Here is a 72,089-nt window from a genome sequence, read left to right on the forward strand (position 1 = left end):
TTTTGGCTGAGAATATTTTGATTCCACTGGTGAAAATACCACTGATTTGTATAACACTGGCCGGTTTAACCCTGTCTCAAGCTCCTGTTGAGAGAGCACTGCTCCTGCTGCGATGAAGCTGGAGTCCACCGCCAAAATGATAAGTCCTCCGTGTTCCGAGTAGTCCAACTTCTTCAGTGTAATGTCTTCTCCGATTATTTGCTTGAGCTGCTCAAAAGCGTGGTTACAGTCATAGTCCCAGAACCACTCGGTATCCTTTCTTGTGAGCTTCCTGAGAGGTGCTGCAATCTCCAATAAGTTTTTTACAAAGATTCTAACATAAGTTACTATTCCCATGAATCCTCGTAGTTCAGTAAGATTGTTTGGGGTGGGCCATGTTGTAATTTTGTTCTTCTTCTGAACTGAGACCCTTCTTCCTTCCTTACAGACCACGTGACCAACAATATCCAAGGCAGGCACACAGCAGGCAAATTTCTTCCCGGAAATGGTTAGTCCAGCCTCTTCGATTCGAAACAAAACCCTTTCAAGCGTTTGCGCATATTCCCAAATGAAACAACCTATTCCTGGATTTTCCTCTAGTACTTTGTCATTGTATGTTGAACATGGTCTCTTGATGCCGCCGTCTTCAATACATACGCCTACGTGTTCTGGTTCCTCATCCTGAAGAATCCACATCATTTGTGCTTGATACACGGCTACCGAATTAGTTGCACCTTGGGGAAGTCTTGTGAGCTGGAATCTACCCAAAGGTGTGTCAAAGGTGGTTAAAGGCCTTGATTCTGGAGCCAATTCTCTCTCATCGTAGCCTCCCATGATATCACCTAATCCATAGCATGCGCGTCCTGCAAATGATTCTACAAATTCTTCTGTTGCCGGGGGCAGCCCTGCGTCTTTAATTGTGACTTTGTTCATTTATTGTAGATCATGGACTATTCTTAATTTTCCGTTGTGCTTAAGTACGCAAAAGACCGGGCTCGAGTAACTGGAGGTAGACTGTTTGTAAAGTTTTGTACAAATTCGTTCTCTGAACAATTCTACGTATTCATCTTTTACAGCAGCCGGTATAGGAATTGGTTTCTTCTGCCAAGGCACGTGATCCACCACGGGAATAATATACGGTAACCCATAGGTATGCTTCAAGAGTCCTCGTTCTTCCGGGCTGAATGCCAAGGCTTTTTCCTGAATAAGGGTTAGATGCTTGAAGAGCTTCAACTCTTCTTCCCATAGCCATCCTTCCGATCCAAAATTAACTACCTTCAGGCGGTCTTCCGTAATCCTTGCGGTAGGCTTGAAGTCCGGAGGGTTTGGCGTAAGTGGTGTGTTGTAAGGATCTTGTGAAAGTGGTGGTTGTTGAAGCGGAGGATTTGATGCTTGAGGAATTGGTTGATTGATTGGTCTGATCTTCTTTGCTACAGTTTTATACTTAGTCATACACCATAGTTGTCCCTCCCTCCAGCTCTGACATAATTGATCCTGAAACGTTATGCCTAGCCCTTTTGTGGGTAGTGCCTCCGTTTCCTTGTATGTGGGACTGGGTTTAGAAACTGTTGACAATATGGTGGTGGTTTTGACAAGAACCATTGTGTGGTCATTTAGTTTTTCTGATGCAGGCTTATTCGCCCGAGTTTCCCGTAGTTTTGTCTTGAACATTTTGAGTAATGTGAGAAAGCTGTTCAGAATATTCTTGTTTGTTAGCACCAATTTAAAGAAACTAGAGTATAAGGCGGCTACGCCGCCGCACTTTCAAGGGCACAGGTCTCAACGCGCCACCAGACCAGGAGGGTTTCTTTAGAGGGTGCTACACCATCAATTTAACTCATACTCTAACTGAAATAAAATCTATTCCAGATCGGCGAGCAGTTCTACGTAAACCTTCCCGCCGAGCCTCGAGCAGGTGCAAGTATACCTGCTTGCCTTGAGGAATCTTGGCGAGCAGGCATATAGATCCCTACTTGCCAAGAGCCTCTCGGCGAGCAGGTATACATGTACCTGCCCGCCAAGGGGCTCCACTGTAGAAATGAACCGCTCGGACAAGATTATCCGAGCAGTTGTCGGACAGACTTTGTCTGATGAGTTCCGCAATGTTTGAGGCCTGGGCTGCCAGACTCATCGGACAAAGTTCATCCGACTACTTGTCGGACAAATTTGTCCGCGCGGATATTTGATGCAGTGCTCTCGGAGAGCAGGTATATGTACATGCACCTGCCTGCCGAGGGGCTCTCGGTGAGCAGGCTTGGCGGGCAGGTGGTATAGCTTCTCGCCGAGAGGTATATCTTGGCGAGCAGGTATACACGCACCTGCCCGCCAAGGAGATCTCGGCGAGCATGTGTAATTAATCCTGATTTATGTTTATTTAACACAACAGACCAAAGTTGACTGGGAGGAATCCCTCCCAGCCAGAGAGTCTGTCCTGGTCATCAATGAACACTTGATGACCGGGCCTTCCAGTTTACAATTTTATGGTGCCTCCCATTGACAAGTAAATATGACAGGGAGGGATTCCTGCCACTCCAGTCAGTAAGTGTTTATGACTGGGAGGAATCCCTCCCGGTCAATAAGAGTGTATTGCTGACCGGGAGAGTTTCCTCCTGGACGCCAAGTGTATGGCTGACCGGGAGAATTCCCTCCTGGACGTCAAGTGCAAAGGTGTATTCGCTGTGCTACGCTACAAAAAGCGGTCAAGTAGCGTAGCATAGCGGTTGGCTGCTAAATGGCCAGACAACGAAGCAATAGCTCAGCGGCAACACCGCTGCGCTGCTTGCTACGCGCAGACCCTCCCATGGCAATTAGTGGTAGCGTAGCGGAAAAATATCCGCTATCGCTGCCAAAAAGCGAAGCGGTACTGCCAGTCCTCTATCCTCTAGATTAGCGGGTAGAAACCAGCGCTGCGTAATTTCAACACCGGGCAGTTATGATACATTACGGTCTCGGGATATGGAGAGTGTTTCACGTTCAGCATAATTGGAGCGTCTTCACGTATCGCAGGTAGTCGGGCCACTCGCCATCTTACTCAAGACGTGTTTGAAATGAAACCGCCTTCCGGACTGAATCCCCAGAGCAACATGAAGGTTTGGTGCGGAGGTTAATTCACCATTGCAGTGAAGCGGAATCCGCCGTGAAAGGCGGAGCGGGTGGGTCTTAGGAGAGGCTGGGAGGCGGACGGGAGGGCGAAACGTAACCTCCAGCGTTGGGCAAAAGGAACCCCCACTTGGAGACAGCATTCTTTATGCCGAGGAATGCAAGATGCCACCGCAGGGTAGTACGATAGGTTTGTTGCCGAGGCCCCCGTCGGCTGGTTGAAAAGATAGCGACATGTCAGAAAATCCCTCGCCCAGAATACATACATCAGCAAATTGGGTGAACGCCGAACACAAACATGAAACATAGTAGGTGGCACAAAACCTCAATTTCAGGAGACCCAGGGGCAACCCCAGCGGGACAATCCCCTCGCGTCTGATGTCACCTAAACAGAACGGGTTAGTTGTTTCAGAACTGAGGGGGTGACAACGTGGAGGGGGGCGCAAGTCGCCAGAAGTGCATAAAGAGAGGCGACGTTAGTGCAGCTACTATCCCTCACGGGCCAATTCCCCTCTCGCACTTGCAGAGGCTGAGTTGAACCCGTCCTTAGCCCTCTCCGTCCCGAGCAATTGCGGGGACCCGAGAGGGTCAAGTTAGATTCTCAATCCCCTGCCGCACTTGCGCAGGCTGATTGTTCCCCTCCGCCTTTTGCATTTGCATAGGCCCAAGCGGGTGTTAAAAGTGTTGTGCTCAGTTGCACAGGCTCAGACAACTCAAAGAATTTTTTTTTTAACTCGCTGCCGAGTTTGCGCAAGCTGAGCATTTAATTTGCATAATTATTTATCTGCCATTTGGCATCCTATTCGCCCCCTCTCTCCCCTTGCAATTGCAACAGGACGAGGGGGATAACGCCGGCCTCTTTTCATTCACGGTTTGTGAATTGGGAGACCAGTCCAAGGCATATATATGTTCGGGGACTTAAAATGAATTTTTCACGGCAGCAAAGTCAAACATACTTCTGCCTGAAAAAAAGGGATGGGGGAAAAGTCAAATTTCTTTTGTGGCTATTTGAGAAAGGGGTAGGGGAAACCCATGAACCAAAAATCCACGAAAGTGTGGATTTAATATACTTAGATATTTTTGTGTTTTACTTGATAGAGTTTTGATTGATTTGAGGATTATTTTTTTAAGCCAGTCAAAGAAACCCAGCGCTCGAGATATAACCCGCTTGACTAGCTGGAGTGAGTTTTTCCCTAGATGAACGCCGGTATTTATAAAAAATGATCATTTGTCTTCTTTTTGAACATTCGCTCCTCATTGTTGATAGTAGAAGTGGGGTTCTGGCCCATGTCTGGCTTCACAACGTTGGTACTGAGATCCTTTCGATTATCCCAACCTCGCCCTTGACCAATACGTGCTAGAGGTACTGACACCCGCCTTCCTTTGGTTCCTTGGAAAGAGAGTGTCTCCCCGGTATCATGGTACTCCAATGTACAGCCATAGTTGAAAAGAAAGGGGCGTCCCAGGATGCAGTCTTGCGCTTTTGGTGATATGAAGAGATGAGCAGGTCCAGCAAATCAACCAATTCTTACTGGGCAGTTTTCTGCTACTCCCGTGATGTCGCACCTGGCTCCGCCAACTCCTTTCATGGGTATGTCAACTTGTATCCTCTCTAGATCCAGATCGTCCACTACTGATTGGGGCATGACATTTACCATAGACCCAGAATCAACAATAAAATCGACTTTAGCTCCCCCAACTTCGGCTGTTACATATCCCAAGGCGCAACTGTAGTAGCATGGATCTGATTGATCTTCTACTGGTGGAGTGGCCATTGCTGCTGCTACTTTTGTGGCTTCTGTTGCCATGTAAGTGGTGGTATTCTTCCCTGGCAGTCGTCCTTGTAGCTTTGCAATGACTTGCTCTGTATATGAAGGTGAGATTGCTGTGAGCTGCGCAAAAGTCGTTGGAATTTTGACGTGATCCAAGTCCTGTAGGAGGGTTTCTTCTGGTGATTCTTTTTTCAGAATAGTTGGTACTTGTTCTCAACTCCAAACTTTCCCAGGTGCTTTCCTTGGCGTTTCTTTTGGCAAGTTATCTTCTTCCTCTTCTTCATCAATATCCATGGTGTCTCTTTCCGGTTCTTGGATCCTAACTCCGCGTCTTCCTTTCTGAGCTTCTGCTCTAGTGACCGCGTGAGTTTTCATGAAATTTTCCAATCCTAAGGACGGGGGATTCCAATCCACGGTTTGTACTGAAGCCTTCATTACTGGAGTGTTACCGTTTCCGGTTTGACGGGATTTTGCCAGATTCCTGATTGATTCTTGCATCTCTGGTCTTGCAGATTCTGTGGCTACCACTGTTTGTATTGGTCTAGAAGGTACCCAGGTTATGTGCTGCCCATTTGGTAGGAACCAGTCCTTTCCTGCTCGTCTAACCAGTCCTTGCTCTTCATCCTTCAAATATTCGGGACATTTTGATGTGGAGTGGCCTTCCCGCTTGCAATAGTAGCAAACCATTGTCTTGTACAGTGGAGTGGAGGTTTGGGAGTTTCCTCTGGCAAATTCCTGTTTTTCAGACTGGCCTTGTCTATTATAACTTGATAGTGGGTCATTCTTCATCTGTTGCTTGAGAGCTGCCAATTTTTGATGCAAATCGTTAAGATTTTGTTCCACAGCTTTGTCATTTGGGGTTTCTTTTAGCATTTGTTCTTGTCGTCTTCCGTCGCCTTTCTTGGTATCCAGATCCTTCTGCATTAGTCGGTTTGATTCAGAGAAATGCGAGAAACTATTATAGCCTTCATCTACCCTAACTTTGGTTTCTGCAGCCTTAGTTAAGTCTTCCCATTTTGGTGCCTTGTTACTTCCATCCTTAGCTCTTGGTAGTTGATTCTTGTTGACTAGGGTGCGCTTGATACTTTGTTGACTTTCCGCTGAGAATGCACTTAAAAATAGGATTCGGCATTGCTTTCTTTACTGATGTGTTCATTTTTTACTAGATATTTGAGGATTGGGGTAAACTTCGCCAGGTACGCTTTGTATTCCCGGTGACTTGAAATTCCTTCTTTTGCTTGAATTTTTGCCACCTTGATTAGATCATCCACAGTATACATGACGGTGTTATCCAAATCTCCCCAAGCTGTGACCATTTCCGCTTGAAGTTTTGCCCAGTCGTAATCATTGTATCCGTCCATTTCTTTGAGTTGGCATTTTAATTCCTCCGTCCGTATGAATCGTAAGATCTGGACTACTTTGTCATGATCTGAAGCTCCGTGTGCGTATGCTGTTCTTTCAAACCGGGTCAGGAATTTCATAAACTGGCTTCCTTTGTAATAGAGCCCTGGATCCTTTATGATCATGGGTTTGGAGGGGTGCGCCGGTTGGAATGGTGGAGTCGGGACCCGTGGTTGTGGCCTCATAGGCTCTTGTCGAGATTGAGACCAATGTTGTTGTTTTTTTGAAATTGAGGCTGATACATTGGTTCTCTGACATTTTCAGTGTTATGAATTCCATACCCTGACAGCTGTTGTCGTGGTGTCATTTGTCTGGGAGGGATATTCTGGTGTTGTGGAGTTTCATCGGAGTCGGACAGCCCTTCTTCAGCTTGATCTCTGAATTTATTTCCTGGTTCTTTCCCTTTTTCTTTTTGTGGAGGCGGCGGAGGGTTCTGGGATTCCAAAGTCCAAAACGATCCTGAGGGTCCTGCCAATGGTCTGTTCCTAAACGGGGTAGAGGGAGCAAATCCATCTTCCAAATCCGGTGTGCTGAATGGTAAATTCATGTTCATCTTGTTGATTCTTAGTTTTCTATTATGTTGATCCTTGGCTTCCTGTTACTGTGCTCTGAAAAAGAAACAATAATATCTGGTCTCTGGTCTCTTTACTAGGGCAAATTGGGGGTATTCTTTCAATATTTGATATAAATAACTTCACCATGCTGGGAGTGTTCTTCAAACAGTATCCAATTATCCAAATCCTTAGGTACTACACACCGTCGTTCAGTATATAATTGGCTGCTTCCTTCGAGTGGGCTCCAGAGGTTTCTTCTAACAGTATCTAATTATCCGGATCCTTAGGTACGACAAACCGTCTTCCAATATATAATCAGCTGCTTCCTTCGAAATACTCCTTCCAGGTCCTGTGGCTATACGTTCTCTTCAGAGGTTTGTAATTGGTCCCTTAGATGGTTTGTAATAGTTGACTAGTCTTTCAACAGAATAACTGAATATGCCGTTGAGCGCTCTTGATTTGTTGATGAATTTGATTCCTTTCGTCGTTAGAAGCTAAGATCCCTTGACGAGTTCTTCTGGATATGTGGAATTCGGTTAAACCTATACGTCGTCGATCGAACAAGATTATCCTATCACGTTGGGGACTCCCTTGTAAGACTCAAAAGTGGTTGTGAAACCCTTTTGCTGAATGGAGAAGGGGATGATGGGGTGCAAACTCTGCCCTTCTATGCTATCAGTCAAAAAGACCCACCAAGCTATGCTTGGCAATTTTTATTCAAGTGATAGGGTAGGTTGGCTCAAGATGAGTTGTTTGATTGACAAGGTATAGAGCTGATGATTTATATAAGGGTTGGTTATAATTGGTAAAGGTGAATATTGGGGTGACTGTGATTGGTGAGTGATGAACTGAGGAGCTGACAACTGGGGAGGAGAGAGCTCCTTATATAGACAGAAGTGGAGCCCCAGAGGGCTTGTGGGTTAGGGTTTCAGCTGATGTGGACAACAGTGTGAGGGATTTTAGCTGGTGAGAGTAGATACACATGATGTCATAATGTGTCAGGGGTACATAAATGATGTCATAAGCATGCAGTAGGGCTGCATGAAGGCTGCGTAAAGTGACAGTAGGCTGCATTAGTTGACAGGTGGATGCAGGGGGTGCATAAATGATGTCTGAACTGCAGGATCAGTGCGGGATGACATCATAATATGGAAATAGAAGAGTACTTGATACTATGTGATGACTATAGTCTGATGGGGAGATGTATGCTTGTATCCTGTGATGTGTATAAGCATAATACTGTGATCCTTGACTTGAGGCGTGTGACAGGCTGGTGACTGGGTATGCTGAACGTGTGATGGGTGTCCATTGCCCAAGGGCGTGTAGGTTCCAATCCAGAGGGGCTCCAGTGACGCTTCCAGTGGTGACTAGGGGTAAAATTGGCTGTAGAATCCATTTCTGGGGTCCATTTAATGGTATCTTTAGGCCTAGTATGAGTAATTATGTGGCATAGAAAAAACTTTTTATTTTTCCACTTTTCCGTCTACCACACCGGCCATCAAGCAGGGGCTTGCCTCTGCTCAATGGCCCATACACACCGGCCATCAAGCAGGGGCTTCCCTCCGCTCAATGGCCCATACATACCGGCCATCAAGCAGGGGCTTGCCTCTGCTCGATGGCCCATACACACCGGCCATCAAGCAGGGGCTTCCCTCTGCTCAATGGCCCATACACACCGGCCATCAAGCAGGGGCTTGCCTCTGCTCGATGGCCCATACACACCGGCCATCAAGCAGGGGCTTCCCTCTGCTCGATGGCCCATACACACCGGCCATTGAGCAGGGGCTTCCCTCTGCTCGATGGCCCATACATACTGGCCATTGAGCAGGGGCTTGCCTCTTCTCGATGGCCCATACACACCGGCCATCAAGCAGGGGCTTCGCTCTGCTGGATGGCCCATACACACCGGCCATCAAGCAGGGGCTTTGCTCTGCTGGATGGCCCATACATACCGGCCATCGAGCAGGGGCTTGCCTCTGCTGGATGGCCCATACACACCGGCCATCGAGCAGGGGCTTTGCTCTGCTCAATGGCCCATACATACCGGCCATCTAGCAGGGGCTTGCCTCTTCTTGATGGCCCATACACACCGGCCCTGTGTTGTCCTCCTCGATGCAAGGGCTTGGCCAAGTCCACCCCGAGGCCCCTGTATCATTGCAAGCACAAGCTGTGCCATCCTGTGCCATCGAGTGAAGGGAAGCCCCAGCTGGATGACCAGAGAAGGGGAAAGCCCAGCTCATTTGTATATATGTATGTACATACACCCAGCAAACTCGCATTGGCTTCCTTGACTTGGCCCTGCATGCCAAGTGCATATCCTTGGCAACGATGCCACCGCCACGCCGCTGATGCATCTTTGACCCGCGCGGCAGTGACTTCATATGGATGTAAACTACACACCCGGACAAATCGGGCAAAGCTGCGGCGCCAGCTTGGCGTCACGGTGATAGGGGGCGGGGCTCCCAAGGCCAGGTGGCGTCAGGACCCACATCAGGTTGTTGTAAGCCACGCTGGGTGCCTTTGGGTCGCCCGTCCCGCAGGCCAACCCGTTGTGATGGTCAGGCAGGCATCATTCCCTTGCGCTGCGGTGGCGCTGCCGACATGGGAGGTCCACATCAGGCAACAGTGGTGGGGTGAATATAACCAAACTAATTCCAGATTTGGAGAATCTACCTTAGCTATGTATTTGATCAGGAGGATAGTCTCCCCATCAAACCCCACCCGCCAGCAATGCAGAAGTGCCTCAGCACCGTCTCCGTAGCAGCGCACGACCGCCAACCTCCACCACCACCACCACCAGTCTCAATAGCAGGACCCTAGCCTGCCCATCCCACTCCCGCGCTCTTTTTCCTCATCAAATGGCGCAGAAGTCTGCCTGTCTCCGAAAATACCCCAGCGGAAACCCAGGAGGACTACCAACACCCCTCCCTTGCCAACAAAGATAACAAGAAACACAAAGTTGGATTCAAACGCGACGTCTTCTGTTTGGAGTTTGACCAGCTCCCCAAAGAGCTCCCGCTCTCTCACCAGCCCAAGCGGGCCAAAGTCCTCCAGGAAGACCACGGGGCCAATCCCCGGCCCAATCCAGTCAGTCTTCCCCCTTTTTCCAAGTTTCTGGTTAGAGATGAAGAGAGGAGGTTGATGATGTGTATGTGCGTGATGCAGGCTACTAAACGGAAAGGACAGCGGAGGAACACGGTCTCCGTTGATCGGCCCCAACGCCAATCTCCCGCCTGATCGTCCCGCCATCATCAACAACAATTGAGGAGGAGTTGTGGGATCCGGAGGAGCCAAGTGAGCAGGTGGGAGAACGTCAGATGTACCCAGCCTTTGCCACGGTCAACCTCAGCGGCCTCTTGCTCTCCAACACTCCTCCCCCCAATCCCGCCGATGCTGCCCATCTTCCCTCAGGTACCGCTGTCAACCCTTGCTCAATCATCCCTGCTTCTCCTCTCCTCTTGACACCGGTCTCCTTTCCTGGACCGCCCACCTCTCTTCTCACTGAGCTTCCGCACTAACCTGCTCTTTAAACTCGGGCCACACTGCTTTACCCCTCCCTCCTGATGTTCATTAGCCAAAGAAGTGACAAAGGCAATGAGTAGAAAAGGATCAATAGTCAAAGCCCTGGCCGCCCGACTCTTCTCGAGCACCCCCTCCCAGCAGCCCTCGTCAATGGGATGCGTAGACCCAAGCCACAGCGGTCACCAATTCAAGCCTGCAGATATTGGGCGACTGGACGAGGTTGCCCGCCGCTTGGACACGCTCCGACTGAGCTTGACCGTTGACAGCGTGGTGGGGGGAGACGCTCCCGTCGTCCCGCCGGGCCTCCTCCGACCCTACTCGGCTCCCGCAGCAGGCTACTCCATCGTCCCCTCCTTGCCAACATTCTCCCCCGCCCTCATCGGCGTCAAGCAGCTCTTCCGTTGCCGCTGCCCAAGCATCCTTTGGCGACGGCTTCAGCTCTCTCTTCCGACGACTCCAAGGCCATCATCTGACCCCGCTGTTGTTTTCGTCGACATCCAAACCCAACTCCGACTCTTCTTCACATCATGATGATAACGAGGAGGAGGATGATCATGATGATGGTGGTGGGGATGATGATGATGATGGGGAGGAAGCGCAGAAGGCGGAAGATGAGGACTGGCGCCCGCTAGGAGACAATACCAATCCCACACCCGCCTGATTTACGGACTATGAGAAAAGTAAGACCAGCTGAGTGGTGTTCTTTCATAATGTGTGGGATGAATATGCTTGGATGGGCCCTTAACTTCACTCATTAGCTATTCTTGTAGTCCTTGTTCAGTACATATTTACATATTTTTGAACGAATGTATTTAATTTTTATTCAGACGCTATACCAAAAGAATGACAGGTTATACAAAAAGAAGAAGAAAAATGATGAGAAAACAGTCGAGGTAATATTCACAAGAAAATGAAAAGTTCCTCTCAATGAAAAAAAAATGAAAAAAGGCAAGCTCAAGGCCAAGAGTTTAAATGAGAAGCGCATTAAACGCAAAAAAAATGGAAAGAGAAAGGAAAAGAGAAAAGAGAAGGGGAAGGACAGAAAAAGGGGGATGGTTAAGTTTCTTCTCCCGCTTGTCCAGCAAGCTCCACCGTCCTTGGCTGCTGAAGCGCAACAAGAATCTGCTGTAGAAGCAGATATACTCATATAGAAGATTCATTGGATTATTACACGACAACAATGAGAACAGTTTTTAAAACAATTAGAAACTTACTCTTCCACAACAACCAGGCCACCACTAGTCACATTTTAAATTTTGAATTGCAGTGTATGATGCAACTTATACCTGTTTGCACAGAGTTGTGTCAAGTATTTGAGGGGTAATTGTGAAAAAGGGTTGGAATACATTAATCTTGGATCTGCAGCGGCAAAGCCGCCCTGGCCTCTAGTACAATAAAAAAACCTCAGCGCAGAAGATTGACATACCAGAAGACTTCAGACATGTAACCCATGTCCTGTAAGTTTCCGTGACATATGTACAGGATGCTTGCGCACCTGGATATTGTTTATTATTCACCTGGAATATATTTAGCATACGCATCAGTTTATGTATTATTATCCATTTGAAATATATAAATATCTTCTATTTTCTATGTATTTATTTATTATATATTTATATTATAGGTGACAGATCACATAGATATCTGTCACCAAAAATGTGTCATATTAATATTAACTAGAGGCCAAAGCGGCTTCGCCGCTGCAACAAAAACTCACCCGCAAGCTTTTGCTGGCCCCCCAGCCCCCGCTCCCACCCCCCCCCCCCCCCAAGAAATCTTCCGCTCCCTGGGAATCTACAGAAATTCACCCTAAACATTTGACCGCTTGACAATCACATCAACTCAACCCAAAAGTCGCCCCCAAGCTACACAACAAGTCCACCAAGGCCGCTCAGGGTTCTCTCGCCTAGATGGGCGCACCCTACCCGCGCGCCAAAGTTCAATCCGGTTAGGGTGACTGGTTGCCCATTCAATCATCTCACCAAATCACCATTAGCTCTAACAATTTGCCATTGAACGCGTGGAAAAAGTTGCTAAAAGTGGGGGGGCTCAGATCGGGCTCAATGGTGCACGCAGACTAAAAGCCATGGCGGTTTCACTTAGGCTCAAAAAATTCCAAAAGCAAACACATCCGTCCTATCTTTCATTTTTACTCGCACAACCTGCCACTACGACGGATCGCTGCTTGATGCGCTCCCTTCATCGCACCAGGCGTGGAAAACGTGCTAGTGTCGTACCGTCAAGGCCGCAGGGACCGGCTACATTAACCCAGCTGTGCCTCACTTGTCAGCATAAGTTGCACGCAACAGGCGACCCACAACGTTGCACTCAAGGCCAGAGGATTATGCCCGCGCCAGAAAACTTCCCGCCGCCGGCCCCCGCAACATAATCACGTGATACTACGAACCCGTCGCCCAGCAAGTGTGAATTGAGTGTTTCAAGTAATTTTAATACCTGAGCACGCAGAACATGCACAATTTTTTTTTTCTTTGTGTATTGCATATCCTATCTGTCGTAATTCAATTTCAACTTAACTTATTCTGAAGGTCAAAATCCTTGACGTAAGCTACTCACAAACAAAAAATATGCAATCATTCATAATCGGCGCGAGCTCAGATAAACCCCAAGTTGTCCACTGGACCATCTCTGCAGTTTCGCGCGGCTCTTCAAAGCATAAAACCCACTTATTATTGATTCTCCAAGAGAGGCAATGATCACAGTCAAATAATAAAAATCGACGTCCACTAAACGGATACGAGAAAAATGATAAAAGCTCACCATAACATTTGCACTACTCTTCATCACGCAAAATGGACGCCTCTTAGTGTTGATTGCGTTGTGATTGTTGTTGAGCAGAACTGGAATCTGACCTGATAACCTTAACAACAGTTAGCATAGAAATCCATTGGCTCAGGTTATCGCTTACTGTTGGGGTTCATCTGGAGAATTAACTGAGGCATTGCCTCCCGCCATGCTTTACTGATGTCAATATCAAGTCACGCCGCCCTATTCCACAGGCAAAGCTGCTAGGACAACCGCCTCCTCCGCCATGCTAGGTCAGGCCCCTTACCCCAACCCTCACATTATCGGCGTGTCACTCCGGCCGCGGCAAAAAAGCACTTTTAGATAACACATTGCTATTGAATAATCTCGACGTAAGCTTCCTATTGATGTCATTCACAAGCTGGCTTGGCCCCAGCAGCACAGCGCTTCCTTTTCAAAAACTGCTTATCGCAATGTAGTCAACGATGATAAATAAAGGGATCAGGAGTGGACACTCTTGTTGTTGTGGCAACAATTGGTGTGGTGCGTTAGGCCCTAGTGAGGAGTTGTTTGAGACCGGCAAGTCAACAGAGGGGGCCGTGAAACTGGATATGGGGCTGGTGTTGGTGACACGGGTGCAGGAAGCAAATGTGTTAGCTGCTGCCGCAGGCGTCGTGGGGTAGGGCTCAGTTGAAAAGAAGAAGAAAATATATAGACCCTTGCGGGCAGGACTGACGCAAAGTTGTCGTTATGTTGATGATAGGGGTGACCGGATTAGGCGGCATTGAGCCGTTGCTGTGCGCAGAAGGGAAGGAATATTTGATAAGTTGGGTGGTATGGCTGAAGTTTGAGGAAAAGCAGGGCAGCGGAGGTGGTGTTAATACTGGTGAGTGCCTGTACTTGGTGGGCAAGGGTCCACAAAACGGCAGTCGTTGGCAAGTCGGGTTCAGTGGGATGGTGTTGATTTAAAGAGCGGGCAATGTTTAATGCTGAACTGCAGGGGATCCGGTTTTGTCCTACCCCCTCCCTGGAGCTGCCCTAATTAATTGATTAGGCCCTCCTTGAAATCCAATTTGACCGGCCCACTTTTGCTTGTTGCTGCGGCGCAAGCTGGAGGGTCAATCCGAGGTGCCCCCGGGGTATTTGGGGATTATTTTCAACTTATAATATGTCTTTTGTTAATGAACATAGGCAAAACCCATGATCTTGCCTTCCATGATTCTGTGGATTGAACAAACTTGGATATTATTTATAATTATTTTTATATATGTTACACTGGCTTGTGCTGCGCAGCCGGCTGACAGTTGTTCACTTTGCAGCAAGCTGTAAATTGAAGCCATCATGATCTTGCTGATGACACTTGCTTTCTGTTTGTACCAACCTATGCTGCTTCATCAACTGGTCTGTATCCTCCTAGGCCCTGCATACCAGTTTTTCTTTGCTAGCACCCAGGAAATCAAGTTGAAATTCTCCTCCGCTGCTCTATTTTTCTCGGTGCAGGTGTTGGTATCAATTTTTTCCCCATCCATTATTTTTTTACACTCCCCCATTGCTGATTCCTCTAAAATTTCAAAGACAGTGAAACCACTCTTGATGATCCCAAGGCTGTTAACATTGGCAAACTTGGTGTCCTGTCACTCATTTACATACCAGATTTACTCACCAGTCCTCTCTCCAGATACCATTGAGCAAGTACAAAACAAGAACCCAATCCCAGAACCGGCTTATTGCACAAAGCAGTGTACATTCTTTTGATAGCAAGTGTGATTTCAAATAAGACCCTCCCAACTGTCACAGAGAAAGCCTTGGGGTTAGGATCCAAGCTATCATCACATACAAAACTGGAGGAAGCTAACCGGAGATTATTGTCCTTCAGACCGGCAACCTGGCTGCCTTCTTTGAAACCTTTTCCCATGCCCTTGAAGTTTGTACACATTTTTTTCCACCCCTCCTTTGAAATTTTTTTTCACACAAAATTCCATTAGCATGGATACATACTCAAAAGGCTTCAGTCCAACCGCACCAGTTGACCCCTGCTCAAAGACCCTTCCTATGCGCTTGCGAACGGGACTCAAGCAGCAATTTTGGCTCAAGTTTGGGTAAGTAGGTAGCCTCAACATCACATGTTTTATCCTAATGTTTGGCCCATTATATATTGCCAGCATGAGTGGCTAGGCGAAGGCTCTCCGCTGGACCCGGTTGCCAGACCAGGCTAGGCACCGACATCCTTCTCCTTGCTGATCCAATGGAGTCTCAGGAGACTCGAGCAAGCTGGGTGGGGCGGACGGAGGATATGTGGTAGGTACTTCATGTGACACATCCAGACAATCCGGACCCATTTCGCAATGATGAAGCAAAGCTTGGGCCTTCCAGGCCAGCATCTTCAACCCCGGAGCCGTTGAGCTCCTCCAAATCTGGCACCCTCTTCAGTCTCATCAACTCGCAAATCTTTGTTGAGGATAGTCAGACGGGAGATACTGAGGCGCATGCAATGGTGGGCAAGAGTCAAGAAAAGTCCCACCTCTGGCGACAACGGTAAAATCTCTTTGCCTGTCTTGATTTCTCCGCAGCTGGCCTGGAGGATGACCAATGGCAGCAAGAGTACAAGCAATTTGCCCGGATCAATGCCGGCGCCTCTGCTGGGAGTTACCCTTGACGCTCAGAGATCTTCACCAACACCACCAAGTACAATGCCCTCTTTGATGCCGTTGACGTCCATCATCTCATCCAACAGTTATTCACTTCCCCCCAACGTCTAACTTTCAACCAGCGCGCTGTCACCTTGGCCACTGCTGTATCCATTTCAGTCCTCTCTCTCTCTCTCCTAAAAAAAGCATGAACAATATTGGAGATTTTAAAACCATGGAGAAACATTAAGAAAAAAGACGGAAAAAATTGAAAAAAACAGATGAGACAAACATGAAAAAAGATGAACAAGATGAACATAAAAAACAGGCAGGGGAATATAAATGAGCACAAGAAAATGAACATCACCGTGAGTAAAAAAAAGGGGGGAAAAATCATCAAAAATGTGCAAACCAAATCCCCCAAAATCTTAAAAATGGGTATGAGAAAGTGAACACATGACAAGAAAAAGTCAGGCAAGTGAGAAACAAATGGGACAGAAAATGGTTGAATGACAAAACAGAAAAAATGTTCTCATATTTTTGACTTCTTGCTGTGACAAGTTCCCATGGCCAAATGGTGATGAAAAATAAGTTTATCTGAAATTATGCACTTTACACCTTTCCACACAAATTAAACCATATATATATACTAGAGACCAAAGCGGCTTTGCCGCTGCAGGCCCCCACAGCACCTGAACCACCCCCCCTCCCCCTCCGCCTCTCCACACCATCAAACAACCCCCCCAAACATATATAGGCCCTGTTTAGCACTGATATAAATATCGGTGAAATAATCGCCAATTAATTCAATGCAAAATACACAATTCAACATATAGCCTCCAAACCTTTTTTTCAGGCAACCTACAGCTCTGGTCTCTTCACCTTACAACCTGAATTCAAATTTTACGTCATTTTTGGCACCATAACCCCATTATATAATTGCCTTACCAAGTTGTCCTCCACAATAGGGGTGTTCAAAGTTGACTGCATAAAATCATAACACCATAATTTCATCAAATTTTAATCTAAAAAAAATGTGTAACACCCAATCACTCAAAAAAGAGCAACAATTATAAAATGGTACATAAAAAATGATCACTCAAACGTGTTATGATTTTATGATTTTCCTAGGGAAATCGCGGCTGCGCCGCGTAAACTAAGACACAGCTGAAATGACCCCACAAAAGAACTGGCACACTGGCTAACTGAGCACACCGCATCACTACTGTCCAGTAAAGCCACCCATCCAAGGACAATTGGTCAGACACTACATAATTTTTTTTACAAACAGTTACCTAATATGTATACAAAGACAAACATTACAAAAGAATTGCAATGGAGCCAAGTCCAGTATGTACAAACACACACCATACAAACTTGAAGCTCTTGTTGACACAACAGCATCTCTAATGACACCTAAGTTCACTACATTTGTGGTCCGCAAAACACTATTCTCACCTACAATGCCAACAAGTAGGCCGGCACGACTTGTTGTGTGAGACAGGGCGACATATAGCTGCCCATGAGAAAACACTGGTTGAGGAAGATAAACACCCACACGACCTAGAGTCTATCCTTGAGCTTTGTTGATTGTCATTGCGAAAGCGGGAACAAATGGGAATTGACATTGTCCAAAGCTTGTAGCACACATCTGATCCGGCTTGTGGATCAGAACCATCTTTGGGAGTAAAATGCATTGAAACAGGTTGGGCCCCTCACATTCAGTAAGAGAAGCCTAAGTTAATACCGTTCTCCATCAAACAGTGTCGCAAGATACAACCGGCCAATAGTTTCCAATGGGCGGCGTCTGGGTAGCCATTCCTTGGCAGACCCCAGCCTTGCGCGTTGTCTCTATTCAATTGAAAAAACTGAGTTAATGTTGTCAAACCAGCAGCGCCTGACGTCATCTGTTCTTGTGCCCCTCCGAGTCTTGGTCAAAGATTGTTTCATGGCCAGGCAAGTGCAAAGCAAGTCGCATAATTGCCGGATACCTGTCAGAAATAGGGTATTGCAAAAGCCTGTGGACAGCTGTGACAAATCACATCTATGGTATTCAAAATTGCATATTTCACTATCCAAGTATATTAAAAGTCAGTGAAACATAGAATGAAAGATCAAGGGTTCCCCCTAGAAATATACAAAATCACAAAAAAAAGATCAAGGGTTTCCCCTTTACAAAAGCTAAAATCCACAAAAAACATTCTGGTATAATTACAAGTCAATCAGACACAAGAAAGAAAAAAAAACTACACTCAGCCCGCTAGCATCAGCAAGCTAATGCACCCGGGCCCACCTTCCATTCCTGTCTAGCAGGGCTAAAAAAGGTGGGTGGATGACCCCCAGCGCCCGCAGTAAAGGCATTATGCAAAGGGGGGCCAACAAATATTGCCCCTCAGACTGTGCAAGTGCAACAGCGGAGGGGGTTGAGACTGACCCCCAGCTAGAATTACAGCTTGGGGGGCAGCCTGGGGATCAACAGCTCAATAGTGCCTCCATTTCATAGAGAATCTATACACACCGACTCCTCCTCGCGCTCGCCAACCTCACTCGGCCAGTCCGACCATTGTCCAGACACCCGCTCAGCCCTGACCACACTAACTACATACAGGCAACCCTTTCTCTGGTTGCCGCTTCCGCCAAGCCAAGCAAAACCCTGACCCTGCCTCTCCCAAAAATTACAACCTTGACACCACTGCCTCCTTGGCTACACACCCGGGCGAATCAGGAAAACCCCCTGCGCCCACCTGACGCAGGAGTCATACATGCGCCAGGTGGGCGTTACAGGACGCCAGCGTGACCAGGAGTCACGCTGGCGCCACCGTGATACACCACGGTCCGCCCAAGCCTAGGAGGCGTCAGGACAAGCGGGATCCTGGCTGGTGCCAATGCGGGCGTGAGCTGGGCGCCTCAGTGGATTGCCAGCCATGCGTCATGGTTGAGCTGGCGTCAGGCTGTGGCGCGAGCCGGGGTCGCCTCCCTTTGGCACAGGTCATCCGGGCGCCGGGGGGGAACTATGGCCAGCAGGTGTTGGCATGTTGCCCGCCCGCCTGGTTCGCCGATTGGGCGCCTTGAGGTGGCGTGAGGCCGGGGTGCTCGTGGGGGTGCGCCCTTGGGTCGGCCAAGGGGCGACATGATAGGGGATCGGCATGATCTCCTCATATGCCCTTATGCACCTGCCACCGACCACCCGTCATTGTTTCAGATGAAGGCAACCTCAAACGCGCAACATGCACATACAACACTGGGTCGGGTCACCTGACCCCCCCCCCAAGACAGCACTTGGGTCGGTCACATCGCTTCCCCGCCCCCAAGTCTTACTAGCACGTCCTATGTAGTATGAGCAGGGCATGATCGCCTGACCCCATCGCCGCTGTGCCGCCCCCGCGGGCGCAGGAAGATCACTCTGCACACTCGGATGGTCTTGGTGCACTAGAGTTATTTGGTCTCAACAAGGCCGCCCCCGGCTCAGCCCCTGGATGTCTTGACGGTGTTGAATGTCTGAATCGGCGCTGATTGTCATAGTGCATCCTACGTAGGGTGACTTAGCGACTTGGCAAAGAACAGGACACCGGAGGGCGGGACGGGCTCTGCCCAGGCCCTCTGGGCCTTTGAGCTCCCCCAGGGGATGTTGAAGCTACGCGAGGAGACAAGGAGTGAGTGTTGGAGTGTAGGGGTGGAAAGCTTCATATATGGAGTATGGGGAGTCAAGAGGAGGTCTTGGCAAATAGGTTTTCTGAGCCATAACAGTTAGCCCTAATCCCGCCGCAGCATTAGGGCTAACTACGCGGCTTCATCCATGCAATACTTGTAGGGCCATGTTCCCCAGGACGCAACCATCCTCCATCATTGTTCCCACTCTTCCCCATCTGGTGACAGCAGTACCCAAGCTCCTGCCCAGCTATGTCCTTCAAGGTGTCCATTGGACGCACAAGGGCCAACTGACACCCTTGACAGCCGCGTCCACCCCGCCGATCTCGCGCATTCAGCTGTATGTCACTCAATGTGCAAGCCGACCAGTCCGCCGCCGACCCGCGCTTGCATGACTCTCTTGTCTTGACCTTTGACAAGCTGCCGCCCACCCACAACACATCCTTTGGGTGTAAATATGTGCTGCACCCAACAACAATATCAGAAAAATTCTGCTTGCCTGTCCCCATCACCCTTTCCCACTTACCCCTTCCACTTGAAGATGTTGCTTGAGAAAAGTGCTGCTCTTGAAGTAGTGCTCAAGTGAGCCAAGCCAGTTGTTCAAGATTTTTTTGATTGTTTCTTTCTATATTATCATTTTGTTTTGCAGCCTCAAATTTATGAGAGGTCAGCAAGTAGGAATATGCTATACAAACAAAATAAAGAACATACGCCAAAACACTGCCAGTATATTTGGCTGGGTTGAATTCATCCCAGCTTAACTGGAATGCACTCAACCAATTTAAACTTGGTTGATTACAACCAATTTAATATAAACCCAAGGGGGGTACCTTGGATTTATATTTTATCAGTTGAGATCACCCAAGTTTAAATTGGTTGAGGGCATCCCAGTTTAACTGGGATAACCTCAACCCAGCCAATTATGCTGGCAGTGAAATCAACTGCCTGTGAGCCAGCAAAAGAATGGCTTTTGTGTTTCAGTTATGTATCCAGGATGATACAAGTTCCTGGAGAGGTTGGCTGTGCACAGGAGCAAGCATGAATTCTAAAGATACCAGCCAAACTTTATCTCAAGTCATAATACACATATACAATCACCTTAGGGAAACTAAGGTCACCTACATACAATTGAGCCCTCCTGCTATACCACTGTGGCTGGGACACAAGTGCTCAAAGCTAAGAGATTCTGGGCTATAAGCAGGTCCTAGAAAATTTGGAATGATTTTCTTTTTTTTCATGCTTGGGAAGGAGTTATTTTTGATGAAACTTTTCTGTAAATGGATGGGTGTAATAGTGGGGGGGGGGGGGGGGGGGGGGGGTCAGCCTTGCAGGGAAAACCTGATGTGTCTCAGGGAAGGATTGGATATATTTGTATGGAGTTAAACTTGGAGGCTAAATGGGGGGGGGGGGCTGAGATTTGAATGCTGGGTAGACAGGGAGAGTAACTAGAGAAGGTGAGTCAACTGAAGCTAAAGTTTGCAGCGGCAAAGCCGCCTTGGCCTCTAGTTTACATAAAATCATAAAACCAATTTTGGCTGGGAGATGTCAGCGTGCATAAAACTTAAAGTGACATCTCTCAGCCAAAAATGCAGTTTATGATTTTATGTAAAAAAATCTTATGCAATTTTGAATACCATAATCAAAAACAATCAAGACTGGCTATTGGGACCCAATTCCCACAATTTGACCCGTTGAGGAGGTTATGAGCACGGCACTCTGATTTCTAATGTCTCACTACATTACACTATTCCGGGGCCCAATAGACACAATGGACCAAGACCTATAATGTGTTCTGTACCGTCAAAGCTGACAGCTCGAATAGTTATGACAATGCATGTTTTGACGCTTGCATACATGCCTGCAATTTGTTTGTACACGCAGGGAACAAAACCGCCATTCTAAAGCATAGGACAGAAACACAATTGCAGAGGTATATATGACTGAGAAGAAACAGGAAACTAACCTTTGCAGGGACCAATGTATCAACCATGAACAAACCTAAGAGTTTCATCTCTGTCTCTTAATTTCAATGCCAAACAATGAACACCCTTACAGATGTATTTGAAGAGGTACTTGGTGGCTGTAATGCCACATGGATGTGGCAGTTGTATCGGAGTAGTGGAGGACTTCCCATCAATCTGGAAATCCAGATCTGAGCCAACAGATTTCAGATTTCGCAGGGAGATCTCGGTCCCCGAAGCTCCCCAAAGGGATCCAGAGTTCCAGATTCCAGATTCCCCTGCGAAATCTGGAATTCCAGATTTATTCGAAGTCAACGGGAAGTCCTCCAGTAAGTACTTATTATATGGTACAACATGTTGAATCGTGTACCGTTGACCCAACTTGATGACGGTTCTGCCACTGTCCCGACGCCGGTAGCGCGGATAAGCATCATCACTGAGCACCGTATCATGTTGCCATGGTGTAGGGAAGTTCTTTGAACAGCGGCCATTGATTAGACAACCTTTTGCTGTAGAGCAGGGGCCGTGGATCATCTGTGTCTTCACTAAGTTGTATAACGTTGGCTCCGTCTTGTGGTCTGGGATCTTGGCGCAAACCAAAGCATCGACTGCCTCCGCTGTTTGAGGTATGTCAGCTGGGTGCAACATCAACATGATATGGCAATGGGGCAGGCCCCGCTTTTGGTACTCAACGCAATAAACAAATGCTCGAACCCGTCCCAGGCGGTGGTTTCTGGTAAGATTGTGCAAAATTGACTTCATTTTGAGGCGGAACACACGCGCTACAACGTCCGGACGATCAGTGGCAGTTTGGCCACCCTGTAACAGTAACTGAATCTCTGGCCATTGTGGATTCGCAGTGACCGTTACAAAGAGAGATGGCTTGTTGTACTGATTGACGATTGCTATTGAGTCTTGATATAACTGAACCATGTGCCAGGGAGGGCCAAAGAAAGTTGATGGCAACATAACTTTCCTCCCGCATATATCGAGCTCATTGCGGATGGCTTTCCAATCCTTTGTATAGGTCAGCTTTCAATTTTTGTTGATTTTTGCAAACAAAATCAAGTCAACTCCGCTCAACACAAATATACAAATCTACGACCAGCTCTGGCAAGAGGGACCAACCCATATGCAAGTGATTAAACACGTTGTCTTTAGAAAACAACATCAATGTGTACCATTTGGTCTGGAAGATCTTCATTTCTACGGACAACAGATCAGATTTCAACAGGACATCACAACAGTTATTGCTCATGACACTCACTCCTATTCACTGATGTGCTCAAAGTTTGGTAAACCCACCCCCCTTCACCCCTGGGGAAAAGAATCGGATATCGCAACAGCAAATCACTCGGGAACGAGTCCTTTGTGCTCCGGCCCCTCAGCCTGTGTTGCTTTTGTCACTCCTTGTTCTCTGCCTGAGGCGCGGTGACCATAAATTCCCGATCAAGTGTTTGGAAAGAGTAGATCCCAAACGGTATCCCGGCGTCAGGGCAATATTCCGTTGTCGGAAAAGTGTGATGCCTTTGCGCCGGGTTGAGCAAGTAAATCGTGGCCACAGACTCAGGATTTCCCTCGTAAACAGTGCAGGGTGATTGACCTAACCAAAGAAGAGTGCCCAATGCGTAAAAATTGTTACCAGTTATGGCAATGTTAGCATCACAATATGCGGGAGGCGGGGGATTTTTGGTTGAACGGGATTAGCAACGAGTTTGGAAATGAAGAGGAATTGGGAAGCGGGATAGATACTCACAAGCAACCAGAAGAAGTAGTTATTTTGGTTGCTGATCTGCTTTTAAAAAAGTAGGGTTCAATTTTGAAAAGCAACTTGATAAAAGCTCTAGCTTAACTAAGCCTCTTGAACGGAGGGTCCGGGGGACCCCGCCCGGAGGGCTCTCCGCAGGAGAGGCTTATGAGTTATGTCTTGATTTAAGCAGGAGCAGAAAGGATCTGCTACACTAAAAATCCCAACCAATATAGAAAAACTGAATACACAGAGCTGTAGGTTCTGTTCTTGCAATCAATTTGAGCCACTTATCTATCTTGTAGCCAGAAAAACAACTCCTGGAGTCCCAAACAAGTGGAGCCTCATTTGGAAGACTTGTGCATTTTTGATCTTTTGAAAAGGTCAACAGATTGAGATAGAAAAAATCTGAGTAGACCAAAATGTAGAGAAAGAAAAGTAGCATAGGGTACAGATAGGGCATATCGGTGGAGAGGCTGGGGGAGGAGCTATAAAAATTTTAAAAACCTCTCAGCCAAATGAACTTTCTGCTCCCGCGTAAAATTTGGGATAATGCACAAGTCCCTCCCTGCGGGAGGGATGGCTTCGCCGCCAGCCACAGCGCTCCCACCAGGGGGGACTTGTGTTAAGTTAGATAAAAGCTACACCATTTGCAACAAGGAGTTGATACGATTTCATTGTGTGGTGTTAGCAATCGTGCATTTGGATCGTCGGGTCATCTGATCTAGAGAAGCACAACATGGGTCTCACCCGGTTATGGCAGAAAGCATATTGGGAATAGAAACCGGAAATGCTGGTGAATTGATCTGTGGATTTGTGGTGTCTGTTCATTGGGAGTCAGTGGCCGGAATTGAATGCCTTTGAAAAGGAACAAAGAACCACGTAGTGTGAGACGGAATGTCAAGGACCAGGTGCTGCATGTGGAAATGCCGTTGGCCCGCGCGCCTCATGTGACGGTGGAGAATATAATTAGGAGCTTCGCCGCTGCCTTTGCTTGGGTCATTTGACTGCTCAGATTTCATATACGTATATACGTACTCGGATTTCATATTTTGAGTCACAGGTCCCTGGGAGGTATTGACTGGCTTGACCATAATAGTTGTCCTCTCAGGTTGTTCCTTTTGTTAAAAATCATTGATTACGCCAACAGGCACTTTTTCCGCAACCCTACAAGGGGAAATGCTGCGCGAAAAAAGTACCTGTTGACGTAATTAATGATTTTTAATGATTTGAAAAAAATATGATTTCAACTTTGAACACCCTTTCAAAATTCACACACTTCTTATCAACATAAGTACTCATTAAAAATATCCGCAGAACTCTTCTCATATCCAATCCTCATGGCAAAAACAGCCACCCAAAATATCCTATTTTTCAATTTGCCCGGCAAACCACATCCTATGGTGCTGCCCATCTTTAGGGTTTGCCCCTCTTTCCCATCACAGCCAAACACAATTCCACGCAACACACATGCAGATGGAAACCCTGTCAAGAGACACCACCCCACCCCAGCACCCCATGGTGGATGGCCATTGACACCCAAAGTCATGATAATCAATTCAGACCGGGCGGCCCACCATCCGCGCAGGTCAAGAGGTGTTGTGCATTTCGCCTGAATCTTGCAAGCAAAACCAAAGTTCCACGCGGTTGAAACCCCTCTACTCATATTTACTTGCACACCCGGAAACTACTGCCGGTCGACGACCCACCCGTTCGCTCCACAAGATCAGATCCAGGAACCGTCCCAGCTCGGTTTCACGAAGCCCACACAACCCCGCCACATTTAACCAGCTGATTCACCCTGTCAGCATCATAGAACCACGAAGTCCGCAAATAGTCTATGACTCACGGCCAGATGAGCACATCTGCTCCAGTCAACTTGCCCCGCCCCTCCCCTGCCACCCAATTGCGAGTCCCATTTGCCTCGCCGCCCGCCAAGTGCGAATTGAGGTACGCCAGCAAAGTCAACAGTCTCGCTTGAAGACTTCCCACGATCCCCTTGTCCTTGGACTTAGCGTACCCTACCAAACAAAATCAAAGAAATTTACCACACCCGCAGCTGCCACTCCACGGAGGAGGCTTACGATTATGATATATGCATTTGTCCATTATCGGTGCCAGTCGCGAAGCACCCCACGCCGTCCACTCCATCATACCCGCCTCTTCCCGCGGGTCTCCAAAAGACATAACCTTCCTTTATCGACCCGTGATGAGAGATACTACCCCGCAATGAATCAATGTCAACAAATTCTACCCTGGTGTGCCAGGGCAACGCCACTCACCATAACTATTGCACCACTCTCCATCACGGCGAACGGGCAATCCTTAGCATTAATCGTGGCCGGATGGTAGTGTATGCCTCGCTTGATGGCGTCTTGGGTAAGCGAGGGCATTGGGGTGCCCCTGAGGCCACGGTGAGCAAAGGAATGGGAGTGTAAGAGTGTTGCCGATGTGGTTGGGGTGGCAAGAGAGTTCGGCCCTAGAGACGGTTGCGCCAAAGGTCGGGCGAGTCTGGGTTGAAAAGTTTGGCGCAGTGATTGAACGGGTGAGGGATGGTAGCGTATGCCGCGCGTGATGGCGTCGTGGTTAAGCAAGGGGCTTGCGGTACCCCTCAGGCCACGGTGAGACAAAGGAATGGGGGCGTAAGAGAGTGGTGCCGATGGGTGGGGAGGCGAGAGGGTTTGGCCCTAGTGACGGTTGCGGGGAAGGTGGGGCGAGTTGGGGTTGAAAAGTGTGGCGTGGTAATTGAGCGGGTGGGGGTGGAGTGCCAAGCCGGAGTGGCAAGGGTGTGGGTTGAGGGGGCGTTGAGAATAACCATTGGGGAGGGGTAGTGAGGGTCCGATGTCAATCGAGGGAAGGATAGGCCAGGACTGGCAGGAGGGTCCAATCGTAGCGCGGTGAAGTGCCCTGTTTAGTCGACGGTTGTCTCGAGGGGAGAAGACGAACTGTGGGGGCTTCGAGAGCTGCTGGTGTGAGTTAGCAACAGGTGACGGCGGCGGGAGCGGCGAGGGCGTACATTCTAACTGTAGTTATGGGGATAAGGTCAGGTTGGGATTAGTATTGAGGGTCAAGGGGGGTCCAATTGAACTGAGGGGATATTTGGCGACCCACGCGGAGGGGCAGTTTCACTGGATGGCAACAGTCCATGGAGTTGATTGCGTTGAACATTTCGAGGCGGAGGCGGGAGTGTGGATAAGTTTAAATAGAAGCTGATGAATTGAGGTGAACATCAGGGGATCCGGTTTTGTCCTACCCCCTCCCTGGAGCGCGCTAATCATTTGATTAGGCCCCCCTTGAAATTCAAATTGACCAACCCACTTTTGCTTGTTGCTGTAGCACAAGCTGGAGGGTCATGCCGAGGTGCCCTCCGGGTATTTGGGGATTACTTTCAACATTTTATGTGCTTTTTGCTAATGAGCACAGGCAAAAACCATGATCTTGCCTTCTGTGAATCTGTGATTTTAATAAACTTGGATTTTCCAATACAAAAACAAACCACAGAAAAAAATCAAAATAGCAGTTACTCTGTCAATGATTTTTTTTTTCAGGGGCAGAATTTAAACAAAGTTTCCAGTGGGCCACTTGGTTTCTGAATGATTTTATCCAGGCTCATCATTTTCTACCACAAAGCTCAAAGACCTGTTGGAGAGTCAATTGGGCAATGATCAATTGGTTTGGCCAAATCTTAGATGCTGTGAGACCTCCAAATAGCATGATAGGGTGGATGTTGGCAAGCAAGCCTGTCAACAATATTCAGCCCCAGATGCTGGAAGGTGCTTACAATGGATGTATGCAAGACCATTGATCAAGTGGATGATATGATTGATCTCATTCAGATAGGCTTCAACAAAACTCAACACTGCAAATTAAGATATATATATATATTTCAGAGGAAAAATCAACAGAAAAATAATATATTAACGGACTTACTTCTTGCACTGCAAAAAACTCTTTGGGCACTGCACAGTGTGCGCAGTCCCAAACACTTTGCGCACTGCGGGTGAAATACACAACTTTTTCAAGAGTTTTTTTGACCAATCAATAGAAAGCCTTTGAATTGGTCTCTCTGAATTTTTGAGGAGTTTTTTGAAGCGTTCTTCCACGTTAAAAGAAATCATAAAAAACCAGAACAAAGGTAGGATGTAGGGGCTTAAAAAACAAGGTTCCCATAGCCCAAAAATTCCAAATCATTTATTGAGTAAAAAGGGGAAGCCCCCAAATTTGGGGTTCCAGAGGGTGTTAAAGCTATAGGGGTTTGTGAATCACAGGAGGTGAAAGGCAAAAGGGTAATGTGACAGCTCATAGGAAACGGATTAAATTTTTCAAAACTTTGATGTTGCAATTCCTGGGTGACTATCTGCATAACAGGCATTCAGTCAAAGGAAAGCAAATTTGAAATGAAAACTTGGTAAGAAACCAAAATTAGTGCAAACTGGTGAAATAAATTCAAGTTTTTTGAAGAAGAAACAAAATTTGTGCTGGAAAGACAATTGTTGGGGAAATATTGATGAGGGAAATTCATAAACTCTGAGCATGAGAAGAAATTGCTTTCAAATGCGCTTTAAAGGCAGTCCAGACTCATCTGGGTCAGATAAGAAAGGAATGTGAGGGATAGCTACAGAATCATTAACTCTGTTACCTGATATGACTCTTGTGTGAATCACATTTGGACCCAAGTTTTCCACGATCAACCTGGTTCCATTACAAAGTCCCATTTTCCAATCAAGGTTCCTGAGCATTATTATTGGCACTCCACATTTCAGTTGAAGAATATGAGGTGGGGAACCTGAGATGTTCAACCCTTTGATATACTCTTGCAAATATAGGTTTTGGGGATCATCTTGCACAGAATCAAAGCTTGTGTAAGTTCTTCCCTGAGATGGAATGGATTCTAGAATTCTACAGTTTATTTGTTTTAAATAAATTTTCTTGCAGTCTTATGAGATGATTCAATTTTGCTCCTGAGAACCCCCATGAATGACCATAGAAGTAGGTGGGTTGATTTTGCTGTTTTATTGAGTGATACCTTCACATCTCCAATGGATAAAAGAAAATTCTGAAATTGAGGATCACCTGATGCACACATATTGGCTGGAAGTTAGATGATATTTTGTTGAAAGTATCTCCAGCAGTAAGAGTTGACAATGCTTGCATCAAAAATCTGGGGACATGTTCCCTTCCGCACCACTGGTAAAACCTGATGTAAATAACCTCCAAGTACAATTACCTTGCCACCAAAGGGTTGATCTGAATCCATCAAGTATTGGAGTAATCTGTCTCAGTGTTTACCAATTCAAGGGCATGTCTATGTGTCATTGGGGCTTCATCCCAAATGATAAGATTTGATTGCCTTGACACATCAGCCTTTTGAGAATGTTTTGTGATTGAATAAACTGAATTTTGCAGAAGCTTTTGAGGAATTCCAAAATTCAACTGAGCAGTCCTGCCATATTGCATTTTCATAGCTGCAATTCCTGTGGGTTCAGAGAGAATACAAATTAAGATGGTATGGTTGGGAAAATGAGAGCTCACCACTTCCTGCACCTGTGATAGCAACTATTTGGGTTGATCTGAAATTTTCCAGTAAGCAGTTGTATCAGAAAGTCTTTCCAGATCCCCCTGGACCATCATTAAAGAAGCCAGCAGGTTGTTCTGAATAACGTGCATTGATGATCTGATCAAAGGCTGATCTCTGCTGATTATTAATGATTTGCATTGTCAATTTGAGATATCCACATGTTGAAGACCATTTTGTAAAAGGATTGGATTGATCACTTCAATAGGGGGTATCAAATATGAGAAATCCACAATTAGAAACCAGTCAATTAGCCAAAAATGAAATTTGTCACCAGTGGTTCCCAAAATGGAGAAGAAGAAGGAACAGCATGTTTTAAAAATGGTGGGTTTTTTCAAACCCGTCAATTACATAATGGTGGATTTTGTCATATTTGATACCCCCTAATCATCTGATTTGTCATGAGTGCATCATCTTGAAATCCCTGATGGATCTCCAGTCTTCAGTCATGTAATGGTAGGAAGAATTCCATAAACACAGAGGGTATGAAGGTTGAAATGTTGCTAGAAGTATGCCAAATAAATTTTGCAAATAAGTTGGCATCATTGTTTCATTTGCTTCAGCCATTGTGGCTTCCAAACAATGATCATTTTCCAACAGACCCTGGGCCAAAGAATCTGAACAGAAACTGTTATAGATTTGTCTTCAAAATGTACAAAGATCCTCAAGAGAGGTTGCACCAGTGACATGATTGAGTATTAGCCATAAATGCCATCTTTCTGAATCAGAAGGATAAACTGCAGAAATTCTACCAATTCAAAAACCCCTCTGCCTTGGCTTCCATTCTTTGCTTGTGGGGTGCCATGTATAGTACTGGATGTCAAAACAAATTCTAGAGAGATAAGCTGCAGATAGTTTGCAAGAGAAAATCCTCCAGCATGCTTCTGGAGCTGCTACCAATCAAGAATGTCTGAATCTAGTCACCCCATCAATATCTTCTTCAACATCCAAGGCTGATTTACCAGAATATTTGTACAGGTATTTGACTGCACAAATTTCTACATTGATGTGACAGTGAAGTTTGGCAGATAAGTATGAACTAGAGGCCAAGGCGGCTTCGCCGCTGCAGGGGTATGTAAACCAGGGAATTGTCAGTTCTCAATAAGCAGGAAATATGATAGATTCAATTTCCAGGTGTAGATGTAGAATTTGACTTGCACAAATGTGTTTGAAATATATCAACAGATCATGCAGAATTTGTTGTTTTATATCCCAGGGAGGAATATACAACAAAAGCTGGCAAGAAAACATTGAATTGGCCAACTGAAATACACACCCTTTTCCAGAAAATGATGCAGTGACTTTATCTGTGCCCTCAAATGCTATTAACAATGGGGGGTGGTTACTGCTCCATTAACCTGTAAAGCAACTAACATGATGGCATTTGGCTGTTACCATTATTTTTACTGGTAATGTTGGTGCAATACCAATATCACAGTGAAAACCAAAAGGAGACCTCATCTTGGCTCTTGTCATGATATGTGCATTGAAAACAGAGATTGGGTAAAAGAAGGAACAAAATGGATTTTAGCATTTTATGGCTCAAATTTTTGTGTATGTCTTGTCCCATGGTGAAGATTTGATTGGCAGTAGTTAAGGTTATAGTTATGTCTAGTTGACAATAGCATAATCCTTTGAAACATAAATTTTAGATGTATGACATGAATTTAAGAACATAATACACATCATCATTACTGACATTGCAGAGACGCCTGATTGAATGGAGGTAACAGAAAAAAGAGGAAGAAAAAATGGCAAATATCTGTTATGCAAATGGGTTGATAGCTCCAAGGAATTCCATTTCCATTTTTCATCTCAGCAGGGACCATTTCCCTTCTTTATGCTCATCATCCACACGTGCCTCCATTCCTTCTTCTTCATTGCTGAAAATTGGTTTGATTACATAATACCTTTGATTTTTACACAAGATCTTCCAAGTGCAGTCTATATCATTCCGCTGCCTTAACCTTCCTGTTGTACTCCTTGCGGTCAACCTGCCGGCTTTCAAAGAGGTCAGGAATCGGGATGCTGACCATCAACCAACTGAAAGCCTTTGTGGCGAGGCTGCTGGGTGACCGCATGGCAGCAGACCGGCAGACCTGCGGTTGGTTGGTCACAGTCATGCCGCCGTACCTCTCAACCTCAAGAGGTTAGGCGGACTGACCCTTGCGCGACGCCAACTCCGCGCTGCCCTCCATTCGCACTGCAGCCCAATAAAAGTAGCTAAGGATGATTTAATTTTATGACTTAGGACAACAGAGTTAATTATAAGCAATGTAGGAGTTGAGCAAGATTGATGAGCATGTGGAGATTCACCACCTGGGTGCTCACTTTGTTGATTCCATGCAAGCCTTCAACATGTAATCATATGGCTCCTGCTCTAATTCAACCGAATATCTGGATGATTAAATAGAAACAATCATCAGCAACATAAAGACAAGTAGGCTTCAGATGGCCTGCCAAAACCAAGTCTACCGCTGAGGATTGATTGGGGGAGACTTTGTATAGGGCACCGCGTCGCTGAAGCATCTGGGCGAGCAAGATTTTTCGGAGGGAGAGTTGGTGGTGGTGAAGCAATGGGCAATGGCAGTATCTTTACTGGAGCCAAAGGCCTGCCGGACGACCTTGGGCTTGGAGGGCTGCAGGTGGCCGGCTGGTGACAAAGGTGTCGACAATCTGGTCATTAAGCCACTGATTCTCGTGGGCGGACACTGCAACTTGGTGGTCAGCTGGAGCATTGCTACAGACGCGAGGGGCTCGTTGAAGTCAGGCCCATCCTTGATGCAGGATTTGGGCAATCTGGTAAGCAGGAAGGTCAGGCTGGGTGATCCTGCTGAGCTAGACGGTCTTGCCATTGGCATTCTTGGTCCGGTCGGTCAGCTTGTTGTTCAAAGGAGGAGACGGCTTGTTGAGGGCAGACCTAGGTCATGTGGAGATTATGGACTGTTTAGGTTGCAGGCGAGGGGGTGAGGGGTGGTGGAGGGCTGAAGAGGAGAGCAAGGCGTAGAGCTTACGTGGAGCGGTATCAGATGTGAGGACAAAGGTATTGGCATGCAGCAAAACACAGACAAATGTGAGTATGCAGCCTGGTCGACTTGCGTGCCCTAGTAACCTGGTGGGAAGCGGGGACTGACTGTGTCTGATTCTGGTTAGGTTGGGGTAATCCGGCCACATTGACATTGCCAAGATATAGTAGACCCCACGCAACAGAGGCCAGGATACCAGATGAGGTTGATGGAGGCGGTGTCAAAGTTATTGCAGCAACCTGTAATGGAAACCAGGATGATGGAGAGAAGGCAATATCACAGGAAGCCTTGCAAAACTTACAGCTGAAGGGTTCACAGCCGGGCCCGTACTACCATTGTAATGGACAACACGTGGCGCGCCTTGCAAATATGGTGGATTGATTAGAGCTGAATCCGTCAGTTGTGTGTTTCATTGTCGCAGAAGGTGCTAGTCTGATTTTGTATTCCACATCTGCTCAGAATGGCCCAGGCAGTGGCGCGGCGGTATGCGGTTGTGATGACCACGGGGTGGCTTCTGAAGGTCTGTTGAGGTGGATCGCATAGCTGGCAGGGGTGGTGGCTGTGAGCTTATAAAGGAAGGGGATGCGTGGTCTGATGGAATCCCCAGGCAACGTGAGATGCTGCACTTCCAGCTATCCGTTGTCCTCAACCCCTCCGCTGTTGCATTTGCGCAGTCTGAGGGGCAAAGAGTGGGCCCCCCACGGGTCTGCAGCCTTTGCTGCGGGCCGGGGGCCTTCACGTCCAACCTTTTTGACCCGCGCGCTTGACATGAGCTGGAGGTTGAGCCTGGGGGCACAGCACTGCTGATGTTGGAAGGCTAGGTTGCCATTTAGATTATTGGTATCATTGTATATTCTGGTTGCATTGTTTTGTTGTTGATGAGACATTGTTTTGCTTTTTTGAAATTTGTACCTTGGAGAAACCCTTGATTTTTTTTTTTTTTGATTTGGTGAGTTTACAGGGGGAACACTTGATCTTGATTTTTTTAATTGTGTAAAAACTGTGTCTTTAATAAACTTGGATAATTTATGACGTATAACGCGGCAGCCAAATGGGGCCTAAAGGATACACATTCAATTGTGATCTTGAACTTACATCCTTTTACCCCACTCTAAAAATTTCCTTGTTATTCATGCAATCATCTACCAGCTATTTATATATGCAGGGCTTTTCACATTTATCATACCTGTGTTAAGTGAGGGCAAAATCAATGGCAGGCTGCTACCCTACGCTAAACTGCCATCTAGCAAAAGCACAGCAGCTTTTGCCACAGCTCCCATTTCCCGTGGTGCTAGCAGGCTTTCTGGCACCGCTATGCTACACTAAAGTTACAACCTGCAAAGCGCTGTAACACAGCATAGCATCTGATTAGGGGTAAAAAAATTAGGAACTGGTAAATTAGACAAAAATAAAATTTGTCACCAGTGGACCCCAAAATGAGGTAGGTGAAGGACCAACACATTTTCAAAATGTTGGTTTTTTTCAAACCTGCCAATTGCCTAATGGTTTATTTGGTCAGATTTGACACCCCCTATGATTTCTGGGCAAACAGTTGGTATTAGTGCAATACCCCTAGGAGCTGACACAAAATCTGTGTAATGTCAACGGCCTGACACTGGGCTACCACTACAGTTTGCATAGTTGGACCACCATTCAAATGGACAACAGGCAGAAATATCTGTTTTCCATGCATCTCTTTGTCCACACTACCATTTCCTACTGCTTTGGTATTTTGGAAGGCCTGGTCATGTTTGGCCTGCCAGAAATTCCCTAGGTTTTTGGGCTCAGCTTGGGAAGTAATTCTATCACTCTCCCAGTAGGTACAGGATTGGAATGAAGAGTCCATCTCCATTCAGCTCTTGTCATGTGCAGGTGGAGGATGGAGTGGTCAGCTGGGTGCTGGCAAAGTATCTGGCTCATTTGCTTGGTACACTTTTTCTTCTTCTTATTCTGGACCTAAAACTGTTAGACACACAACACAAAGAGAAGTGATGTAGCCAAAAGGTCAATTCAAGTCTTTGTGAAGCCCAAATCTACAGTATATTATTCATTGGAAAGAATTCAAACACCACCAAGTGGAGCTGTAATTTTACAGAAACCATCCCAAAAGTCATCCATTCCAAAAACAAAAAAAAGCTTATCAAGTTATTGTTCTCTTCTCATGTTTGAATTTTCATTGTTTTTTTGATGTTCACATTGCAAAATAAATAGCCAAGGGAATAAAATGAGAATTGAAAAATAAGTGGTATCATGAAGTGATTGAGCAGCCTGTTTAAGTTTATGCATGGACAATTAGAAATGAATGTCCCAAGTAATAAACCAACTACTGTAATAATTCCTATCTTCAAGTTCATTGGTCTTGGGAGAATTGGGAGGTAATAGAGCAGTATAAGGCGCATAGGAGTTTCTCAATAAGTTTTTAGTTCAAAACGTTTGGGAAATATTGAGCTCAGATCCTTTTACGTACATGATACAAAGATAAATTATATCCAGATTGAACAGGATCCCCGAATGATTGAATAGACATTTCAGGTACCCAAGCCTGTAGGATTTGAAGACTCCTAGGTGATGATTTTCGGCTTGATGTGGGGCAGATATCGATCCCGGAAACATAGTGATGTTAGATTGAATATCATCCATCATGGGTTCAAGTTCTGCTTGGATCTCCAAGATCAGCTGGAGATTTGGCCCGGGGTCATTGATTAGGCTGGATTGGTTGAGTGATTGTGCGAGAGAAGTAATTTGGCAAAGGAGGAGCGGTAGGAGGTGGAATTGGAGCTGATTTAAAAGAACTTGCTTGAATTTGGCTTCATTTTGAAGAGAAAGAGACGAGAGAGATTCTTGAAGCAATTGGGTGGGACTTTCATTGGGTCAAAGAGAGTATTTGCTATGCAGACATCTAAATACCTGTACCACAAGATCTGCAGCGAGTGCATTAGAATATTGAACCAAGAATTTGAGATTTCATAAACGCGGAGCTTGATAATGTTTGATTAGACTTGATCGTACCTCCTTGGTTCCAATGCTGCTGATATTTTGCTTGCTCACCGCTTAAGTCGGTGATCTGATTCAGTTTACTCCCGCGTTTCTTGCGCTTTGCCATTTTGTGCAGACGAGGTCAGGTTATGTTGAGGTACAAGCAAGGCTAACACCAGCCTTGCCAGTTGAAGCAGGCCTCCGAGCTCCGGGGACACAAGCACTACCCCAACTGTCGGTGGACCACCCGTTCCCAGCTCTGAAAAACTATGGCCTCTGGGTCCAGCTCCTGTGGTCACGGTGCCACTCTCAGACAATCCTATTTCGCGCTTGCAGGCTGGCGCGTCTTGGCACAACAAATGACGATAGAACAGCAAGAGAACAGCCTCCAAAGAATGCAAAGGTGGAGTGAGATTTAGGTTGATGCGGTCGGCGGCGGAAAGCCAGCCGGGGTCTTCAAGCTCGATATTGGTCGAGATGCGCAGGCGTGTTGCGTCAGACGGGAGGAGCTGGCCAAGGGAGGAGAGCAAGGGAGGGTGAGGGCAGAGGTCCAGGGTAAGTTAGTGCTTGAGGGAGGTGGCGGGAAGCGGATAGAGAGCCTCAATGTCTGGGTCCCTTTTGCTGACGAGGGCAGAGACAGGCGGTGGCAGATGTGACAACGGAGTGGCTTGGCATGCTTGCAACTGGTTCTGGTTTAGCTGGAGGTATGAGGGTTTTTTGCAGTGGCAGCAGGAATCAAAGGCCCTGAAAGATGAAGAGTTGTGGACAATGTGGCGGAGGTCGCCAGGCTGGTGCGGTTGAGTTGCATAGAAGCACAACCAGACGAAGCGTTGCAGAGGGTGCGGTGGTGGTTGCCAGGCTGGAGCAGGTGAGCTACATAGGGCCATGGCAGTGGCGTTGCTCGTTGTTGAGATGATGGGGAGCGCAGCAAGCTTCAGGTGATGGCCACTGGAGTCTATAAATAGGGGGACCTGAGGAACAGGTGTTTCCCCAGGCAACTCTCCAGGCTGGCTTCCAGCTGGGGGGTTGTCTCACCCCGTCCGCTGTTGCACTTGCGCAGTTTGGCGGAGCGCTACTTGTGGACCCCCCTGTGCTTCAGGCTGGGGGTCTTCCTCTCACCGCTTTTTAACCCTGCTAGACAGGGATGGGCGGTGGGCCACGGTACACCAGCTTGCTGGTGTTGGGTGGCAGGCGCTGTGGGGATTTTTCTGTTAAAATACAACTGTTGTTTGAGTTTTTTGTAATCTAATGCAGGGTTCTCTTTATTTTTTTGCTTGTTTTTCAAAGGGGGAACCCTGGATTTTTTTTTGTGATTTGGTTAATTTGTAGGCAGACCCCTTGAAGTTTCATTCTATGATTTGCTGACTTTGATATACTTGGATTGGAGGGCATGACCCAGCAGTTGTCAATGATAAAGTGGTTATTTCCTCCTGAGATTTTCGGTTCATTGTAAATTCTCCTGTAAAACTGGTAAGAATTTTCATTCATTAGAATTTCAGAGGTGTTGATTTTGGGATTGTTGTTGTGGGTGTTGTTGAAATTGCATTTGATTTGGTTTTCTTGCATAATGTTTGGGAAAATGAACATCTGGATTAGAAAACCCTCTTGAAAATTGTTGTGATGGAATGGGAAAATGAACATCAGGGTTATAAACCCTTCTTGAAGTGTGTTGTGATGGTATGTATTCTCTAAAGTGGCTGGTCTGATGATTACCAAAGTGGCTGTTCTGTTGATTATCAAAGTGGTGGGCCTGTTGATTACCAAAGTTGTTGTCCAAAATTGATCCTGTCCTGGTAGTTTTGTGTACATGAAGATTATCTAGATCATTATAAATATGGGAAATATTGTTAAACCACCTCTTTTTTGGTATTGTGAAAAGAAAATGAAGGGTAAGAAGATGCTGCAAAATGATGTTGTGTTTCTCTGAATCTAGCTTGCTGTTCCGCAGCATAAGCTCTTCTCAATTGTTCATTGGATTGTTGCATTTTTGCAATGAAAACAGCAAAGGATTATAATCAGAACGGGGAAGTTAATTGAGGTGTGATGAGGAGAATAGTAGTGGGTGGTGTCTGATGAGTGGATTGGTTGGGGGGAACTAACAGCACATTGTGTTGATTTCGTTGTTTATATAATGTGTTAAATTGAAGGTTCAGATGGGTACAATGTGCCATTTTCAAGGTTATAGATGTGTAACCAAGTCTGATGAAGCTGATTGCTTCAACAGACTTGGTTGTTGGTGTGAAGCCAAGTCTGATGAAGCAGAATTGTTGTGGAAGTGGTTATCAATGACATTGAAGACAATTACCCAGGTGTGGATATCTGTCCAAGCAATCTGCACATCCCCAAGGGAACGCTGAACGGAGTCAAAGCAAGTCCAATGAACGGAGTCCAGGGATGGAGTATAAATTTATGGGGTCCTTCCAGCAGACTTGGAGTTGTCCACTCAGTCTTGATGGCCGCAGTCCTCCAGAGAGCGCGAGTATGCCTTGCTGAGGAGGTGTGAAGAGGCTCCAACTTCCTTCCCCCAATGGCTGGTATAAACCTAACAATCTGCTTGAATGGACTGGGTTATAGATGTCTCACCTTGTCTGTTCAAGCAAAAAGAAAATTGACGCTGGTGTTACATACCAACGGCGGTGTTACTTGCATAGACAGATTTTGTACAGGATATCAACGCCGGCGTTACTCGCATAGACAGATTTTGTATGGGTTTGTTTGGCCCCCAGACCCTATTCCTTTAGTTATATGTAGATAATGAGGATCAATAAGACCCCTTTGTATGATATGGCAGCCTTGTTTTGTGCATTTTGAAAAGAAAATGAAAGGGAAGAAAATGCTGCAACAGATCATTTCCTTTTTCTGAATGCACTTTGCCTTTATGCTGCATAAGCTCTTCTCAAATTTTCAATGAATTTTTGCATTTTTGCAATGAAAAATGAAAAGATTTGAGAATCAGAATAAGGAATTTAATTGAGGTGTGAATTGATGAGTGGGACAGTATACTCATCAAAGTGGGTGGTGTCTGATGGTCAGTTGTTGGAGTGTATGTAGCCAAGCCTGATAAAGCAGATTGCTTCAACAGACTCAGTTGTTGGTGTGCAGCTGAGTCTGATGAAGCAGATTTGTAACGGAAGTGGTTATGAATGTGTTCGCTTTTTACCGGTGACACATCTGGAAGCGAGTCTGTTCAAGCATCCGGTGCTGAACGGAGTCTCTTACAGACATGCAGTACGGATGGGTTGAACGGATTCCGTTAAACTTACAGGCACGCCGTACAAAGTTGTGGGTGTGCCGCGTCGCCATTCCGTTCCAGAAGACTGGCACACATATTTCAGAGACACAGAGCTGGCTGCTGAGCCTTGAGGGAGTCCGTTCAAGCAGTCTGATTTGAACTGCAATGGTGATGTCTCACCCAAAGCTGCTTGAACGGACTCCTTAATACAAAAAGAGCATCAACGCCGGCGTTATATGCATACCGACGCCGGCGTTACTCGCATGACATAAACTTGTACAGGATATCAACGCCGGTGTTACTTGCATGGCAGATAACTGTACAGGTTTGTTTGGCCCCCAGGGGCTATTCCTTTAGTTATATGTAGATGAAATATATAAGAACAGCTACTTTGGCACTTTTGAGCCACTTTGTGCAAAAATAAGGGTATGCAAAATGAGGAAATTTCACCACATGATAGCACATTGCCTCTAAAATATCCTCATTTTTCCAACCCTTATCCTTGCACAAATTGGCTAACAATTTCCAAAAGATCTGTTCTCATATATTTAACTACTCAACAAAATATTTGGAATTTTTGGGCAATGGGAACCTTGTTTTTAAGGCCCCCACATCCTACATTTGTTCTAGTTTTTCATGATTTTTTTAACACGGAAGAATGCTTCAAAAAACTCCCAAAAACTCCAGAGAGGTCAATTAAAAGGTGTTCTATTGATTGGTCAAAAAAAAACTTGAAACAGTTGTGTATTTCACCCGCAGTGCGCAAAGTGTTTGGGACTGCACGCACTGTGCAGTGCGCGAAGTAAGTCCGTATATTAATTAGTTTGGCTATTAATTGTCAGGATTCGGGTATTACCCCAAATCAAAGGAAGCGCAAGACCAGAAAACCTAACCCTGAAAGGGGGCGAGGTCAGTTGCTACAACCTTCAGCTCCATGCAATATGCATGTGGCTCCCAGGCAGATGGAAGAAGCAAAAGCTAATTCCTCTGCTCCTCTTCTATTAGCCACGTAGCCAATGCAGAGCCCAAGCGACCCAAGCACGACAAGCCACCTACCAGGTAAGCATGTCAGCTAGGAGAAGTGTAACTGAATAGACATACTCTTGACAGTACACTTCCATCCGACGCCAAACAAGACCAATTTGGTTCCAGCCTTTGCAATCGGATCTCCAACCCCGCAAGCAGTGGTAAGTCCATCACCATTGAGCCCTAAGTCAGAGAGATACTGAACTGACAAGTTGTATGCATGCTATGAGCAACAGACAACTGCAGTTCTGGTATTCTTGCACTTTGTATCCGCAATACTATTGCATCAGGCTCAACAAGCTAAAGTAAAAAAAGTCTTACTCAGCTCACCGTATAAGGGAGTCCAATTACTGATGAAGACCACCGTCTCATCAGCAGAACTCTGGGTTCCTCAGCTGCTTAGCAGCCAGCTTTTTTTATACTTCAGTACCCAAGCGGATCTGCTCTTAGGTACCTTAACTATTCTTATCTTTCTTATCATTGTCAACTACTTAGTTCATTATCTATCAAGAGGAATATATCTTAGTTGTGTAAAATTTATCATTAATATGCACTTGGCCAAAGATATGATGAACTTTACCCTTTGGAGGTTCTTTATTCAAGTAATATCCCCTAAAGGTTTGCTTGAATGCATCTACACAACTCGTGATAATTTGTAATGAAAAACCAAGGGTTTTGTGAGCTTGTTGGGAGTTGTGAGTGGAATGCTTGAACCTCCCAGCATCAAACATAATCCAACATATACCGTTTAACTTTCTCAATTTGATTGCAACTTAGTGATTTGGAAAAACAATAAACAGACCAGTGAAAGTATTGTCTTGGTGACCAGTGAAGGAAATCAAACCGTCCTTTCAATTGATGTTTGAGAGAAGCAAGAACACTTTTTTCAACCAGTCAGAGTTGATGTGAGGTCTGTTTGAAAATTCATTTTGAGTAAAGGATAGGTTGTTTGCAAAATTAATTTTATTAATTTTTGGCTGCAAGTCCGGATGTGAGAAAGCGGGCACCTCCAAAGCAGAAAGTCGCTTTCTTCAACCGCTGTGTTTGTGATTGAGTGGAATAATCAATGAATCACTTTGCTAGCAGATGTCCCATTTACACATATGTGATCAAGGTATGCCGGGGGATTGAGGAGGATTCCAGCCATCTTGCAAACTCTTCCTGCGTTTTCACCACAATTCTGTGACTTCTGCCACCCAATAGAGAGCATGAATCCACAAAAAATCTTGCGGAAAATTGTTATACTGCCAACAAATTGCTGAGATTCATCAAGAAAAGTCGTGATAAATTGGAGATTGGCAATTTCCTATTGGGAAAGTTCTTTGGAAGGGGTGAAGTGGATGTAAGCAATGAATTGATTGTTTTCAAATGGATATTTTTTGTTTTTAATGGCAGCATTGCTAGATTTTTTGTTTTTGAAATTTCTAGTAGATTCTTGGTTGGCCTCATTGCTGTGCAAGCATCCCTGCCTTGATGAGGGTGAAGTTCTCTAGAATAGTATGCTCTGCGGCTTCATAGTTGGCCTCTGTTGGATGATTTTTCTTGATTTCTTTGTCAGAGCTGTCAAGTGGTTTCATCAGAAGGTACAGCTTCATAGGATTGTATCCCCGGCGCATCTTCTTTGTGTTTGGGTGCAGATTGTCTCTAACGCCTTTTGCTGCTTTGGAATCTTCCTTGAACTTCTTTTTCTGTTTTCTTTGCTGGTAGATTTGCTGGGGTCTTGATCAATGATAAAAGTGAAGAAAAAGGTGTTAAGAGAAATGGTGTTTACAGAATGAAGGAGATAGCTTACGTCAACTTATGTTCCTCATCCTCAACACAATCCCTTTTATCAGAAGGCATTCTAGGGAAAACCTGGTGTGAACAGAAGCAGATATGAGAGAGGGATTGTGTTGCAATGAATAAACCCAAGACCTACTGGCAATGCTGTTCCTTTTGCTAAGGTTTGAAGTAGTTTGGTCTACGCGGGGTGCTTTGGATTTCAATGTGCTGAAAGTTGTTAGAATCTGGTGTTCTTACGGATGGTATATGGCACACTGCAACATGGCTCTTGTTTCTGCCTAGCCATTGATGATGTCACAGTTGTGAAAGCTTCAGTTTGGAAGAAGTTGACCATCCCTACTTCCAAGCTGTTGACCGTCTGTTCTTCCCTTCCTCATCTTGACAACTATCTTCCAATCAGCGGTCAAGTTTACTCTTCAATTTTGATTGCGGTTGTCTTGTTGAGGTCATGAGATGGCGGACGTGGAAGGGGGGAACTGTAGCCAGTGACCGCTTGAGCATGTTGATCCAGTGGCCTGGGGCCCCAATTTTGAGTTGTCTGCTAGTCTGCTACCATGATGTATCACCACAGTATGGAGGGCTGTCGGATCAACCCATGAGCACTACCAACCAACCACCCAGCTGGCAGCCACAAGCGTCTGTAGCCTAGTTGGTAAAGGCAGCACTCTAGTATGTGTCTCAGCATAGCTGAGGTTGTGATTTTGACTCTCACCAGGCACATCTTCATTTTACACTCTCTACAGGTTATGAGCCCAGACACCAGGGGGGGAATCAGTGGCACTCTCTAGAGAGTGCCATACTGTGATTTCTTTTGGTACTGTGATTGAACTCAACTATTGGGGCATGTGTCATGCAAGGTTAATCCCAATTGATCCTGTCTTCAACTCATTCTCATCTCAACTCTTAACCTGTGACTTAGAGTAAGGTTTTGTTAGTTACAAGTCAGGTTTGGCAAAAGCATTGTGGGAGTTAGAGCCATTTGAATTGCTCAGACAGATGTTAGGGTTAACCAAAAGCTACAAGCCCTTCAGGAAACATGAGGTAAGTAATGTTGTTGCTTGAGGCAATATTTGATTCAGGTTTTGCAATCCGCCAATAACCAAGGCCCCATCTCACCTGAGCATAGCCAGTAACAGTGCATGGTATTCCTCTTGTTAATATGGCAAAGGCCAAGGCTAGCATCTGTGTTCTCAATTGGGAGGCCAAGAAGTGTTTGATGTTTATAATCCCAAGATTTGAACAACACGTGGAGCCAGCAGCTCCACCAGGACTTAGAGGCATCACTGAGCACATACTCAGTCCTCATAGATGGAATCCCAAGGAGTTTCACGGTTGACAGGATGGAAAGCAAGATGATGCTGGCTTCCATTCCTCATTTCCAGCGGAAAAAAACCACCAAATCAGATGGCTAGGCGGCAGCAGGGAACCGGGCGACCCCCAAAATGCAGGAACAATAGTGGTGGCGTTGACGGACTCCAACCTTGCCGAACCACTGATTGATCAGAGGTGCATTCACCTGGAATGTCAACACTACCGGGCTGAACGCTCCAAGAGATTACCGCCGCAGTAGTAAACCATCCTAAGGCTGGACCTCATCAACTTTGGACCCCCTGGATTCAGACCTCATCAACTTTGGACCCCCTGGATGGCTTTCAGAGCAAGAATACCTCTTATTAGTCTGGGTCATCACCATTAGACAAGCAGCCTTGGCCTTTACAGAATCAGAAAGAAGACTACTTCAACATACCTATGGACAACCCAGCTATGTCATCCCAGTCATTTCCCATGAACCCTGGAAACAAAAACAAATCCCATTCCACCTCCCATGAAGAACCAAGTCATAGAATTTGTAAGGGAAAGACTCAGAACTGATCTCTATGAGCAATCCTTCTCCAGCTACTCCAGTTACTCCAGCCCTATTTTCTGTGTCAAAAAGCAGGATGGTAAATTGAGGATAGTCCATGATCTTCAGAAACTCAAAAAAGCCACTATCAAGGAGGCAAGCCTACTACCATCACCAGAGGAACTCATTGAATCATTCACTTGAACAGCATGCTATGTACTTGGAAATATTATGGGAGGGTAATGCCAAAAATCAGGGCCAACCCGTGACCTTTGCTGCCACAAAATTTAGCTCAACAACATTTGGGTGGACCAGATGTCAGCTATCTCCACCTTCAGAGGATCAAAATGTATGGTCAGGTGAGAAGCATGCTATAGCCTCATTGCCTAACTTGGCTATTGCAAGCCTCCCTTTGGCCCAGGCAGGGTTGTCCCGGCCATTAAAGGCCGTGTGCCCCTCAATAGCTAGTACAACCCAGCCATCAAGAGTATAGCCGCTTCCTTTGATGGCAGAGCTGAACAAGGCATTGAAGGGGGTGTGTACTCTCTTCAATGGCTGGTACAACCCAGCCATTGAGAGGAGTACCCACTCCCTTCAATGGCTTGTAAAACACAGCCAACAAAGGGAGTGTGAGCTCCTCTCAATGTTGGGTTGTATCTGCCATCAAAGGGAGTGCAAATCCTTTGATGGTTGTACACCCTTTGATGGACAGGTTTCACTGGCCATCAAAGAGTGTACAAACTCCATTCAATGGCTGTTACAATTTAGCCAATGAAGCCCTCTAATGGCCAAGGTGTAACGGCCATCAAGAGGAGCTTACACTCCCTTCAATGTCTGGTACAACTCAATCATTGTTACAGGTTCCCTACCATGGTCAAGTTGTACCAGGCATTAGGAGGAGTCCACACTCCTTTTGATGGCTGGGTTGTACCAGTCATTGAGAGGAGTGTCCCCTCCCTTTGATGGCTGACACAACTCTGCTATCAAAGGAAGTATGTATGCACTCCTCTTGATGGCAGGGTTGTCCTGGCGATTGAGGAGTCACTTCCAATGATGGTCAGTACAGCTCAGCCATCAAAGGGAGTTACCCACATTGATAGCCTAGCTGCGCACAGGCCATCTGTAACAAGGGCCAGCAATGTCACAAGGTTGTTTGATAACTTCTACCCTAATGCTGGGACAAATGTGAGGGTGGGCATGGGCAACAACCAGACTTAGGGAAGCTACACACATGTAGAAATCTTGGATTGCAGAATGGGGGGACACTTCTGAGCTGGTGAGACTACAGACTCCAACAGATGACCTTTCCATAAGCATTTTTTCCGCATACCAGAGCATGACTCTCAAAAATGATATTCTTGTGATCTGATTGGCAGGGCAGTTCCTTTCAAGAGGTGGCCAATTATTCTAATCACTGCAGATTCTCTTGACTTTGCCATTTAGAATGAACAACTTTTACAACAAGTCACACTGTGACGGAGATGCCAACTGCTGTACTCTTGTATGTTGGATCCCCATCTTCAACCCTCAGAACTAAGACAAAGAAGATCACATTCTGGCCAACAAAAAACTTTGACATGACTGGAGGCCAGTTTAACTTGGGAGAATTTCAGGTCTACTTGGATTTAAACAAAGTAAATTGTGTTACGCTATGTGTCTTTTGATCCGCTGACCACATCCAACAGACTTTGCCAGGTAAATCCCCATCAAACAAGTATACTCGCCAGGGATTCTCATGTCAAATGTCTGAAAAAATGACTGTAGCTGTACTTTCTTATATCAGTGGTAAAGATAATGGGAAGGCTTTAGCTGGACAAGAGAGCTAAATCCAAAATTCTGAGGAGAAGATAGCCAGTAAGAAATAGCGTTTGAACAGTTTGTGTTTTTTTGTAATATTTCATTTTATTGTGTTTGACTGAACTTGGCAAATTCCATAATATTCTTTGAGTCTGTTTGATTGCACCAAGTATGACGGTGAAGACTGTCCATATGTTCTGTACATCAAATACTGGGATCACCAATTCAAATGCATCCTGTCACACAATTCATCCAGATAGTCAACAACTAATGAGGACCAGCCCTCAATGGTTCTCTGAAGCCATTGCTGAATTTTGTGATGGGATGCAATTGAATTGGTGATCCCAGTAGTTGAATTCCAGAACATATGGACAGTCTTCACTGTCATACTTGGTGCAATCAAACAGTTTCATTGTGCATGGCTGTCCAACCCAACAAATGTCCCATCTGTAACCATTGAGGCTTAAGCCCAGGGATATCAGAAATCTTGATATAAAATATTCCATAATTCATTTTCCTTCCTAAAACTGGTGGAGCAATGATAAAAACTGGCAGAGCAATAAAAAAACTGGCAGAGCAATGAAAAAACTGGCAGAGCAATGAAAAAACTGGTGGAGAAATGGCTACACACGGCTATCTCAATACAAAAAAAAACAAGAAAAGCCAGGATTCTGCCTAATGTATAGATGCATGAAGGAAGAAGACAAGCAAAAGAGCCAACACATAGAAAACACATAAAAAGTCACATGCAGGGAGAAAGGGTTGAAACTCAACAAAAGAAATTAAGGTCCCACAGGGAATAATAGATAAAGTCACAGGAGTGAAAGGTTTGAAAAACAACAGAAGGAGCCACAGGTAAAAATAGATAAAAAATTAAGTGCGGTGAGAAGAGTGAGGAGTGTGCAAAATCCTGTTCCAAGATGAGGGGTTGTCCCGGTCCAGGTTTTGGTGAAAGAAAATGACCCTTTCATGTGTCTAGTTTCTTGTGTCTGGTTCCATAACTACAACAAATATATACGTCTGCGCCCTGGTGTGGAATCTTGCGCATGGTTTCTTCTGCTCCGTAAAAAGGCCTTTGAGCAGTGTAGCAAGCAGATTCTTATTGCCAATGTGGAGTAGACAAGGGTTTGTGGTGTCCCACTTAATGGCTGGTTGATCATCCACCAGGCTGCATTGATCAGAGCACATATGTGTAAGTCAATGGAATGGGGAAGTCAAAGAGGAAGTAGTAATTTACCTCTTCAGCTTTTGAACAAAGACATTCAGTTTTACACTGTATCACATCTTGTTGTGGTGGGAGTTTAAGGGGTGAGGTGGTGTAGCAGTGGGGGGGCAGGGGTATCAAGGGTATTGGATGCTCTGGTGGGTGGCTGGGGTATTACAAATGTATTATCAACAATGAAAATCCAATTAGGCAATGGAGGGTATGATGCTCTGGGGGGGGGGGGGGGGGGGGGGAAGGACCCCGGAAAGCCCCGACCAAGCCGCCTCATGTAATTTTTGCTAATTCTGGGTTTTGGATACGTGGGGAAATTGAGTTTTTCCCAATTGAATCCTATTTGGATACGTAGTACATGAGGAGGACTTTCACAATATTGTTCAAGAACCCTGTTAGATATATCCTGGAACATTAACCTCAAAACATGCTGAAGTCATGATGAATTTATGTTGAGATGATGCTTAATTGAGCTTGAGCCATGTCGGAAAGGGGTTGGAGTCAACTTGAAACCAACTCCAACTTGACTAGAGGCTTTAGTGCAGCTTTTCTAGAATGCATGTACAACTATCACACCAAGCAATTTGGGCAAATTGGCAGAAACAAAAGTCTTATACAGGTTATAACATATGCCTCAAATTTCAGATGGCTTCACTCCTTTTTACCCTACTGGCCTTAAGATATTTCAATCGGTTAAAAAAACAAAAACATAGGTTGTAATGAAGAAGAGGTATGTCCACACAATTATGAGTTTTGGGATCATTTTTTGGCTGGGTTACCTGGACCATGAAGAGCTCCCTACTGCTTCAGCTAGGCACAAACCAATACCATGGGCTTTCACTAATGAAATTATAAAGCAGCATAACCCCAAGATTTGAGACATGTTTGCTAATAATCTAACCCACTGGACAAAGGGGGGTTCACAATAGGATAAAAATAAAACTTTAAAGCTAATTTTAAGGCCTTTATGAACAATTTTTTAAAAAATGAAGAAGTTGCGCTGATTCTCAGGGGACACCCAGTCCTGCACATCTTGCCAGATTTTTAAAAATTTGTTGATAAAGTCCTTAGAATTGACTCTAAAATTTTATTTTTATCCTATTGTGAACCCCCCTATTATAAAAATGGATTATAATCTATTTTTAATCCTTCAAGTTTCTACACAATCATTGATAACTTGGTATGTAAATTTGCAATGGATGCATAAGAATCACAAGTACAATCTTTTTGCAAAAGAAAAGCAAGATGCAAAAATTAATTCCTTACCAAGACTGTATTAATAGAGAGTTTTACGGGATGCAACTTCTTGGGGTCTCCACAAAATATTTCCAACCACCTGGAATGATCTGCAGAAGGAAATCTCATCACCAACATGAAAGCAAGAGCTCAATATGTCAAGAAAGGTAGAGTTTTTGGCTGTTTTTGTGTCCCAGTGTATATGCACAAGGGAAATTGGAAATGTAATACATATGAGCTAAATCTGATTTTTGCCACTGCTCATGAAAATATCTGCAAGTATCTAAACACCTAATTGAGTGATCTTTGAGAACAAAGTTTCATTTCAAAATGTGATAGCTGGGCATCCTGAAAGTACAGTTTGAGTAGTTCAAAATTTGTGTTGCATGTTGGTCAAAGTACTAACACAAGGGCTACATTTTGTGAAAGCAGCTGTGCAAAAGTGATATATTAACTGAGATAGACAGACAACAGAGTCAGAAATGAGATATCAAGTACTCTAATTAAGGTTGAAAGTTGAAATAATGGATTCGTATCACTGGAGACATTGAAAAACACTCATGGGTAACGGAGAAAAAACACAAGGGAAAAATAAAAAGAGCACAAGGCAAGTGAAGAAGGCCCAGAGAGATGTAAAGAGAACAACCAACAAACAAGAGTGTCTTTCAGCATCTTCTATCTGTTGCTTCTGACCAGCTATCTTGGTAGTAGATTGAATGTAAGCAACCACCGCATTTGAAATCTTTTCAGACATCTGGCAAGAGAAACCAATCCTGGTGTACTTATCAGAAGGAGAAGCACCATCTCAAGTCTGATGTGTATCTTGGCCAGACCTGAAGACACACATTGTTACACCCACAACCTGGTTCATCTCAATGTAGACCTGGAAGTCACGGAAATGAAACTGACCGCCCAGCATATTGAAACCGTTGTTGGCCAAAATGGGATCATCTTCATTTGAGTTCCGGGGGTTGAAGATTGGAATCCAGAATACTAGCGTCCAGGTGTTGATGTCGCTGTCCTGGTGGGGTCCGTTGAAGAAGTTGTACATAGTGAACGTGAAGAAAGAGGCAAAATCAAACATGTTGTATGGGGTTGGATACTCCATGTACGCCATGGAAGGCAGGTTGCCATTTATGAGAGCTTCACAGAATTCCTTGAATGCCCGAGGGGCTAGTTGTTCATGAAGGTGTGTAGCAATCCATTCATTAGCTTCTAGATATGCAGCAGCCTTGTCCTCAGCGTTACACCAGGAAAAAAAAGTAGTCACTTAATGGCAAGTGACATGACACAGCTTTGTTTTCAGCTCCAACACTGCTCCAATGCTGCTCCTCTCCACCAGCACATCTGGGGCTCACATGATAGGTGTCAGGATCAAAGCACTCAATGTGAAAAAACCGGATGATGCTCAGCTTTGGCCCTGGCCCAGCTGATGCTCAGCTTTGGCCGTAGCCCAGCTGATGCTCAGCTTTGGCCCTAGCCTAGCTTATTTTCAGCTCTGGTCCTGTCCAAGCTGATTCCTATTTTTTCCCCTGGTCTGGCTCAGCTGATCCTCAGCAAGCTGAGCATCAGCTGGCCAGCTGGCCCAGGACTGGGTCAAAGCTGAGCATCAGCTGGGACAGGACTAGGAAAAGGCTGAGCAAGGACGGGTACAAATCTTAGCATCAGCTGCGCCAGGACTAGTACAAAGCTGAGCATCACCTGGGCTAGGACGGGTCAAAAGGCTTTATTCAAATTCTGAGAGTGAGCTGGGTGAAAAAGCTGAGTATGAGCTGAGCAACAAAGCTTAGTATGAGCTGGGTACCAAAGCTGAGTATCAGCTGGACAGAAATGAGGATCAGTTGGGCTCATCAAAAACTGAAAAGGACCTCCTTGGTAAATTTTGGAAGTTGAGGAGATGGTTGGGAGATTAGGGTAGATAGTGGATACATATTGGATAGATGGTGGGTAGCTGGCTGGAGCTGGTGTAATGTCACTTGTCATCAACTGAATATTTTATTTTCCTGGTGTTATATAATGCCTTCCTAATCATTGCAGCAAGACGTCCCACAGAACAGAATTGCCCAAATCCTTCTTTCTTCATTCCTTTCCTCCAACCGCATCCCCACATCCACCCACCCATGAGAGGACCATTGTTCTGGACTTGCCCGACATACTGAGTTTGATTGAGGAAGAAACAGACGAGTTTCTCCCAACCTTGAAGTTCTTCAGATGACATGGACGAAAATTGAATTGTGGTAAATTTGCAGAAAGCCGGCTTTCCTCGGGGTGCAATGACACAGGTGCCATGAGATAGGCCCTGATAATGTGTCTGGAGGGTTTTGTTGGAGGTGAGAATCTCTTCTGGTTTTGGATCGTGTTGACGGCTTGGCGGTACAAAGTAATAGAATGTTTTGTCATCAACGCTGGCGGATGTCTGGTCATTTTCAGGAGCTGGTGTTGATTCGTCATTGTTTTCAGGGAGGGTGAACAAGCTGTAGGCGGTTTCACGGAATCTGGCCCAACGCTTGGCGGCTCTACCAGGACAAATCTGTTTCCTGGGGCTACCAAAAAAAGATGTCAGGATCTGTTATTGAAAACACAGAGCAGAAGGTGTTGTGATGTGAAGGAAAGAGGGAATATGTAGAAGGGGCCAAGTGCAAATGATGCTTGCCCCCAGAACCCCTCCCACGGATGAGAATAAAAGGAAAGGAAGAGCCGGGTGCAAATGATGCTTGCCCCCAGGACTCATAGAGAATGTTTGAATGGGAGATTGAGAAGAAATGAGACGGGAATGAGAGGCTGGAAATTCATACTTTGCTGTTTGTGTGTTGTGCAGGGGATCAGCTGAAGGATTCTGGAGTGAATTTCTGCAAAGATTGGTGTGAGAAGGGTGCGGGGATGAGGGGTGGGCTGGCAGAGACGAATAGACAGAACCTGGAGTTATGATGGACACCTTAACTATTGGCCAGAAAGGGAAGGGCTAAGGGAGTTGCTGAGTGCAACAGCAATCATGAAATTACTCACCTGATGGAGAGTATCGAGTGCCAAAATTGCCTGAGGGACGGCTGGGAAGTGGATGGAATGGGTTGTTTGAGCAGGCATGCGCTGTTGAGGTTGAAATGTAGGATTTTCTAATCAGCAGGGTTGTATGTAGATTGTCAACTCCAAAGAGGGGAGCAAGATGAAGGTGAATTAAAAACACTTACGTAGAAAGGGGTGGTGAGCCATTGTTCTATCTTGAGAGAGCGGTGAGGTCCAATTGATTTGGTGGCCGAGTGGTTGGTCTTGGTGATCGCTGCGGTCAAGAGGGGTGTTTTCAGTAGACTGGTTTGTTGGTGGATGAGTAGACAGGTTGTGATAGAGGCTGCTTGACCCTGAGAAGGGTTCACAATTGCCAAAGAGGGGAAGCAATGGCTGAGAGCAATCAGGATTTATTGATGGGTGAATGATACCCACCCCCAGTGCTGAAACAGAGGAATATTGCTGAATCAGACGATTTGGGAGTGGGTGGTGATGGTGATAGGCCTGCTGGGCTGCAGGTAAAGTGTTGCAACCGGGGTGAGCAGACGGATATTGATGATAATCAGGGAGTTGAGGGTGGTTAGGAACCCAAGGGAGCAGCGGAGGATGGTCATTTCTGACTGGTGGCTGAGAGTTCAAGCCGAGGAGGCTGCCTGTCTGTCGAGGGGAGAAGCAATTGGGTGTCTGATTTCAGTTCAGGTAGATAGAGATTGGTCAAAAGCAATATACAATCCAAATGCAACAATTAACGGTATGGATCATTAGATTCAAGGGAGCAACAACCAAATTGGCGATACAGTTAGCAATAGTAGGGTGGATTTACTCACCTCGCAGTACCGTGTAGTTCCGTTGACCAATCCAAGAGGGTATGGTGCGTTCGGCAAAGGTGGAAACCAGCTTCTTGACGATACAGGGCCTTTCATTGAGAGGAGGAAGACCAATGATGTGATTGATTGATCAATTGTTTTGAGCATCCGGGGGTCCAGAAGGTTGTGTAGATAGGGTTGATAAGGAATTAACAATGGTTAGATTTGAGTCTCAAGCGCAAGAAGAAAGAGGAATCAGGTTTTCTGACATGCCTGAATTGATCTGAGTGTGGGGAGCTTGCTGACAGTTTGCACGTTGGCAATTGTCCTCCATTTGTTCGCTGAGTCCTCCTGATTGATGGTCAGCGTTGATTGTCAAAAACGTTGGTGTCAGCGATCAGGAGGTTATACATATCTTAATGTAAATAGCAAATCAAACCTTGATTGGCCTTCCCCTACCGTTGTAAGACATCGTGAAGCGAGGTGTGGGGCAAATGACAGAGGTTGGAGTGCCTAGTTGAGAGGGTACAGCAAAGCTGCTGCTGTCCAAACTCCGAGTTTGGACTTTCGAGATGTTTCACGGTGTTTTGTGACATGTCCATGATACCTGTGCCATGCCGACACACCAAGAGTTCAACTGGTGAACCCGATGGGCAATGCATCACTGGATACAACCCTCACTCCAACTAGCAAGAAAATGGTACAGCCTGCTATCAACTGTAGTTGGAGGAGCAATTCAACCATACATGTGTATTAGTACACACTCAAGTTTCTCTCTGGTGGCAGTGGAAATTTTGCCCCAGAGGGGCGACTACCCAAGCTCTGAAATGCATCACAAATAAAATGAAATGGGGGGCAGTTCAGCACCAAAGTTTGGAGTGAGCCCTTTGGAATTATGATGTTCCCTTTTTTTGTTTTGTGAATTGATATTGAATATTAACCACTGGATTATCTGATCCTTGATGAGATGAGAAAAGGTTGGATTTGACAGATAAGGGCCTCTTAGGATGTTTGCCTTGAATTATTTGGTGAAGGGGGGTGTTGCGCCCAACTGCTTGTATGACTGGAGGCAATCCAAGACCCTATCATTCACATCACAGTCAGTGGGGAAGAGATATCTAAATCTTGGGAGTGGATTGGTGAGTTTTGGCTCTTAAAAATGCTGGAGTAAGTGTGGGACTTTGGGGTTTTTTGCATCCAGAACCAGTGATGGTGATAGTTTTTTCATGTGTGGTTTCAAAGAAACGTAGGTGTCAAATCTGGGTTGTGAGACAATATTATCTGGAAAAAAACCTGGCACATCAGTTCTGATTAGATCTGCAGGGGTCTCCTGTATGGTAGTAAACACACTAAGGATTGTTTTTGAGAACCAGGCCTTGTAGATGGGCGGGCTACAGGTCTAAGAATGTGGGTCTGCGGCGTAGTAAGCGCGACACGCGACAATGAGTGCAACAGTAAGAAGTCTGATGATTTCGTCTGTAGTAAGAGGAATGAATGAAAACAACGAGGAAAAGAGAGGCCCTTTTATAAGGGCCGACAACAAGAGACGGAAATCAAAATAAAAAGACCTGTTGAGGAAGTATCTCAACAGTAGGACATGATACGTACAGGATGTCGTAACAGAAATATGAAATGAAAACACTATAGGACAGATACTGCGCGCCTATTGCGCGTGACGTGTATACGTCAACTTCCCTAACTCCCGCGCTAGGCCGGAGTGGGAAGTAACTAGTGTACAGCGCTCATAGTATGGGCGCGTCACTCAAACCCTTGTAGCACTGCTACAGCCTGCCGGCTGAGTCTGGCATGGATGTGGGTGATACGTTTATGAGGCGTGGAGTAGTGAATCAGCTCTCCAGGGCTGAGCATCTACAGTTTTTATCACGCACAGTACAAGTCATATGGGAGTGTGTGTGGGTGGGGCATTAGTCAGAAGAAGGCACGGGGTTAAAGCAGAAGCACAATAAAGCAAATTTGCAGTTCTGGTGGTTCATCAGTCACAACCAAGCACAGATGGGAAACACAGATGTTGGCAAACCTCATTTTGCACAGCTGTGTGAACATAAATCCAGACCAGTTGGTGATAATTAGGTCTGCCAAGGAGAACTCTTGTTTGGATTTGGTGGTGTGTTTGCCATCGGAGATGAAAGTCACAAGAAGCTAAACTTGAAAATGGGAAAAAGGAAGGGAGACAGCCAACCAAAAACCCAATGAAATAAAGAAACAGACTGAGGGTGTGGGTGATTTCAATATGCATGAGTGGATAAAGATGAAAAATTATTCTTGAGAAACGGATGCAGGTGTGTGAATTTGAACTACTCATGGAGGATCTCTGAGAGTGGTGTTATACTACTCCGCATTGAGAGGAAGGCTACTTCCAGGTGAAATATGGTCTGGGAGTGTAAGAGCTAGCCTCAATAACATAACAGCTCCCCTGGAATCATGGTCAAGAAACCATGTTGGAGGGGTGTGTGATGACTTAATGGGCAAATGAGCAGAGGGCTTGGGTTGGAACAAGGTTTGTTGGATGGTAGGGATTGTGTCACACAAACGTGCGCGCGTACGTTTGTGTGAAACAGGTCTTTCCCCACTCTACACCACTCTGAATCCATATGTGCAACATTACATAGCTGCCGGCTTGAGTACCAAATAGAAATAAACAGAATTAAACAATCCAGTGGACAATCACACGTCCATCGGCCAAATTTGGTCAATCCCCCCTTGTTCTGCAAACCATACTGTGCCGTGATATTTCCATACAATATAGATTCAGGTGGTGTACCAAAATGATGGTAGATTACCTTGGATTTGGTTCTCAATTGCGCTTGTGCCTCCACCCTGTGTGGAGGAAGCCAAAGTGTGTAATCAACTTGATTCAAAATTCCTTTGTTGTGAAGTGGGGGTGGGACAGGGCACCCCTTTGAACAGCATACTATGAAGGGGACTGGCTATTAGATGAGGTCTGTCAGGCACAGTGCGTTGGAACAGCCACATGAGTCAAAGACCATAAGAGCCTATAGGTTCCTGCACAACATCATGCCCCCCTCCAAGCTCGCTATTGCCATCCCCAATCTACTCTGTTATCTTATAAATAAGTACCAATACATCCTCTCACTCAATGCTTGATATTGTTGGTAATATCCACATGTCCTTGACCAGAATCGGCTCAATTATAGCCATTGGTCAAGATATACATATCATAAACTGTGTAGCAAGTCCAAAGTTAGTCAAAGACATATCAGAATTCCAGACAGCACAATTCCATGTAGTACTCAAGACATCCAACTCTGCTTTTCCCCTCATGATCTTGGAAGAAGATACCCAGATTTTCATCTCCGGACGTCTTTCCCACCCATCTCTCACTTTTCTCCCTAGGATTGAAGTTTCCTCTGGCTGTTGGATCAAGCATAAGGGCAATCTTGACCTGATCACTGAAAGAGAAGTTCAACAGGCACTTGTGTCTGGGAGCGTGTACGTGGCAAAGGTGCTCTGGAATCGTGGAAATATGTGGAACAGTTACGTCAGGGTTGTGGATCCTACCCTTGGTAATGTAGGTGTTTGTGTTGGTTCATTTTGAACACTGATATGCACTCAAGAATTTTGCGCCCTTCATCACAATGTTTGTTATACATTATCCAAAAGTGAATATTCAAATATCCACCCGGAAGAATTGGCACGTGGCATTGAGGGCTGATCAACGGACAAGACTGGTAAGGCTGGGTTACCACCTTGGTTCTCTGACGGAGTGACAGAATCGTATGGGTTAGAAGGGTTTTGGGTTGGGGTAGGGTTGGATAAAGCTGATGTTGTAGGATTTTGGAGACTCGAAGCTAGTTGTGCAGCGGATGCAGCGTGGTCAGATGTAGTGCGAAGCTGAGGATTGGCTGGACAATTGTCTTGTTTGTTCATCAAGTCGACAGGTTTGATGCCTGGGTTGCCCTTTTTCTTCTTTGGTGGAGGCTGCTTGGAGGCAGTTGACGTTTTTGGAGGGCAACTTGACTTGAATTTGTTGAATTTTCATCCCTTTGTCATCTGGTATTTGGCCAGTCTCTTCCCAAGCTTTAAGAGTTGATTTTGGTAGTGGATTGGTCTCAGATATCATATGTTAACCAACAGACAATCTATAAAAACGTTGACTCACTTCTCTTGGTGGTGAGCAGCAACTTTTTGAAAGACTCGGCTTCTCTCTTCAGGTGCCTAGGCAGTTTAAGCCTACGCAGGCCACGGGTAGCTTTCTGGGCTTTCTCCATATTGCGGTTAAATTCTTCAGCTGTGATTTGCTGGATTTCCGTCTCAAGGATGGGCTCATCGGGTTTGAGTGGGGCCGAGGAGCTGGCTTCACCTGATTTAAGCAAAACCTCTTGAAATGAGGGGGCTTTGTTGGTGGGAACAGGTTCGGATTGGCCTGCTCGGAAGTTGTTTTCCAGTACTGCCTGGGCTGGGGTGTGAGGGGAAGTGGGGTCATCATCCTGTTTGATGGGGGAAAAATTTGAGGACCTACTTGGGGGAGGAGTTCCAGAATCTGAGCTTGTTCCTGATCATTCCGATGAGTTATCACTTTGAGGAATTTGGCTTTCAGATGTGGGATCCATGTTGTGTGGGGGTTGATACGGCTTGTGATCAAAGAATTGCACTTTGGATAAGTGTTGTGGATGGAAGGGTTCTGTGTGGAACATATTCTTGATGAGAGGCGGGAAGGAGTGGATTGAACACAGAGGGGGGCAATATATATAGCAATTACCATCCTGCTGAAATGGGTGGAAGACTTGCAGTGAAAAAACAAATAGCCTTTGTGCACCCACAATCTACTTTTTGAATCGAGTCTCATGTAGATCTATTTGGGCAACAAAGGACAATTACATTACATAGCACATGGAAAATCCTTTGTTTGGTGATCTTATCTTTGTAGGCAAAACTGTGATTCTGTTGGGATTTAGGCTGACCTCACCCTGTGGATCCCCACCACTTAACAAGTCCCACAGCAAAAACACTATGAGATCTTGCAGGAATCAGTTCACAGAAGATGCGATCTCACACAGATTTTTTTTTACAAAATTCTAAAGTGGGTTGGAACCCGGTTGGAAAACAGGGACAAGTGCAGCAGAACCCAAGATTACCCAGGGGTTGTGCAACACTTCCAACTGCTTTTTGAGAATGATCCACAAAGTGTATCACGGCGCGCAAAATTGTGTCCGGAACCTAGCGCGGGTTACACAGTCTTGTAAAAGACAGATCGGAAGGGCGCGAGCTACCTCATGCATAGAATGTGTGACAGCATGTCTTGCACGCCCTTGGGTGGGCACATGTTGAGCCACCCACATCATATTGATCTCGCATTTCCCCAGTTTCAAGTCCAAAACCCTTTAGAGGTTTTGGACATGACACATCAACATAACAGCACATAACTGGACCTGGTCATGACACACAACACGTGATGGCAAACATCATCATGACATGTACACATGTAAGTCAATATTTTACGGTGTCACCCGTTATGTATGTAGCTCCATGGACCAGCGTACGGAAAATCAATCTTGCTCATCGTCCCCCAACCGCCGGTGGGCAAAACTAACAGCAATAAGTCAAGTTAAAATGCATAATGACAACAAAAATCTTCATTACCCAATGTGGAGTGATGAATTTCGCGAGGTGCACTAGCAACACACTCATTTACAACATTCCCTTCAGGAATGCACCCCTCCGCCAACTAGGAACTGTTCCTGGTGAGTGAGATCGAGGTGTTCTGCAAAGATAAGCCTTCCCCAAGCTTGTACCTGCTTTCTGGGGAAGAGCGGGTACAAGGTGCTCGCCAAGGAGGGATCCTCCCCGGCAAGCAGGTGATACATACATCTTGAGGTGAGTACACCTTGTAGCTGCTTGGTGTGAAGGAAAAGTTCTTGGTCAGCAAGGACAGCGTTAAGGTGGCATCCACCCCGCCACACTCTCTTACAAGCCGGCATCCTTGCCGCCGTTGTTTTCGTCGGTAAGAAGGTATACGACCTCAAAGCTTTTCCAAGGCATCGTCGGCAAGCGGGTTTGGCCCGGTCGCCGGCTAGCGACCCGCTTCATGGCAATGTCTTCTTCTGTGAAAAGATAATATGTCCTTACACCCGTGGTTATAGAAAATTTATCCCAACAAGCGGGTACACCTAGCTTAGCTTGTCAAAAAGTGTACGCCACTCTCGCCGGCAATGTCTTCTTGGGTGAGAAGGGTCAAGTTGCTCGTGCCTTCTGGCCATTCCTTCCAAAAGGAATAGGTACGTAGTGGGTAAGATGGGTGTTTCATTACTTGTCACAGATGGTTGCTCTTGGTAACCGCTACATAAGGATTGACCCATTCAATATGCACTTCAATGGACTTATTGTTGCTAGTTTCGGCAACGCGTTGATGACCGCAACCATGTAAATATGTATTGTACATGGGTGTCATATGATCATTAGGCTTCCTTTCTGTCAAGGCGGGAATTTCTGGCCTGGCCAAAAGTTGAGTGCGTCATGACAGATTATGACGCATCATGTCAGATCATGTTGGGTGGTTGAAAGTCATATGTCAGAGAGCCAGCTGTGATGTGAAAATATGTACTAGTATGGTATTGTACAAGGTTTTTACCTCAACGACTGACAATCTCTGGGTGACAGGAGTAGACATGAGAGTGTGACCTGTACAGGTGCCGAACCGCAAGAGGGGTCATGTTATGTAACGGGACTCCCATGTCCTGTCAGGAGAGCAGGACTGCGTAACCCGCACCAGGTTCCGGACACAATTTTGCGCGCCGTGTATGCGGAACCACAAATTAAGTTGTGTTTGGTCTTACCAAACATCTCTGCCTTACATCAGCCTCTGGCTCTCTTGAGGAGTCTGCATGTGCAAAAATGTGTCACACAAACGTACGCGCGTACGTTTGTGTGACACACTGACCCAGTTTGCCCAGCCCAGATTTTCTCAAAGGCTGACCCTCACCAAAGATTTCCCAGTACACCTCTGGCCTCTTCATAAACACTCACATGCACTGCAAGGTGCAGACAACTCCAATCAGCTCACATACTAAAGCGGACACTTGATGTATGTCAAGCAAGTTATGTATAACAAAACACCAGACCAGAGACAAACTAATCTAAATTCATGGATCTCTCCCTGCTCGGACCAGCTTGTCCACCTGGAGTGTCGTTGTTTGACCCACCGCTTGGTCGTGCCACGGGTTGGGGGGTTAGGGTCATCAACTTATTGATCTCCTTGGCAAGGTTTAAGACAGAAAAGGCCGGTGTTTCGGATACTGTATCCCGGTCGAATTTGCATAAACCTTCCCTCCACGCCTTGTTGTAGCAATCAACTGGAAGATTACGTGGAACTCAATCAATGCCTTTCTTCTTGCTGAACGTTGATCTTGCTTGTCCATAGATGTCCTGGTTGACGGATTTGGTCTTGTGATGTGTGGCTTGTGAAATTACCCTCTTGTCTAAGCCATGCAACACAGTTGAAAGTGAGTCGGCCCTCCATACCGGGGACACTCTAACAGGCCAATCACCTGGCTTGTCGCCATCTTTGATTTCGGAATGAGTATCTTTGTTGACAAGGACAACAGCAAGTTGATGATTGTTGGGGAAAAGTTTGGACGCCATAGTGCACCGGTTTTCACAGATCTGGAAGATAGATACGTATAGGTGTTAATGAGGCTGGTACTTAAACTTTTTTGTACAAATAAACTCACTTTCTTACGCCACCATGTGTATTGAGCCTTGTTCAACTTGACCTTTTTCTGAGCCTGATAAGTGTTGACATCGACGTTGCCATATTGTTGAATCTCTTGGCATTTACCCTGCAGCCATCGCTGGATTATTGCTTGCGCCTATCCGGCATCTTGGTCGCTTAATTTCATTGACAGACTCAGCCATTCTACCGACTTTCTGGCCATCACCTCCACGACTGCGGTGGTCCACAAAGAAGTGTCCATTGGCCTTGCAGTCCAATCAAAAGTCATCCGAGAAATTCCGGCAGCGGCCAACTCCCTCTCCACCGCACTCTTCATCTGAAGGCTGATTGGGCGACTTCCCCGAAGATCACCCTTCTTAGAAGCAGGTGTGAACGGGGGTGGTTGGATATTTTTACAATTTCAGATTCGGCTCAGGAGACAAAGTAATCCTGTTCTGCAACTGGTTTGTCGCGGAGGGAATCACAAAGCGTGTCTAGTTGCTTAATGATGAACTGCGCACACCGTTCAACCCAACACTGGGAATCCTTCTCTCAATCGGACGGAGGTGGCGGAAAATCTTGAGGCTTGTTGGGACCACCCAGAAAATACTTGACAAAGTACTGAACTCCTCGTGCGTATGGTTCAAAATGATTCACAGTTGTATTTTGTTGTGCCATACCTCTGACTCGACGCTTGGTTTGTTTTTTCCCTGAAGCTTTGGCGGCTTCCGCTTTATTGAGTTGGGCTTGAGTTGCCAAAAACTTTGGCGCAAGTTGTGGTTCCCTTGGCTAGGGTGCTGGCTCAGTCGCATTATTGGAAGGCTTGCCTGAAACAGGTGTGTTCAAACATATCAACAGCCATTCACAACAGGATCAAGACATTAAATTCAACTCACCACCTGATGCCGCGGCATCATCAGTGTCCATTGGAGTTGTACTAGCCTGCTCCTTGAACTTAGGGATCAGGCCAGAAACCACAGATGCGATTAATGCTTCTTCCTCTGACAGCGGTGGCTGGGATTCACCAGAATTGTTTTGAGAAGTTGGGTCACTGCCGCCAGAAGGATCGTTGGTTTCATTGGGGGCCATTATAAAACAAATAGACAACTCAGAAATTCTGGACTAAAGTATGTAAGGGTTGATGGGGGCCCAAGGCAGAGAATTTAAAATAATGGAACTCAGGGGATGTTGGAGCCAAATTGGTGGGACCCAGGTATGGTGGACTAAATATGAATATATATATAATATATATACAATGAGAGTTGAAAACAAGTGCAAGCCAGATCATGTCCTGCTAAGATTTATGATATAATATCACAGTATTCCATATTAACTTCGCCTTTCAGGACTGGTGACTGTACAAATGTTTGGTACTGCAACACCATCCCTGTCCCTTTCTCTTATGTAAATCAAAGACCCTCCCAACCCTACATGCAATAATACATAATCAAGATTTAGCATCAGATACAGGACCAGGCAATTTAAGCTGTGCTTACAGATGTCCCCAATCCAACAACACTGATTGTTTCGGTTGTAATTCCAAAGGTACCACGTGGTAAAGTTTCATGTCAGCTGGGGGCAGGTGACGTGAAGGAACAATGCTTGAAACTGTGGTGCTATTCTGGCACAACTTTTGTGCTATGCCGCCCATTCTGCTGTATGCATTTACAGACTGCACGCTGCGCAAGACTCATTCAGCTCCTGATCTTCCTACATAAATAGCTGAACTTCACAGCTCAGGACTATCGTATGTTGAGGAACATACCCAGCAACACATATTGACACCCTCAGTCTCAGGCCTGAGAGCGTCCACCATTGTCTCTGTAAGAGCATCTCCACCGGACTCGCTAAAGGGGGACTCGCGACCCCAATTTAGCAAGTCGGGCCAGTTTTTGGGGTCGAACAGACTTGCTTCCCGATTCGCCAAATGCCTTCCGAGTCCCCTCAACTCGCCAACCTCCACTTGTGGCGAGTCTGCTCCAACCCAACACTTGGCCCTCTTGGGGAGCACCTTGCACCCCACGCACACTACACCGCGCGCCACATACATTGCCTAGTACTGACCAGTCATCAATACCCACAACCCATCAATACTAATGACCGGACATCCTATCAATGACCGGTCATTGATACTATTTTGACCGGTCATCAATAGGTCATTGATAGGATGGCAGGTCATCAATACTAATGACCGGTTTTCTGACCTACACGCGGCGGGACGGCCTTCTGGCAGGGCAGGTGCGCTGTGCATGCTCGCTGCCCGTGCTTAGTGGTTACACTGGAGCTTGCGGCGGGAGCCGCTACTCACAGGTTCGACACTATACTGCGGCGCCGAGGGGAATCCCGAGAACCCGGGAGGCGAACTCCAAGACTCCTGTGTGGGGGTTGGGGGGAAGGTGTGGTCCCCAGTCCGCTAGGGATTCCCCTCATGGAATTGCATTGGCTTGAGGTCCCCTGAGAGGGATCCCAAGGGCCGAATCCCAGGAGACCCTAATTTCAGACACAGAGGTCGCATTTGGGAGGAGAGTTAAAAGGGCGAGTCCGCCTCAAGGTCCCTGTGTCTTTGCAAGCATGAGTACTGGCCATCAAGTGGAGGGAAGGCCCATCTGGATGACCAGAGAAGGGGACTGCACAGCTCATTCATGTATGTACATATACATATACATACATGTTCTGAGCAGAATATGGCCTGAGTCAATGAGCCATGCTAACGTGAGTACATACTATCGGAATGAGCAGTACAAGTGGTGGGCCATTTTTCAGAGTGGAGTTGGAATGGAGACTGAACTGGAGCCTACCCCCAGTTGACATGAAAATCTTCCTGGTGCACTCTGATGCTTGAGCATTGCAGCATGTCCAATGATGGATCCCGTGTCAATCACTACTACAGCCTCCCAATCTGCCCGCACCAGCCTGCAATTCAGATCCGGATATTCTCGGTATGGATCTTCATTACTTTGTACCTCTTTAAAAGGTTTGACGATGACCCAAGTTTTTCCTTCTATTTGTCCTGATATGAAAATACTTTCAATTTCGCCAAAACTTTGGTCTTTGCCCAGGAAGAACTCCACCAGACTATTTCCTTTGTGGCTCTTGCAGGTGGTGTAACACTTCCAATTGATTTCAAAGGCTTTCTGGCTGACCACACTGGGGCTCAGTGCTGGTTGATCACTACCTAGCTTCCCCCTAGAAGTCATTTTCCCCGCAACAGCACGTTTCCATTTGTTCAACAGGGGCGCATCCAGCTCAATACCTTCTTCCTTGCCGTTGTATTCCTTGCCTGCCGCAATGTGTAATTGATCATATCTTGCGTGGGTACTGAGAAGGATTTGGAAATTGGAGTTGACATGCCACTTTGTCAAGATGGTCTTGGGGATCTTGTCTGTGCACATTTGAATTTTTTTGCTTGGTCAGTAATGTACCATTATCAATATCCCATAAAGAAAGCATTACAAGCACATACCACAATGACAATTGGTTGGGATTTGCTGTAGTATTCCGTTTACCCTTTCTTGAGCCCATGCAGCTGTTGATTGAGGTGGGCCAAACCTTAAGATGACCGCTGTGTCAGGTGAAGGTTTGGTTTGCTAGTTTTGTGAGGCCAATTATCTTGCAGGCATTTGCAATAGCTCATCAACAGGTCATCAAGCTCAGAAAGATCCTTTGATTTGATCATTGGGAGGGTGAAAAACTGAGCGATTTTGGAAAGAAGAGTTGTTGATTGAAAACGGAGAAGAAACGTGTGTCCTTTCCTGCTCAATCTCTGAGCCATTATCTGGTTTAGTCCAGAGAGGAATCAAGGCTATAGTATAGTATAGTTTGTAGAGGATCAACCATTCTGCAGCCTTCAAAGATCCATTCAAAGATCCATGGTTAGCTGCCCCCAGATTCTGTGGCACACGATCAACCCAAGAAGGCACTGTGGTGTGTCTGATTGTTGTTCTAACCACATCAAGCTCTTCTGGAGTTAGCCTGATTGCCTTGTGGTCTGTGTCCTTCTCCGTCTCAGGCACTATCTCCATTCTTCTCCCCCTGGCAGTTTGGTCACTTTCACCAGAAGAAGATTCATCAGAGCCATGGTGCATGGATTTGGATGATTTCTTCCTACCCCGAAGTCTGTAGGAGTGACTTGATGCGGTACTTGACTCTTTGGAGCTTTCAGTTTGGGAACTGGAATCAGATGACTGCTCGGTGCAACTGGGTCCCTGCTGTTGGGTGGCAGTACGTGAGCTTGTTGCTTTGTCCGTGGGGATCATGCGCAGCCGTTTATTTTGTTGGTTTGTAGTAGAGCTCTCTGGACTAGAATCACGTTTCCTCTTTCCTTTTCCCTTGTTTGGGTATTCCTTTGGCTTTGGACCATACATGTCTGTGTAGGGAGGTTTGGTGTAAGACTGATCATTCTGCCAAGCTTTGTCCTTCTCTTTGATCTTCTTCAGCTCCTGCCCAACTGCAGGCAGTGAAAAGAATCGCATGCTGTGGTCCATCAGATCACCCAGCACCAATGCATGCGTCAACACACAATACGTAAGATCATTCAGAACACTCCATCTTGCTCCATGCTCTTTCACAAGTGCCTTCCTGTCGGTAAGACTTTGACTTTCCAGCCATGCAGATGCATGGGCAAGGTGCTTGACATGTGTGCAGAGTGGAAACTTGGACTTGTTGATTTCTTCTATGTTATTCTTTTCCAATAGGCAAAATGAGCAAAGGAGGGTTGCTTGGTGCCCCCCAAATCCTGCTGCCTTTCGGAGAGCAGGAAGGTCTGCAATAAGTGGAAAGATGGCCGCTCTTAGGGTATGTCTGTTTGGGTGGGAGCAGTTGTCTTGAAGAAGCAACCAGCACTGCAAGAAAAACTCTAGAAACTGCTTGCAGTTGAGATGCAGCAAGCTTCAATCAAGCTTCAGCTCAAGCTGAAGTCAAGCACCCAAATTCCGTGCTGGTGCACCTTGAGTGTGTAACTTGTTCAGCATCTCCATGTTGAACATGCTGTAGTGCTCATGCAGGCTGAGGCAAATGAGCATCCCCCTGAGCACCCTTTTATTTTATTTTATTAAAAACTCCATGCACCATTGAATCCAGCCAGAATAACATAAAAATGCTTTGTACACATGAAAGGGATATGTACAGATGAAAGAAATATGTACACATGAAAGGGGAATGTGAGGAGGTGTATTAATACATAAAAGGGATATATGTACACATGATGAAAGGGGTATGTATGCATGAAAGGGGTATTTATGCATGAAAGGGGTATGTGCAGTAAGGGGTATTTGCACATGAAAGGGATATGTAAACATCAAAGGGGTATGTAAACCTGAATGATAAAAGGGGTATTAAAAGGGATTTAAAAAACTCAAAGGGGACATGTAAACATGAAAGGGTCATGAACACATGATGAAAGGGGTATGTACACATTTTGAAAGGGATACATGCACATGAAAGGGATATACAAACATGAAAGGGGTATGTGCACATAAAGGGCTATGTACACATTATGAAAGGGGTGAATGCATACAAAAGGGATATATGCACATGAAAGGGGTATGTGCACATGAAAGGGGTATTTGCACAGGTATCAACTCCTGTACTTAGTTTTTTGTACCTTAGACTCACTCTTGCATAAATTAGACAATGTTCATGGAATCAACCAGTGCTTGATTCCTGCATGAGTTACAGCTTGCCTTGAGCTCATGCATCTCAACTGCAAGCAGTTTCTAGAGTTTTTCTTGCAGTGCAGTTGTCCAAAAGATTTGGAGCTCTTCAACTAATTGTTGCAAAAGATGGTTTATTTGTTCCAGGCTGGGCTCTTTGGGGCCAGGAATGATCCCAAAAAGGTAGATGTTTTCTAGTTTGTAGTGGTGGGTTGGTGGAAGATTTAAGCACACCAGAGTAATTGCCCCCAACGAGTTTTTCTTCCCAAGATTCGAAGTTCCACCTGCATTGAACCAGTCAAGGTAAAGGCTGAATACAAGATTCCCAGAGGTTTGGGTGAACATACCTTCCCTGGTCGTTGTTGGGGAATTCTTGCCAAACATCTTCCATTGCCTGATCGGGAGTTCTGTTTGTTGCAGCCAAGCTGGAATCTAGCAAGGTCTCAAAGTTTTGATTCAGAAGGCGATTCTTCAGCCAAGATTCCAAAGTCACGTAATTGAATGTTTGGCCTGGTCTCTTCTGACCGGCGGAGTTAGTACGCCAGAGATATTGATTACATCTGGGAATTATGTCTTGTGACTTGGTCAACTTCTCATATTTTTGGTACTTGGATAAGAAGGGCTTGGTACATCTTGTCTCCTTTGAAACATTCGGATACAATGCAAAGCATTTTTGGCAACATACACAAGAAATCAGAACCGGCTTCAGTCCAAGTCGATGAAATACCGCATCACTTGAAATTGGTATTGCTTGGACAATAGGGGTGGGATCTATGGTGATCCCATGCAGTGATCCCCATGTATTTGCAAGAAGTACTACGTTTTCTCGAGCCGATAACAGCAAAGATTTTGCAGCCTCTTTACTCATTTTACCATTGAATACTGCATGCGTCATTTGAATCATCACCTGCATACAAAAGTCTTCCTCCAAAAACAGCGGACCTGGTGCAACTTGTGTATCTGATTGAGAAGGGGCTGCAGCAGACTGATAGAGCCGGTTTCCAGCAAATACAACCAAAGAGACTGATTCAATATGCAATTTAACTCACTTCTGTTGCATTCGAGTTTTCTTGATGTTTTTCGAGCTGTCCCTATTTCTTGCGTGCAGATCTCTGAGCTTCTTTCCTCTGGTGCTCCTGGTAAACTTGTCGTGACAATACTCTCCCAGGTACTACCCCTCCCCCCTCCCATGTATGTTTGGCTTTGTCACAAGAGTGATATAAGCAGGTACAGACATACGGACTCATTGTGGTGCTTTGAGAAGTGAGTGAGCGGGTTTAGATTGGGAAAGTGTTTTGGGAGTGTGAGGGGTTCAGTTGGATTAGGGGCAGCTTAGCTTTTAAAACCATCTGAATGGTCCGGCAAATCTGCTGGAAGAATTGGGGAGATACCATGTTTGGATCCTCTGTGTGTCACTTGTGCAATAACATGTATTCTTAATTGTATTCCAAAACAAACATGTGATGTGCTCAATTGGATGCATGCCGGGTGAATCACCTGATTATCATGATGAAACAAATATTACCATTCAAATCTGAGTAGTTGAGTCATGCAGCTCTGTCATTGTGTAGTGAATGAAGGATGTGTGTTTTTGTTTGGATGCTGATATCATGACACCTTATGCTGGTATATACACAGCACGGGCTCAGAAGTTTGAACCAGCTTGATACGGGGGGCTGTTCCCCACCTAAAAATCCCTGCCACAGTTGAGCAAGTGTGACCTTCACATATAAATAGAGCTCACTTTCAAGCAAAACACAGCCATCCGCCATAGAAACACATCCATTTATCACCAGCTCAGGATCTGTCAGATATGCCAAACACTTTTACTATTATTAAATTTACTTGATTGCAATTGGAGTGGCTCAAAGATATGCAAGCTGTTGTTGATAGAACTTTGGAAGAAGTAGAGCCAGATCCAGCTGAGAATCCAGCTCGCGCCAACCATAGCTGGGAATGGCAGGGACATATAGTCCTCCAAGGCCAACTGGACAGTAGTGCACCTGACCATAACATCCTGGTAGCAGCCGTTCCCAATTTGATGGTATGCTGGAATGCCCGAAGAAACAGATTTGGACTAGGTATGCAGTTTTCCATCACTGTTGTTAAAATTTCTTATCTCAGGCTTGTTTATGCAACTGCTGAGCTGCATGCATGTACCAAAGTAAAAGCTGTACACGTTTGCATGCTCAGACAAACTCCAGCCTAGTGACATCCCATTCAACAAATGTGTCACACAAACATTGTGGTAGACGCTTTAGTTCTGGATGGAAAAATTCAAAAAATTCTAGTTTACATATGTAGTGTTACATTACACCATCTAGTGATACACACACTCCCTTTGGTTTACATACACAGTTTCACAAAACTGCATGTATATAGCTTACATACTACCCTTTTACATATATATGTGTGTATATATGCGGCTACGTAGCAACCAGCCAGCCTCAGATGTGGCTGTGTAGCAACCACAAGCCACTTATTACAGTATCCTAGCAATCACAAGCCACATTAATAAAGTGGCATAGTAACCATGGGGCTGTGCAAGTCACTCAAGCAAACTACACAGCAATACAGAAAGCTGTGCAGGTCACTTGAGAAGACTCCATAGCAGCCAGAGGGCTGTGTAAGCCACACTTGTAACTAGATCACCAGCTAAATTTGCTCATGTATACACTGCCACACTGTACATAGCTGTATTTGCAAAGCATTTGTAAAGGCACACCAGCCAAAACCCCTCATGTACATAGACCACCAGCACAAATGCCTCACATTTTCCTATATAAGGAGGGGCTCTCTCTTCCTTTTCCCCCCATCAAATCAAGGAGATCATTCCCCCCACAAGATTCAAATAAATTGTCACCCTCACACTCTCCGCCACATCATAAAATACTAGCTTTATATCTTGCAATACACAGTACATTGTGAGCCACTTGTGAGAAAAGTATTCAACTACACTAGACCACTTTCTTCTTGCTTCCAGCCTAGCTGGGGGTGTTGTCAGTCTTTGTCTTTCAGAGAAGCAGGGGTTTCCCCACACATACTTCTCTGAATTCAGCCATAAGAGGTGCAAACCGCTTTTGGAGTCTCACAACGTATGCGCGTACGTTTGTGTGACACAACACTCCCCCCCTGGGCCACACTCTTGCATATTCCAACTGTACACACATCCCCCTTGTATCTTGGTGAACTGAATGATTGGATCCCCAGGATCCCTTGTCTACACAGATGCACACTCATCAACGTGAATCCACGGCACCCAGTGTTCCCACTACGTTTAGCATAAATAAGTGATAAAGACCACTCCAACCAGCGTCTCCCCCTCCTCAGATCATCAAAAATGGCAGCACAATCTTCCACCATACCATCCTTCCAAAAAAATGGCAAACCCCACGCTGGAGTTCGCAAACTCAATAGCCTATATTCAACAATCCTTCCGAAGTCCACTTCACCTCTGTGCCGTAGTATATATTCCTTAACTCAGACACTGTTAGAGCTGAATTTGAAAATACCATCCAATAATTGGATGCAGACTCCCTCTCAAGACCATCTCAACATTGCTGATTCACTCCTTGACTCTATTTTGCTACACCCAATCAACCCTGTCCCACCGACTGCCCTTACCAAAGTATCAGAGAGGATTCCTCCAATCTGTAGGATATTATTCCTTCGAGACCTAGAGCGTGCCAACTTTCCTGGTTGGACATTTGCCTGGGACCGACCCTGGGAGAGCCAATGGAACCAACTCCTCTCAAAGTTTATCCTCAAACATTGGCAGAATGCCTCCTGCGCTGGAGCGTTTAAAGCATTCCACATCAATCCTAACAATTCTTTAGATGAGATCCTCCGGATTGGTATTTTACACCGCTGGTTCCTTGGTTGCCAGGAAGGTGTTTGATTGGGTCGGTTTTCTGCGCTGCAAAGGAATAAGAAGAAGAAATCTGAAAAGAAATGCAAGCTACGATCACAAGTAAGGAATTTACTGAAGGTCAACTGGAGCTGCGCTGTTTTTTAACATAATTTTCCTTTTAATCTTCAGCTGCAGAAAGACAGACAGGACATCATCTCAAAACTTTCACCATTGGTAATTGAGATGGAGCTCTTCGATAACATCCCATGCTGTTCTGAGACCGAGGCTTTCCCAGACAAGACACTCAAAAGAATCTCCCTGCCCTGGCAATCAGAAGATTTCAACACCCTGGCACGTCAACTTGATGTCAATCACATCCACCAAACCCACAATACCAAAGGACAACACTTTATAGACTCCTTCAATCTTGAAAAAAAGCGTGCTTTGCCAACATCTTCAACCTCAACAGCACCTTTCTGCAGTATTCCACGCCACCTCCCTCGCAACTGTTATATTGCAGTCGAATATCTAGCCACCTTGTCTGATGTCAACACAAAAGTGCTCGACCCCAAGCCAGAAATAAATTCTCCAAAGTTATTGTCTTTGACTAAAGGTTGCTGTAAGTACATGATATTCTCATCACAACCTAATTTAATATGTTGCTCATTAGAAACTGTGAAACTGTGCAAACTGGTAATCATCATTTCCATGTGATGGTACACTCAGCCTGAATATCAAAACAAAATTCCACCAAAAAAAACAAGTAAGTCAACAACTTCACCTCTAGATATGAGGAAAGAAAAATTCATACAATGCCAATTCCCCCTTCCTGTTTTTCACTTGGTGTATATTCATTTCCAGTGTTCCTTGTACATAGTACCGGTAGACATGAACTTCGCTGGTTTGGCCAAGGCAATAAAGACAATCCACAGCTTGAGCCTCCATTGCCGGATTGCAATTTGGTTCCTTCAAGATCCAAATTATCATCAGATCATGTAATTCTATCAGAAAATGCTTATTATCACCATCACATACACATTCTGAGCACACCACAAATCAATTCCTACCCCGGCTGCTTGTATTGAACCAAGGAGGATGTTGCAGTTTGGATCAGATCAAAATCAAGCCAGGTTTTCATCTTGTTTTCTCAAAGCCAAGCTCTCTACAAGCCATGTAGAACCAAGCTGTTTCTCTTGGAGTGCTTTTTCAATTCTTGGTTAATTGATACATACATTTCATCAGTGTTATGTTTCTTCTGTTTGAATGCAAGACAATATACAGTAAAACTTACATCTCAAGATAGGCAACAAAGCTTGAGAATATTACTGCCTTGGGTCTTTGAAGACCTCATTTGCCTTGCAAGAATTCTTTAGGTTCTCCACAAGATGCACTGGTTTTGCAGAGTCTTGCCATCACCAATTCCATGTAAAATGAATTTCATGCCGTGCAAAGATTGGGTGATTACAGAATTGCCGAATCATGGTCAGCTGTCGGAAGAATTCTGTGGAATCCCACGGCTTGCCAGACAATCGAAGTCTTCCAAAGCACTGAATGAATGTTTGATGAAATCCGCTAGACAAATCCTCCCACGGTTTACCCAAGCTCACAATTACAACTTTTTCTACCTTAATGGAAGGAAGGCTCAAGAGTTCATCCTTTGTTCGCCTTAAGCACATAGTTTCCATCAACCTATTCATTGTTGTGATTGCATCCTGCAAACCAACATTCATTGCGGGGATAAGGTGCTTCTTCCAGACCCATTCCTGGTCCCAAGGTAAAATCTTCAGCAACAAGATCAAGCTCTGGACATTGGCCAGCCTGTTCTGAAATGGTGTGCCGGTAAGACACAGAATGAATTTTGATTGAAGTTTCTGAATGTTGACAGTCTGGTTGGCAGTTGGATTGCGTATCATACTACATATTTTATACAGTCAGAATGACATGAATTGATGACAAGTGATATAAGCTTAGTGCGACTTACTGAGCCTCATCCAAGACTATTCTGAACCAACACACATCCAGTGATTCAATTGTGATTTGATTGGTGTGAAGTGGGTTTCCTGATGTTCCAACCATCTCATAGGTTGTCAGAACAACAAGTGAGGACAAGAGATCTTCTTGTTGAATCTGCCTTCGCTCTCTTCCGTGAAAAATACAGTAAGGCAAAGCTCCCTTGACCAAGTGGATCTTCTTGTTTTCCCAGTTCAACAAGGTATGGACAAATGACAAGCGTTGCAGCAGATTGAACAGGGAGATTTTGGACACTGTCAATCTGAGATTTCTTGGCTAAATGACTGGTAGCTAGAATAAGGGCCAGTGTGGTTAACGTTTTTCCTAATCCCATATCATCAGCAAGTAGGGATCCTCGGCTAGAGTATTCTTCCATTTCCCCAAACTGTAGGTCAGATGGGTTGCAACTTTGACGTATCCAATTGTTGATAGGATCTTTCCACAGCTTGTAAATTCTATTACGTTCAGTTGAATCGTTATTCTTCAGAAACTGCAGGGCCGTGTGTTGATGGTCCTTCAAGCTAGTTACACAGTTCCTGAGTATTATATTTGAGGAACCACCAACATCCTCCAGAATCCTGTTATAATTCGGAACAGAGGTAGTTTGGGGAATGTTGAAAAAGACACTAGAATTGTAGTTCCAGATGGGCAAGAGATTGACTTGGGCATTTGAAAAAGCAGTTGAAACATGGGTTTTGTTTGAAGCAAGACTGAATATGCACCCTCTCAGTTGGGGATTGTTACTGATTTGGGTTATAAAGAAAGCTTTAACTTTGATGAGTGATGTTTCTGAAGAGTTCATTTCCTCTTCCGTTATTGGTGTCAAACAGGTACCCACAGGACCTAGCAATGGACCAAGGAAGTCGCTTTGAACTTTACTGAGATCTCCGACCAGCTGCTTGGGTGCACACCACACATGAACTCGGCGTGTTCCTTGCTGCAGGAATGCCTGTTGTGGTTGATCAGGAAAAGAAGCCTGAGTGTGGGAAGTAATAGGTATGATGAATTGACCGAGGCATAGTATGTTTGACATGACCGAGAAGGAGTCGGAAAGACTAGAGCTGAATAGTTTTGAAAAGCAGGGGGAGTTGAGGCATGTATGGTATGCGTCTGTTTGGTACCTCTCTGTTATATAGTTTCCAAAATCATGGAATGCCCCTGACAACATCTTGCAATAGGGGGGTTCACAATTGAAATTAGTAAAACTTTAGGACCCATTTTATCCTGTTTATGAACATATTTTTGAAAAGTTGATAAATTGCACTGATTGATCAGTCACATCTTCTGCTGGACATCTTGCCAAAATTTTAAAATTGTGTTCATAAAGGCCTTAAATTGACCTCCAAAGTTTTAAATTATTCAATTGTGAACCCCCCTAATACATATCCTCCTATGCTTAATCTTAAATATTAACTGCGCATGCAGGGCACCATATCTGATATTGATGTAACCTACAAATTTTGGCAAACAAACATCAGCACCTCTTTGATTGGGATATTTGATGAATCAACTGCCTCTTTGGTTTGAAAGACTCAAACCAGGAAAAGCAGTTCAGGATTTTGCTCCTGATTGTCATACTCTTGAAGATACCGTTGTACATAGCTCATCAAACAAGGTTAGGGGACCTGTCGCATACTTCTTCTTTGTGATTCTTTGGTACCTGAAGATATGGTCACACGTGCACTAATAATGGCTAGCTGAGCCCACACACTTCCTTTTGAAGGGTATTCCCCCTAATAGTATACAAAAGGTGTTTCTCCAGAAACCAGCAGGGATATGAGTTGAAAACCCGCATGAGCCGCATCATGTACATACAACATATTAAAATATTGGTTTCAAGGAATGCATATCCTCACATTGGGCTAAGTTCAGAAACCATCTCTGGTACTTTCTACACATACATTACACAATATATCCACTTTTGTTCAACCAAATATCAGAATAAATTGAGTCAGACGTGAACTTGGCTTCAAACCAGCATGTAATTGAGATCCAACCAAATCTATGACCGAGTTCAGAGATGGCACTTGCACGCAAGTGCTGAGCAAACTCCCATGGTGAAATGTCCCCTGGATACGTGTTACATGAGATGGCTTGGTAGGGGCTCTTCTCCGGGGTCCTGGGGCGGGGGGGGGTTTAATGGGCTGGTGGGGGTTTGACAAATATATCACAGCAAAAGAAATTACATTAAGAGCTGGTGGGGTGCTGGGGTAGGGGAGTGAAGCCCCCCCTTTTATAAGCAAGCATAGCAGACGGTCTGCAGAGCAGTTGCCCAGACCCCCTAGCGTGTGAGTGGG

The 72,089-nt window shown here is 45.5% G+C and overlaps 5 protein-coding genes across 5 annotated transcripts; 1 reads left to right on the plus strand and 4 right to left on the minus strand.

Moving 5' to 3' along the window:
• Positions 1-10,399: 10,399 nt before the first annotated feature.
• Positions 10,400-11,174, plus strand: PtA15_15A152 (uncharacterized protein; the record flags this gene model as incomplete). The annotated part of the gene is made up of 2 exons (XM_053163329.1): positions 10,400-10,727; positions 11,155-11,174. 2 exons carry the CDS (start codon positions 10,400-10,402, stop codon positions 11,172-11,174), a joined length of 348 nt encoding a protein of 115 aa, XP_053027315.1.
• A 7,532-nt stretch (positions 11,175-18,706) lies between these two features.
• PtA15_15A153 (uncharacterized protein) lies at positions 18,707-18,865 on the minus strand (the record flags this gene model as incomplete). The annotated part of the gene is made up of 1 exon (XM_053163330.1): positions 18,707-18,865. One exon carries the CDS (start codon positions 18,863-18,865, stop codon positions 18,707-18,709), a length of 159 nt encoding a protein of 52 aa, XP_053027316.1.
• A 6,053-nt stretch (positions 18,866-24,918) lies between these two features.
• Positions 24,919-25,466, minus strand: PtA15_15A154 (uncharacterized protein; the record flags this gene model as incomplete). Its single annotated transcript, XM_053163331.1, has 2 exons — positions 24,919-25,094; positions 25,328-25,466. 2 exons carry the CDS (start codon positions 25,464-25,466, stop codon positions 24,919-24,921), a joined length of 315 nt encoding a protein of 104 aa, XP_053027317.1.
• A 5,653-nt stretch (positions 25,467-31,119) lies between these two features.
• PtA15_15A155 (uncharacterized protein) lies at positions 31,120-31,828 on the minus strand (the record flags this gene model as incomplete). Its single annotated transcript, XM_053163332.1, has 2 exons — positions 31,120-31,495; positions 31,593-31,828. The coding sequence occupies 2 exons, from the start codon at positions 31,826-31,828 to the stop codon at positions 31,120-31,122; spliced, it is 612 nt and encodes a 203-aa protein (XP_053027318.1).
• Positions 31,829-49,604: 17,776 nt separating this feature from the next.
• On the minus strand, positions 49,605-50,399 carry PtA15_15A156 (uncharacterized protein; the record flags this gene model as incomplete). The annotated part of the gene is made up of 4 exons (XM_053163333.1): positions 49,605-49,698; positions 49,789-49,895; positions 49,971-50,138; positions 50,259-50,399. 4 exons carry the CDS (start codon positions 50,397-50,399, stop codon positions 49,605-49,607), a joined length of 510 nt encoding a protein of 169 aa, XP_053027319.1.
• Positions 50,400-72,089: the final 21,690 nt, after the last annotated feature.

This window comes from Puccinia triticina, chromosome 15A (genome assembly GCF_026914185.1).
Source record: "Puccinia triticina chromosome 15A, complete sequence".
Classification (NCBI taxonomy): domain Eukaryota; kingdom Fungi; phylum Basidiomycota; class Pucciniomycetes; order Pucciniales; family Pucciniaceae; genus Puccinia; species Puccinia triticina.